Source organism: Pinus tabuliformis, chromosome 2_1, assembly GCF_031772625.1.
Source record: "Pinus tabuliformis cultivar Carrire ecotype Pingquan chromosome 2_1, CPIR1, whole genome shotgun sequence".
Lineage (NCBI taxonomy): Eukaryota > Viridiplantae > Streptophyta > Pinopsida > Pinales > Pinaceae > Pinus > Pinus tabuliformis.
Window position 1 is genome coordinate 524,350,482 of NC_142299.1, and position 72,089 is coordinate 524,422,570.

Below are 72,089 nucleotides of genomic sequence, written 5' to 3' on the forward strand. Positions count from 1 at the left end.
AAGAGGCAGAACTATTTTACTAAAATTTTCAATAAATCTCCTATAGTAGCCTGCATAGCCCAAGAAACTTCTTACTTCATTTTGAGTTGTAGGTGGCATTAAATTTACAATGACTTGTATTTTTGTTGGGTCCACCTTAATTCTTGATGAAGAAACATGGTGCCCCAACACTATCCCTTTTGTTAACATCATGTAGCATTTTTCATTACTTAGGGATAGATTTGTCTCTATGCATCTTTTCAAAACTTTCTCAAGATTTTTCAAACAGTCGTTAAATGTGTTTCCATATACAGTGAAATCATCCATATAGACTTCTACACATTTATGGGTTAGGTCAGCAAATATTGCAAGGACTGCTCTTTGGAAAGTAGCAGGTGCATTACATAACCCACAAGGCAAAACATTGTATGCATATGTTCCCCATGGGCAAGTAAATGTTGTTTTGTCTTGGTCTTCCAATGCTATCCTAATCTGGTTATACCCACTAAATCCATATAGAAAAGAAAATTATTTCTTCCCAGCTAATGAATCTAGTACTTGATCAATAAATGGTAGTGGGAAATGATCAGTGGGAAATGATCTTTTAATGTGGCTTTGTTCAATTCCCTGTAATCTACACATATCCTTCACTTCCCATTTTTCTTTGGCACTATTACTAATGGAGAAACCCATTGATTGTCAGAAATAAGATAGATGAATCCAACTTGTAACAATTTATGTAATTCTTCTTTCACTATTTCCTTCATCATGGGGTTCATCCTCTTTTGAGGATGATTTACTAGTTTGGTATGATCATCGATATAGATGTAGTGGATACATGTGTTGGGATGAATCCCCTGCATATATGTGTGATCCCAGGAAAAAGCTTTTGAATATTTCTTTAACAATGTTATTACCTCTTGTTCTTGTGACACTTGTAAGTTATTACCAATATTCATTTGTTTTCCAGGGTAAATCTCAATAGTTTTAATTTTTGAATTGGTAATTGTGTTAACAGGAAAAATATTTTTGAAGGAATCTTGAAATGATTGAATTATGCAGGTTTCCTGAAAACAATGGTTCAAAAGACAACTTGCATCTTCATACTAGGTTACTCTAAGCTGCTCTGAAACATCCAATTCTAACATGAAAATATCTAATATATCTTCATTCTCCTCTTCTTCTCTAAGGTCAAAGGCTTGGTTAACATTGAGAACTGATTTAGTTTGTTTTTGTTCTTGTCCTTCAAGCCATGATAATAAAGAAGGTGCTTGTGCTAGAGAATAAAGTGTGATGTGCTTTCTTTCATTCCATGTGCAATAATCATACTTCCCAATCTGCATCCTATAAAGGCATCCACAGTGGCTGACCACGGTCTGCCTAAGATTAAAGGATGTCCTCCTAAGTTTTTTTTTGGCCACAAAATGAGGAACTCTACAAGATACTCCTATGAATCCAGAGAGACTATGATATCTTCTAATATTCCTTCTGGTACAACCTTAGATCTATCTACTAACTCTAAAATGGTAGTAGTAGATCTAATATTGTTTAAGTTTAAATGTTTCATGGTCTCTATAGTCATAATGTTTATAATTGCTCCCAAATCTATTAAAGTGTCTGGAACTAAAAAATTATTAATTGAAATAACAACCAAAGGGATACCAAGGTCAACATATTTTTCAACTGTTGTCTTTGTATCCATAAGACTAGCTAGTTTTCCAATGACTTGGATTGTAGCAGGATCCTTTTTCTTTTTACCAGTTTTCTTGATTCATAACTCCTTTATTGTTTTAGCATAAATTGGAATTTCTTTTATTGCATGTAATAAAGGAATTTTGACATAACCATTTTTTAATTCATCAAAAATATCAAATTCAGGAAGAGACATTTGTATTTTATACTCTACTAACCTCTCTGGATAGGGTGGTGTTTGAGTTATTACAGTTTTTCCTTTCTTTGATTTTCTGAATGTGATGTTTCAGGTTGTTCTCATTGTTTAGCTGGTTCTTTTATGATTGGAAGAGAATTCTTATGCAGTACTTTCCCAAACCTTAAATGGACATCATTTATGGGAAGAATGAAGTATGTTGGAAAATATGTTGCTTCTTCCACATTGTATGCATATTTATCCATTTTATTACTCGGAATTGCTACGGGCTAAGCTGGTAGTTGATTTTGTCTAGGCTGGTTCGAAGGAAGCTGAAGCTGTTGTGGTTGAGTTAGTAGTGGTGCAGGATTTTGTTGTGGAAATGGCATGGATTGTGGACACTATTGAAACTGTTGGTATGGAAGTGGTTGTTGATATTGTTGTTGGTATTGTTGAGGATACATTTGTTGGGGTGGCTGGTTTCCATAACTATATCCTCTCCAACCTTATGCAGGTTGGTTTTGATATTGTTGTGGAGGCCAAGCTTCCCACGACATTGGGGTATTCCAAGAATTTTGAGGAGGATATTGATAGTTTTGTTGAGGGAATTGCTGAGGAATCCTTGGGTGCCAAGGCCTTCTTGGTGCCACATAGTAAAAGCCTTTTGCTCCTTGTACTTCTTCCATTGGATTCATTTTCAATTCTTTCAACTTTAGACAGTTTTCTGTTGAATGGTTTTTTGTGCAAAGGCCACATACCTGAATACTATCCAAAGGACATTCTCTTAATGGGTGCTTCTTCCTACATTTGGGACAAAAGATTTCTAAGATTTGATCTTGTTCTTCTTTCTTTTTCTTAACATTTAAAACATTTACTTGTGTCCCTAATGTGCTTAGAATATTTGTTTTGAATTTTTCCAGCAAGCTCCCTATCTCTGCTCTTGTTACCCCTCCTGTTGCTAATTTTGAAGCTTTTGAACTAATATCTCTCCTTCCAGTTTTTGATCTTCCTCTTGAATATTTTTGACATAGATTTGCAATTTCATGAAATGACAAGTTTGAAATATCACCCTTTCCCATTACATTCAAAATGTCAAGATATTCATCTCTTATACCTTTTAGAAATATTGTGCAGATGGTATCTGAGTTCAGAGAGTGTTGTTTAGATTTTTGAAGATTGTAAGAAAATATTTACAAATATTCTTCTAAACTTTCATCTTCTTGTTGTGTCATTCTAAAAACATCCTATTTTGAGTCCCTAGGCCTATAATAGGCTTGATACTTTTTAAGAAATATTTTCTTCATGTTATCCCAAGAAGTGATTGTACGTCCTCCTAAACCCATGAACCATTTCAATGCTGCTTCTTTTAAAGTAGCAGCAAAGAGGCGAAGCTTTTGTGTGTCATCTATGTATCCATAAGTTCTACACAAGATATCAAATTCAAACATAAATGAGTCAAGATGTTCTGTTGACATTCCATAAAAGTTAGGCAATATAGAAGGTAGAATGTTTTTCATTTTCACTTGTTCTCCTAATATTGCACTTGTATCTAATATTGGAAAGCCAAAAGTCGCTTCCTGATCGTCAGTATTTTCTTGTTCATTATCATTTAGTATTTCTTTTCCTCTCTTTCTATCATCTTCTCTTTTTGTCTCTTCCTCTCTTTATCTTCTCCATTCTCTCTGTTGTTTTTCATATTGAAGTCTTTGTTCTGGAGTGAGGATAGTGGATCCTTTCCCTTCTTCCGTCATAGTTTCAACTATTATAGCAACTTGAGATTCAAGTTGTTGTTTGTTTTTGAAAATAGGTTGATCTATGGGTTCAAAAATGGGCTGATCTATTTGTTTAACAATTTTCCTTGTTTCCTTTTGTTTTTCTAAAGTTGGTGTTGCTTTTGGAGTTTGTTTTCTTTTTACTTCCAAGGCTAACAAGGTTTGTCTTTCAATTAAAGTTAATATTTGTCCTGTTCTTTGTTTCTCCTCTAATTCTTCTAGAGTTGGTTTACCAACAACCGGTGTAGTTAGTTCTGATGGTTGAATTTGGGGGGGGGGGGGGGGTTTCTTAATGAATCGACCTTTCTGATCTCTATCTCTAGGCATAAAGAAACATAACTAAAAAAAACATAACATAACTAAATTTTTATTGTTTTTGTTTGTTGTTTTTTTTTAGATTTTCATTTTATATTCTAATTGACTATGTTGATGAATGCCTCCCCGGAAATGGCGCCAAAATGTTAGGCCAATTTATTAACATAAATTAGCACAAGTATTTAATTATCAATCCAGGTTTGTAGAACTTGGAGGCATGTCCAAAATGTATGGATATCAGATGTAGTAAATGTTAGAAGATAAAATATGGAGAATTGAGGAAATACATATTCTAAATATAAATATAATTAAGTAATTTCTAATTCACTTATGCAATATATGTGAGATGAAGTGGCTTCTAACTTAAGAGAACCAATTGTGTCCTTCTTCCAAAATATTACTTTGTGAAAAAAAAAAAATTGACAATAACTTTAAGTTGCATAAATAAATAATGAAAGAGGCTCCTAACTTAGGAGGTCCTTGCTGTTTCTCATCACAAATTCATTAATCATAATACCATTGTTAGAAAACTAGAAATTCATAAAATTACTTGAAAGAAAGAAAGATGAATTTTAGTTCTTATTCATTAATCCAATATAAGGAGGGTTCAACTTGAACACTAGGTTGTCCCTTCATATAAAGATGATAAATAAACCAAGATTCATCAGCAAACATAAATCATCATACATTAAATCAAGTATACAAATCTGAAGCAAAACTAGTTTATGAAAATTAAGCTAGATTAACCATGAAGTGTACTTAGCTTGGAGTGGGGGTCCTCCACCCTTGCCTTGCACACTCGAAGAGATTATCAACCACTACAAATCAGTCAATCATCCACACCGTAGAACAACAAAATGAAGGTAGAATAGGTTCTTCAAATTAACTCAAAGTATTAAGATGTCTCAATATAAGATTATACAAATTCTACATACCATAAGCCTTCAATGTTTTGGCTTAAATGGAAGAATATGAAACAAAATGATCTAAATTATCTCTAAAAAATATATCTATCCATATCCCACCTATCCAAGTTGAACTCATCCATCCTATCACTAAAAATATGGAAAATCCCATGAAATTGTAAAATTGCCCTATTTCCTAGGAATTTCCTGAATGACTAGTCCTGCTTGACCAACTTTGATCGGGCTTGATTAAATTTGGTTTGATTAAAACAATAGGATTTATTTCAATCCTAGTTCCCAAGCTTTCTAGAAACATATTCAGCTCATGCCCAAGTTCCTGCAAATATGACATCCATATAGCCATTACGGGAATCTCTGATTTTGTCCAAAAATACACTTGAAATTCAATTTTCATAAAAACATCTAAAAATTGGAAAAATAAATTTATATACTTGAATATACATAAATACATCAAAATGAGGTGTATGTGATGGAAAATGGATGGAAAATATAGAAATCAAGTATGTTTTCTTAAGCAAAACTGGACCAAAAACGAGGGCCAACACCCTTATATAAAGAAAATCTCACCATTTGTCTGCCATACCTTCATGCCTAGAAAATAGTGCATGAGCCCTAAATCCTTTTTTTCGAACTCAACTACAAGATCCCCCTTGCATTTCTCTATGAGCCCCAGTTAACCTGTAAGAAACAAGTCATCCACGTACAAGTCAAGAATGAGCACTTCAACCTCAACCACCAAGTAGTAGAGGTTTGAATTTGCCTCTTTCTTCATAAACATGATGCCTTGCAAGTATCTGTTGATGCACTCATACCATGCCCTGGGAGCCTACTTGAGCTCGTATATATAAATCTCTCTTCAACTTACACATTTGGGTTTCTCTATTGTTTACCACAAATCCCTGCAGGTTCTTCAATGTACACCTCCTTCTCTATTTCACCATTCAGGAATCTCATCTTGACATCCATCTGATGGATCTGCCATCCCATATATGCTGCTAATGAGATCATGAATCGTATAGAAGTGTACTTGGCCACAAGATCAAGAGTCTCCTCATTATCTATTATTTCCTTCTCAGAGAACCCCTTGGCCACAAACCTAGCCTTGTATTTCTTAATGTCGCCATCTACACATGTTTGATCTAGTAGATCCAACGAGATCCAACCACCACCTTGTTTATTGGTCTAGGTACAACCTCCCACACATCATTATATATGATTGAGGATTACTCCTCAACTATAACATCTCGCCACCCTCCTATTGTAAGACCTCCTGATAGCTCGAAGGCTTGGTATCTACCAATTTATTGACCAATACCATGTAGCCAATGTACCTCTATGGTTGTCTCTGTTCTCTCCTTCCCATCTTAGGAGTCCCCACAAAATCTTGAGCATCTATGCGTGTCTGCTAAACCTCGTGGTTCCTCCTAACAATAATGGAGTTAGGAATATCGACCTCTAGATCCTCCTGGTGCGTCTCCTGATCTGTTCATTTGTTGCTCCATAACCTGTGAACTCTTAGGAACCCCTACACCTGAGCTAGTTCTCATACTCATGACTATGCTCATGCTTTGCTATCTCGGATCCTGCTGCTCAACTCTAGGAGCTTTTGTTGGATTCTCACTCTGATTTTCTATTGTTGGAAAATATCTGGACCTCATGTATGCCTTGTTCTCTATGAACTTGAAATCTATCCTAACAATGATCCACTTGGTCCTTGGAATAAATATATGATAAGCTTTGTAGGTTTCACTACAACCAATGAAATAACCACGCTTTGCAGTTTGATCTAACTTTGAATGTGTGCCTCTTGGGATGTGACAGTATTCTAAGTTGCCAAATATCTTGAAATGAATGAAATTTGGATTTTCCTCTTGAATTTCTCCTCAGTTATCATCTTACTTAGTGCTCTATGTGGGACCCTGTTTTTTTATATATGTTGTCATACTACATGCCTCTTCCCATAAATAAGATGGGATATCCTGGTCATACAACATCGCTCTTGCTGTGTCTAAAATATAATAGTTCTTCCTCTCAACAAACCCATTCTACTGCGGGTTGTAACTAACCATCCACTCTCTCCTAATTCTTGCCATGATATAAAACTCATGGAATTATTTGCTAGTGTACTCACCTCCACTATTAAACCAAAAAGTCTGGATCTTTATGCTTATCACATTCTCCACTAGAGCCTTAAATTCATGAAAGAAATTGAAGACGTCATCCTTGGTCTTTAAGAAATAGATCTATGTATTCTTCAAGAAATCATCGATAAAATTCACAAAGTACTCATACCCCTAGAGATATTTCGTCAACATTGGATTGCATATATATGAATGCACTAAGTCAAATATATATTGCGATCTATTACCACTCCTTGGAAAAGTTTCTTTCGTAAACTTCCCTAGGATGCATCCTCTTCAAACATCATCATGCTTTGTGCTCACCTCCAGAACACATGTCACTATATCATCAATTAATATAAGTGTTCCATAATGAATATGACCCATCCTCCTATGCGATATCTCCCCTTGACCCCTCAAATTATTTCTACTAACCAATGCCTTTGGAGTGTCCATCTACAACCTATACAATCAAACGCTCCTAAATCCAAATGTTATAGGTGATCTCTAATATTTGTTCTTCAATAACATCTGTTCAACTCTAAATATATCATATCCTTTGTCCTAAAGGACTGCTACAAATATCAAGTTCATCTCTAAGCCTGACACATCCAACACATCATGAATAGGAATCAGTTTGTCATTCTCCCTCTAAAATATAACAGTTCCTCTTGCAACATGGTTGCACTTAAACGTGTTCCCTATTCGAATATGGAATATGATGTCTTCCTTCTTATAACTAGAGAAGTTCTCTCTAACTCTTGTCATGTGAAATGATGCTCCATTGTCTATATACCAGACACCCTATGAAGTTGAGCTAGATAGGCAAGCAATCAATGCAAATTCCTATTCCATCTAGCTGGAGAGATCATTTTCACTCGCTAAACCTTCTCCTTACTTCTTTCCCTTCTTCTTCCTCTCTGGACTATCATTAACATAGTTACTAAACTCATGAAAACCATAACACTGGGAAAATAAGTAACACCATATGGGATGGGGACAAACTCAATCAACACTACATATGCCAGTGGTTCCTTTTTCTGTATAGCTCTTGATGGATAGCTCTTAGGGGCTATGGGACCATCTTGAGGAGGCCAAGTGCCTAATATTGAAGGCTAGGTTCCTAGTATTGTATTGGGATGTCGAAGTCTGGTAAGGGTGTAAGGACTTTGATGCCTCGGGTTGTGCGCCTTAGTGAGTTGTGGAGGGAGTGGGCCAACCTTGTGAGATGCTCGGAGACATTGAGCATTGTACCGGATGCCTGCCTTGGGGCCTTTGGGGCAGATGAGGTCTGAGTCGGGCGCGAGCCTTGGGGCCAGCCTTAGACTAGGATACAGACCGAGGAGGCTTATGCCTGATTCTGAAAGTGGGAAAAAGGGCAGAGATTCCTTGGGATTTCTCAGGTGGTGTGAAACTTTCGATGCCTGTTGGTTATACTAGTTCAACAGAGGGTGTTGGGACTGCTACATGAAGTAATAAATAAAAAAATAAATGTAATGTCCCTTAATAATAAATAATATAATATAATATTAAATAAATAATAAACAATAAATTAAAAAAAATAGTAATAGTAAATAAATAATAAATTAATAAATTAATTACATGCTCTAAATAAATATAAATAAGAATAAAACAAGAAAGCAATAAAAATCAGTAAAGCTATCAAAAAGTAAAAACAAAAGAATAAAACAAGAAAGCAGTAAAGTTGCATGTTGACACATGTAGTGTGTGCATGTGGTTCCCCTTCTAATGTTTGATCTACTTAATAGATGGTGAGGAAGATAAGAGGATGCCATCATTCCATGATTCCATGCTTCCATCATCCATTCTCTTGGGAGAATAGTGTTGTGAGACAAAGGATCCCTGGCAGTAGTACGTTGATTGAGGGCTCGAGGGTGGCTAATTGTAGCAAGATTTTGTGCAATTGAGCCTACAGTTGGTTGGAGAGTTGTCCCCAAGACTTTGTTGCAGTTAGTAGAATTCAACTAGTGTTCCACAGGTAAGTTGTCTCTCTTGTCACATTTCTTTTGAAATTTAATGTTAATTAGTTGATAAATTGTGTGTTGATTATAAATCACATGATTAATCTAATTAATTACATGTTTTTATTTCGGGGCTATTACAAACACTCGGCCTTTGAATGTTCCTTCTTCTTCTTCTCTCCTTTTGGGCCTGATCCCTTGTTGGATCCTTTCTTTTCCTTCCCTTTTCTTGCGAGGGCTACGTTCTCCTGTACCTTCTCAACCTTCAAAATTTTTCCACTACTACTACTACTTCCATTAATCAAGATGAGTCTAAGCTCCTCCTGAGTGAATCACTCCATAGGAAAACTCATCCTTGAAGTGTATCTTTCCCATTGAATACTTGGATGAACATGCTCCATTCCTTAGAAAGCCCATTTAGTGTTATTTGCACCAACTCATCATCACTTAGCTTATCTCATACTGAAACCACTTTATCTCCAACAAGTTAAAGTCTGGTAAGATAGGAAACCACGTCTTCACACTTTTGCATATTGATGGTCCTCAACTTATCTCTAAGAATCGAGTTTCTATTCTTTGTAGGATTCTAGTACATATTTGCAATCATGTCCCACATCTACTTCAATGTGTCTTTCTCTATGATATGCAGAACAATATGGCTCCATCAAGGATAATCCTCTTAGCTTTGGAATTCTCCTTTTTTATAGGTTTCCAATTGTTGTGGATATGTCGGTATGACAATAACATTCTCTGCATACTCCTTCAATTCATACTTATCCAATTGGAATGTCAAACTAGCTTTCCAAATGCTAAAGTTGGAGGCTTCATCGAATCCGTCCTTGTGAAAATTCCTTGAAATGCAACAACTGGAATTTATTCTTCTAACTGATTAATTATGCAATTTATTTTGTTATGAGAAAATAACAAACAAATCACACTGCAATTTCTTCACAATAAAAATGTTGCGAAAATATATATAATAATAATAATAATAATAAATAAATAATAAATAACAAATTAATTAATTAATTAAAAAATTAAAAAAATATATAAAAATAAATAAATAGATGCACACACAATAAAATTCACACCAATATTTTTGGACAAACATCCCCAGAAAAACCCAACTGGGAAAGACGATGCAACATATGAGGGTTTATTTTAGTATATGTAGCAACAAAATCTAAGTACAATATTTGAATGTTAATCTGGAAATCATGCAACAAAATAATCTGAGTAAATAATTTGTGAGACAATTTGTCTCACTCCACACACGATCTGCTCCAAAAATTGGGTCTCTTGGGCCACTTGAAATACCCTTGCATGAGCCTCTGTGCAGTGTTTGTAGTCCCTACTCGCACTCCTCCTTGAACTTCTCATAATTAGACGTCCTAGTTGACTCTACCTTTAGAAGTGACTCTCTTGGCCTTCTAGAAATTTTCTCGACCTCTAGCACCTGAATCACCCTACTTTTCAACTAAATTGAACTTCCTCCTTGAGGCTTATGCACAACCCCTGCGCAACCTTTGAGTGGAATAACTTAGCATCTTTGTTGTTGCCTCTCTGGAATTGGAAAGCTCCTCCGGAGCCTCTCGACTGCTACTTCTCAATCTCTTCTTTCATCCTCTTGCTTAAACGCTTCTTCCTGCATTGAATCATGACAACTGGATAGCTCGATCTACCCAAGGGACTCGCTCTCACTATGTATCTATCTCCATCCCATCAAGTTTCTCTTACAACCTCTCATTGGTGAATGAATGGCCATGATTAGATCCCCATCAATGTCTAAGATCATCTCAAACTCAGTTTGTGTGAGTTTCTAGAGCATTCTCACTTTTATTTAATTAATTACTATTAATTAACTAATTTTCTAAGTTATACTTAGAAAAAATTTAAATGATGGCTAATTAATTTAATTAAGGCATTTCTCAAGCTTATCTCATGAAACCTTTTATGGGTTTTGAAGATCTTGTGTTCTTTGTTTCTTTAACACAAATCAAGAGTAGGACACCTATATGATGCTACAAAAACTAGCACTCCCTCTTACTGAGGAAGGTGTTCTCTTTGTCTTCACCTGTAACAAATCCCCTCACTTTGTTGATGTCTGGCAACTATGATGACTTGCATTTCCCACCAAGCTACTGCACATACTCTGATTCATATGCTAACTTTCTAGTTGAACCACTTTGCACCTGCGCTGCTACTGACACTACACATGCCACCCTATACTGCTGCTAACATTGCTCTATCTGATCTCATGCTACTACTGCTACAACTGAGAACCAAACTATGGGTCCACGTGTCTCTGTAGTGAATCTGCAACTATCTCCTGAGTATTTAACTTCAACTAGTATATCCATTGTCTACTTAGTAATTGTTTGTACCCTGACTGGTGTTGCGCTCCTCAATAATTGACTGCTACTAATATTTTCAACTATCTCTCAATAACTGACTGTGCCATTTGACATTAATCCTCCTATTATTGAATACTGTGAGCCCCTGTAGTAAAGGTAGTGATCCATGAGGAAATACATGTCTGATTTTTTAATCCTTGGATCCTGCCCAAACCTATAACTTTGAATCCTCATGCTCCTCATCCATATGGAGGTATAACTTCTATCATCCTGTGCTATTACCACACAACTCTGATCATACAATTTTGAAGCCTTTGCATTGTTGCTTTTATGCTACCACTACACTATATTGCATATGTGCTGGTATTATCACTACAATTATGCATTGATAACCTCAGATCATGAAGTACTAAGCTTCCATAAGGCTACTCCCTCTGGAGCTCGACTCCCTCTGAGTCTTGATCTCCCTCTAAAACAAAACTGGGAAATCCCTCCATCTGCCAGCAAAGCCTCTCTATTACAGCTTGCACTCCTGTCTGCATGCCTAATTGGACTGCAAGATTCTAAATTCAATATCGTCTTCAGAAACCCTTTTTGATATACATTATGCCTCGTGTTGCATATTGAAACTACTCGTTCTTCCTCTTGGTCTTCTCCCAGTACTGGTATACTATATGTATCCTCTACAACACAGACTAGCTGATTTTCTCTGGCTAGAACTGTGTCTCAACTGACTAATTCACACTACCTTCGTTGAATTCATCTACTGGAATCTACTTGGCCTCCTTTCCTCCTCTATTAAAATGGAACCATCTTTGGATTGAACTACACTCGTTACCTGTAGCTAGGAAATTCTCACTGCCTGTGTCACTACAACTAGTTATGTAACTATCTCTCGAGTACTAATTGAAACTAGCTATGAAACTTTCATCTAGATAACTGATTGTGCCTATTGAAACTGAACCTTCTACTATGATATTTTGGGTCCTTGTAGCGAGGGTGATGGTACTATTGTAACAAAAAGTGTTGATCTAATTGATCTCCTTATTTCTTTTGCGCTAGACCCTACCCATCTTGGCATACTAGAGTATCATACTCATCCTGGATCAAGTGTTTCACTATCTCCTTTTAAGCTTGGTCCCTGTCTAGGACCCTTCTTCACTTTTCAACTTTGGCACCTATCTCCGACAACTAGAAGACCACATTTTTCCTAGATCTGCATTCTAGCTAACTTGTATGACCTCCTCTAGCAATCTCGTACATCCATCTCTAGAAAGCTGCAAAATTTGCGAAACTGAAATAAACTAGAATCTCCTCTCTTTCATGCGACCCTTCTTCTGTAATTTTCACTCCCGTCTAGAATGCACATATATTCTACTACTTGCCTACATAAGTACTCTGACACCAATTCCTGCTACTCCATAATTGGGAAACTTGCCTAACCTTCTAGAAGTCCTTCTCCAAAATATGGCACACGATATTTTGTTCCTGAAGCTTGCACTAGCCGACTAGAAAACTGCTATGGCCTATTGCTACTGGAAATGTCATATTTCCTCCTAAAAATTGGATCTGGAAACCCCTTGAGAAAAATACAAGTTTTCTTCTATGTGTGATTTTCTCTTCCACCCAATGTTGATTTGATGCAATCAAATCTTGCTACAAATCAACTACGCCCAGATCTTCTCAACAAATTGATTGATCTACTCACCAAAACCCTCTATCCAACAAATCCACTACCTGTTGGAATTGCTACTAGGAAAATTGAACTTTTCCACTTGTCTAATCTAGAAATCAAATTTCCTACCCAACAATTTGAATTACCTGGCTAGGTTGTGCAGATCCTCAAAACTGTGGTCAATACTACCTCTAAACCTACACAAATTTTCCTTCCTACTATTGAGCCTCCGATCTAATCTTCAATGCTATGTTACCATGTGAAATTTATTTGAAATTCAACTACCAGAATCTATTATTCTAACAAAATAATTATGCAGTTTAATTTGTTACGGGAAAATAATGAATAGATCACATTGCAATTTCTTGACAATACAAATGTTACAAAAAATGAACTGGAGATTGAGAAAATAGATGCACACACACAATAAAATTGACACCAATATTTTTGGACAAACGTCCTCGGAAAAACCCAACTTGTAAAACTGGTGCAGCAAATGAGGGTTTATTTTATTATATGCAACAACAAAATATGAGTACAATAATTGGATGCCAATATGGAAATACTACAACAAAATAATATGGTAAAAATATCTATGAGACAATTTGTCTCACTCCACACCTCATTTGACTCCAAAAATTGGCTCTACTGAACCACTCGAAATACCCCTACATGAGCCTCCATCTAGTGCTTCTGTAGGCCCTACTTGCACTCCTTCTAGAACTACTCAGAATTAGACATCCTAGCTGACTTTCCCTATGGAAGTGAATCTCTTGGCCTTCTAGAAATTTTCCCAACCTATAGCACCTGAATCACCCTACTCTTCAGCTGAATCAAATGATCTCCTTGAGGCTTCTGCACAACCCCTGTGCAACCCCTAATTGGAATAACTCAGCCTCTTTGTTGCTGCCCCTCAAGAACTAGAAATCCCCTCTAAAATATCTCTACTAATTCTCCTCAATCTTTGATTCCCTCCTCTGGCTCAAACTCTTCTTCCTGCACTGAATCACAACAATTGGATAGCTCGATCTGCCTTAGGGACTAGCTCTCCTCATGTATCTATCTCCATCCCATAAAGTTTCTCTTACAATCTCTCGTTGGTGAACCAATGACCATAATTAGATCCCCATCAATATATGCATCTTTTTCTTATGTATGAATGTACTCCAACGACATAATCTGCCTTTGCACACAATCTCGTAGTTGGTGACACCATATATCAATATGCTTGGACTGATCATGAAATACATGATTCTCAGAGAGTTTGATACAACTCTGATTATCATAGTAAATCACAGTAGGATCCATCATCTGACCAAATAACCCAACACAAATTTTTCTCATCCAGATTGCCTCACATGTTGCTTGACTTGCAACCATGTACTCTACTTCTGCTGAGTCGAGTGCCACAGATCTCTACATCTTGATGTGCTCTTTTGTTTGATGGACTCCCCACCCAATCTACATTTGTGAACCCTTGCATCTTCACTCTCGCTTCCTGTCTGCACCAAAGACCATATTGAGTAGTGCCTATGAGGTATCTCAACACATGCTTTGTTGCCTTCCAATACAGTTTGGTTGGCTTAACCATTGCTTAACTAAGTTGGTTAACTGCATAACACATGTCTGGTTATGTGTTCACCAAATACATAATTAAACCTATAAGCTGCCTATAAATGGTAGCCTCCACTTCCTCATCTGAAGTGGCATACTCCTTCATCCAATTGTCTGCTAAAGGAGTGTCCATGCGTCTGTTAATCTCCATGCGGAAATTCTTCACTATCTCATTGCCATACTTGCCTTGAGAGACAAACGATTCCCCATCTCCTTGCCATACTTCCAAATCGAGGAAATCGTGCATGAGTCACATGTCCTTCATCTCAAATTCTCTTACAAGATCCTCTTTGTAAGAGCTCATCAACTTCTCATCACTAGTTAAAACTAAATCATCGACATATAATATTATAATCAATAATTTACCTTCAACAAAAATATGATAAAGGTTTGCATCTTCTTCACTTTTGGTGAAGCACAACCTGGTAAGATAGTTGCCGATCCTGGTGTACCAAGCACAAGGTGCTTGCTTCAATCCATACAACACTTTCTTAAGCTTGCACACATGTGATTCTCTGTCAAAGGTCTCAAAAACTTCTAGTTTTTCAATGTACACCTCTTCCTCAATAAATCCATTGAGGAATGTTTTCTCCACATCCATTTGCGCTGCAAGTGCTAGAATTGATCTAATGGAAGAGTACATTGCTACTAGAGCAAAGGTATCCTCATAGTCAATTCCCTCCACTCGAGAGAACCCCTTGGCCACAAATCTGGCCTTGTGTTTCTCGATGCTTCTGTATGATGCTTGCTTCACCTTGTAGATCCATCTCGAACCCACCATTGATTTTTCCTCTGGTCTTGGGACCACTTCCCAAACACTGTTTCTGATAATAAAATCATATTCGTCTACCATAACATCAACTCATATTGGTTTCTCTATAACTTCCTTGAATTAAGATGACTCAGTCTCTACAAGCTCACTCATCAGAGCAATGTAGCCAATGTATCGATTTGTTGACCTCCTCTGCCTACGCTGAGAAGTGGGTGCTCCCATAGTCTCTCTTATTGGAAAATCAAGTAGTTATATTAGGGTTTGATTCTCCCTTCTTGATAATTACTTGTGAGTGTGTTGCCTTCTTTTACTTCTTTATTATCTTATCTTTCATCAAGCAATTACCATATTATATGTGTATGAAGATCACAAAATAAGAGACATAAGATATAGGCACATGCTGGGGGAAAACCCCCCTCGAAGGGAAAAACCATTTAAGATAATTCTTCCTTTCAATAACATTCTTTGAGACTCTTCATCCTAGACTAAGACCAAACTTTCCCTCCACACTAAGTTAGCCTCCCAAATCTTCGACTAGCCAATAGCTTCCAAAAACAATGAAACTTAGGAGACTTCGATCTCCCAATCCAAACCATGAAACAAAGAGACAGAGGTACCAAAATTTTGATTTTTCCTTTCTCCTTAGACTTCCCCAAATTTGAATTCACTTTGACTTCCCGTAACAAACTTTGCACTCTTTCCCAACTACAAGAGAAATTCACACTTTTTCTAGCTACAAGAGATTTCAAACTTGTGTGAGATAGTGATGCTCCAAATGAATTTGATTAGATTCCTTTTATAGGCTTCTTGTGGGGTCGAATAGGGTCCTTAGTCCGATTTGATATTCTTCTAGGCCGACATGGTGTGGAGGTTTTATAATTCATATTTGACGCAATACTCAACCTATTTACATGATTAAAAATCCAAGAAGGGTCCCTTTAAATGTACAATAACTCTATCCTAGAATTCTTCAATGGGGACTGTTAGTGTCAGTATCTTCATCCCTCCATCAGAGATCAAATTCTCTTGTTGCATTGCATATTAGGTGTCTCACTCAGTCAGCTGCATTCCATTAGGAGCATGGATCATCTAACGGTAGTGGCTTGTTGTACATTTTCCCTCATGTCCTTTACCTGCTGGCCCATTTCCATTCATCAAGATCATCTGCAGTCACTTTTTGTCTTTAAATTTGCAAGAGTCATTTCTAGGGTTTCAGTTTCATTAGGTCTAGGGTTTCATTAAAAAGGTCTTCAAAATGTCCAATAACGGTCAGCAAGCGCATGAGGAGGTTGAATAAAGTTCCAGTACCAATAAATTCATAATCACTTGCTTAGAAATGTATTTTTAAAACAGAGTATTTTAGAGTTTTAATTGTATAAATTCATGCAATTTCAGTTCTTTCATATGTAAATCACTTCAGTGGCAACCCTGGTCACCTTTTCAAGCTTCAACTGCTCCACTCCTTGCAAGGAAAACAAAAAATCAAGTCATTCAATTCATCAAAAGCACAAATAAAGTAAACTGCTCAAAAAACAGAGTTGAAAAGTATAGTCACATTGCAAACATTATAAAAGTGGGTTTTATGAATAAAAAATCAAAATCTCTTGTGTATATATCATTTTTCTCAATTCAAAAAGCTCATTTTCATTCAAAGAATAAAGATTGAGCAAAGTGAAGTTCGTGTTGAGCAAAGGAAGCGAGCTTGGAGAAAAACTATGCAAATTTGTGGGCGCGGTGAATTGGGTGAGAGGCGCAGCGCATACAAGTGGCGCGGTGCACTGGGTCTCCTTTTTCAGTGTTAAATTTGTACTAGCACGGCGCACACAGGAGGCGCGATGTGTTGGGTTTGAGGCACGGCGCATAGAGCTGCCAAGCCCGATTTCCTCAAAAACTCCCTCAAATTGCCAAAATCACTCAAATCTTCTAGTGTGCAAGTAAGTCAAGCCCTTTTCCTTGCTAGTGAAGGAGTTTTTCTTAAAAATTTATGGTGGTTGTGTGAAGAAACTCAAACCCTATTTCCTTGCAATTTCTCAAAAAACCATTGCCTAGGGTTTGCATTTGTCATTTTGCTGCCAAGTTCATTCTACCACTCCCTCACTTTTTCACTCCTCCATTTATTTTCCCAGCCTATCCACCCATTCCCTAACTCCCATATTCCTAAAAAATAATTCACCCCTATCCCCAAATCCCATTTTCCCAAATCCTAACTACAAATCCCCAAACCCTAATTGTCGTCCCTAAGCTTACATATTACTCCCTAATCCCCTTTTTCCAAAACACAACCCTGTTATAATAATCCCAAAACCCCTCATATTCTCTCCCTCCATAGTCCCTCATATATTCTTACCCTCAGTGGCAGAAAACTAAAAACACCATAAATCTCTTCATACTCATCAAGAAAGCTCACCCACTAGCAAACATGGAGTTTGATCCTTCATATGACCATGATGAAGAGACACACAATGATTCTCCTACAGAAATACATGCACCAAGGAGACCTCACAAGGGTGGCAAACATATATGAGAGGAGCCTACTACACTTGCTGAGCTGCAAGCCTGCCCTCTTGCTATCACATGTTTCCAACACCAATCCTGTTATGAGTTCTGTGAGATGGTTGCTAGAGTCCAGTATTATCATGAGTTGGCCCGGTTGTTTGTGCTTCATCTACATAATGGCCAAGCCACTCTAGCTGGTGTAACATTCACTTTAACACCGGAGTTTATTTCTATAGCAACCAACATTCCTAATATTGGAGAGCAATGGAATAAAAGGCAGCAAATTGACAAGGAACATTATGAACCATACATCAAGCCGGTTATTTGAGACAACTCAGCAGAGTTTTTCCCTTTCGGTACCTAAAAGATTCATATGCTCCTTTGATGAAACTTATAATGAAATATTTCAGCTGTGAGGGTTGGTTTTCTTGCCTATATGCCTATCATATCAGGTTGTTGATGCACTTTACCAGGGTGAGAATGATGAATCTCCCCTACTTCATGTGCCGAAATATTGAGAAGATGACCACCCTAGTACAACAAAAGACTCCTCAACAGCAATTTAACAGTATATATCATTTTTCTCTCATTAAAATTGTGGTCATGCATCAACTTGGTTTGCAGGGCATCTCATGGGAGGATTTCATTTCTCATGAGTTCTTCACAGCTCCTCAGGGACCTCCAGAGGCTTTTCATGAGATAAGTGGACCTTCACATCAGCAGGAGGGTCATGAGACACAGACTGCTAGTATGTCGGTGTTTGTCACCTATCAAAAGGGCACTAGACGGTTGTTTGCAGCAACAAAGCGAGTATTATCTCCACCCAGGGTGGAAGGGGTCTCACTTCCTTCATCAGCACAGCAGGTTCAGGACAAGGGCAAGAGGCCATTATAGGATGAGGGGCCTTCAGGTGAGTAGGTGACCGATTTCATTCTCATTGAGGGTGATGACACTGATTTGGGCCCACAAAGCTCAAAGCTCAAAGAGGTCATTCAGGAGCAACAGGCGGACATCAATGTTTTGTTCCTCAACTTAGAAAGAGCTAAGTGGATAATAAAGTACCTGGAGCAAAGAAACAAGCAGCTTGAGGATCATCAAATGATTATGGAGTTGCAAAACATACGAGAAAACCGCCAAGCTACCAAAAGGAGGAAGGTGAAGCTCACGTCACTTGAGCAAGAAATAAATGTTGATCAGGAATCTTGGCTTGACAGGGCTAATATCCACTTAGAAAGGTTTTTAGAGAAGGCCAATAGAGAGAAGACATTGTTGAGGCATATGGCCTATCATTACATGGCGAGAAACAAAGTGTTCAAGGCAAGAATCAAGATTTTGAAGGCCAAGTTGAAGAAAGCATCAAGGAGGCGAAAGGAGCAAGATAGACTTCAGATATTGGTTGAGGCTTCCTTGTCCAAAACAACACTTGATGGATAAGACTCAGCCCAAATTAAAAAAAAATTGGGACACTTTTTACATTTTTGAAATTTTTGGGCTAAAACACAGGTTTTTCTGCCTAATGCACCACGCCACCTGGCGCTCGCTTTTGATGGGGGTCTCCTTTTGATGAAAAATCAACATTTTTGGATTTGTCATGAAAAAATATGCATTCTCACCAATGGCCAAGAAATTTTGACAGGTTTTGAGCCCCCAAAAAGTTCAAAAACACCCCAAAAAGGACCTTTCTACCCCTTTTTGGACACACAGGAAGTAGTGTTCAGAGAACTCAGTTTTGGAGGGTCAAATGGAGGCAAAATTCAAAAATTCCACTTGTTTTGGAAATTAGATAGGCAGACCTTTCCAACAAGAAAACTTGGAGAAAATTCAGACAACGGGAAGGCCTACAAAAGTGGCTGCAAACAGGTGCTACGCATAGGGAAATCAACACGGCGCATTGGGTAAATTTTGCTCAGTTTGATGAAGAATACTCTATTTTTCACCTAGCTTCTTGATACTTTGACTTTTCTCCTTCTTAATGTCAAAATTATGATGTAATTTAATGTGTAAATTGATGGATCTTGATGTAATTATGTCAAATTTTCACTCATAGAGGTAGATTCATCTATCAAAAATTTGTTTGCAACTGAATGAATAAGTTCCCTAGTTTCTAGAGGCAAGTTGTTCCACTACCTAATTTCGTGTTCTCAGTATAGAATTAGTTGGAATAGCTCCTAAAATTATGAGCTCGACCCCTAGAGGCTAGGATGAGTTATGGTTTGCCTATATCTTGTGATTTTTTAGTCATTGGCATGGTTGGACTCTTGTGAATGATTTGAGCATTATTGTACATTCATTTTCAGCAGTTTGGCAAAGGAATTGACCAGGGTTTGCAGCACTTTATGGATTCTTGTGGCATCTTGATTTGGTATTGTGTTTCCTTCTGTAATTAAAAGTTTTACATGTGATTTATGTATGCCATTATCTCTCTTTGCTTCATCTTAACTAAATCAAACAAGGATTAAGATAGAATCCATTGAAATTGCAATGCTCTACCTAGGGTTTGTCTTGTTATTTATGTTTTCAGCTATTTGAAGAGGATCCCTAAGACTTTCATGCCCTCTCCAACTCCTCACCAGTCTAAAATCTCTCCATGTCACTCGATTTGAAGTACCAATCCAGTTGCCTACCTCGCCCCATAAAGATCTCTGCAAAATTGACCCTCATTCCCTGAACCCAAATTTGCCTTTCACATTTGAGCCAACAAAACATCATCAAATTTAATCAAACGCTTCTGTACACATACCTAACCTAAAATCAGTCATTACATCAGTCATCTCAAGCCTCATTGATCATATTTTGCTGATATTGACAAGGAGAGAGCCCTCTCCTGACTTGGTAGGGATAGCTATGAGGTTAAGCGTGGTTTTATGTTACCCTAGATCCTACCTTTCTCAACCTGAGGTAGATTTAGGCACTAACAGGGACTTTGACCTAAAACATGGTGACCCAATCATGAAACCCATTCTTTAATAAGTCATAATAAAAAAATAAATTATTTTCTTTATTCTTTTGCCAAGTTCATTACATGATGACTCAAGTACATTAATGAAGACCGAACATAGTTACATTTTCCAACACTCCCTCTTAACTAGGGAGGTATTCATTATGTACAAATACAATGGAATATCTCAAACTATATGAACCATGAATAACTTTTAGGCACCACAATTCCATGGACTAGATTCCTGACCAAAGAAATATATCCAACCAATCACTCAATCAATTTAGGCATCGCAATGCCATGGACTAGATTCCTGACCAAGGAAATCTATTTAAGTGGGACTAAGATGGACTGAAGTTTTCAACCCCTCTAGGTACCCTAAGGCTTACTTGCTAACTATCAACCCAAAAATCCAAGAGTGTATCAAAAACATAGTTCAATAACCAACACCACCTTTCTAACTTCGAGACCCAAACATCAACACAAAGTGTCAGCCAAATGTCTCCCCAGGAAATGCTTCACTCACAAAGCCTCAACACCCCTTGATCCAACAGATCAATGATAACCAATATCTCCCAATCAACATAGGTAACCAACATGCTATCGACATATTTGAGAGATTCACCTATACAAACACAAACCCAATCAATAATATTTTCACATGTACATAATCAAATACAAACCTCTGGGGTCTTCCAGACAATAGATGTTGCTTCTCAACTTTCCATAGTAGAACTGTCAACTGGATATTTGACAGAATATTCCTCAATCATAAATTTTTCTTCCTACTTCATATGAAGCAACATATTCTTCAACCGGATCCTACTTTCCTTCTTTCAGCGACACCTCAAAGTGCATTCTCCAATTTCCTTCTTCTACTCATGGCCTTCACTAAAACTTACAGTGGTTGATCCTAGTCTAGTGCATGACACATGAAGTGGATAATCATATTTGTCACTCCCTCTTAAAAAAAGAGGATCTAATCATTACTGTACAAGGAATATTCTCAACCATCCTCTTATCCTAGGGAGATTCCTTCCACTCAAGCTCCCTATTAACCTAAGGAGATTTCATCTAGACTCCCTCTTAACTTATGGAGCTCTACTTCTTCTTTTCATCATCGGAGAATATTTCGTGACTTCCAACTATTTCATCAGAGTTACGATCATCCTCATCATGCTTATCAATGAGCACCTTCACCAAATTGAAGATTGTGTACCTACACAACTTAGATAGCAAGTACAACCAAATCTATAGAAGCATGAAGTTAGCCATATCAGAATCATGGAATCATTTCAATTTTATACATATCATATACCCATACTTAATTTTACAAACAAGAGACATATAATCTTCGTCATCTTTCTCTTTGTCATAAATTCTAGACCATATCATAAAAACTTTCATTCCATCTAGGGTTTCATTGTTCCTTCTAATTTTTCAATGTACACCTCTTCCTTGATAAATCCATTGAGGAATGTTGTCTTCACATCCATCTGTGCTGCAAGTGCTAGAATTGATCCGATGGAAGAGTACCTTGCTACTGGAGCAAAGTTATCCTCATAGTCAATTCCCTCCACTCGAGAGAACCCCTTGGCTACAAATCTGGCCTTGTGTTTCTCGATGCTTTTGTATGATGCTTGATTCACCTTGTAGATCCATCTCGAACCCACCACTGATTTTTCCTCTGGTCTTGGGACCACTTCCCAAACATTGTTTCTGATAATAAAATCATATTCCTCTACCATAACATCAACTCATACTGGTTTCTCTATAACTTCCTTGAATTAAGACGACTCAGTTTCTACAAGCTCACTCATCAAAGCAATGTAGCCAATGTATTGATCTGATGACCTCCTCTTCCTGCGCTGAGAAGTGGGTGCTCCCATAGTCTCTCTTATTGGAAAATCAAGTAGTTATATTAGGATTTGATTCTCCCTTCTTGATAATTACTTGTGAGTGTGTTGCCTTCTTTTACTTCTTTATTATCTTATATTTCATCAAGCAATTACCATATTATGTGTGTATGAATATCACAAAATAAGAGACATAAGATATAGGCACATGCCGGGGGAAAACCCCCCTCGAGGGGTAAAACCAGTTAAGATAATTCTTCCTTTCAATAGCATTCTTTGAGACTCTTCATCCTAGACCAAGACCAAACTTTCCCTCCACACCAAGTTAGCCTCCCAGATCTTTGACTAGCCAACGGCTTTTGGAAACAATGAAACTTAGGAGACTTCGATCTCCCAATCCAAACGATGAAACAAAGAGAGAGAGGTACCAAAATTTTGATTTTTCCTTTCTCCTTAGACTTCCCCAAATTTGAATTCACTTTGACTTCCCATAATAGACTTTGCACTCTTTCCCAGGTACAAGAGAAATTCACACTTTTTCTAGCTACAAGAGATTTCAAACTTGTGTGATATAGTGATGCTCCAAATGAATTCGATTAGATTCCTTTTATAGGCTTATTGTGGGGTCAAATAGGGTCCTTGGTCCGATTTGATATTCTTTTAGGCTGACATGGTGTGGAGGTTTTATAATTCATATTTGACTCAATTAACCTATTTACATGACTCAAAAATCCAAGAAGGGTCCCTTTAAATGTACAATAACTCTATAGAATCAAAATAAATCCTAGAATTCTTCAATGGGGACTTTTACCTAAAACATGATGATCCAATCATGAAACCCATTCTTTAATATGTCATAATAAAAAAATAAATTATTTTCTTTATTCTTTTGCCAAGTTCATTACATGATGACTCAAGTACATTAATGAAGACCAAACATAGTTACATTTTCCAACACTCCCTCTTAACTAGGGAGGTATTCACGATGTACAAATACAACAGAATACCTCAAACTATATGAACCATGAATAACTTTTAGGCACCGCAATTCCATGGACTAGATTCCTGACCAGAGAAATATATCCAACCAATCACTCAATCAATTTAGGCACCGCAATGCCATGGACTAGATTCCTGACCAAGGAAATCTATCTAAGAGGGACTAAGATGGACTGAAGCTTTCAACCCTCTAGGTACCCTCAGGCTTACTTGCTAACCATCAACCCAAAAATCCATGTGTGTATCAAAAACATAGTTCAATAACCAACACCACCGTTCTAACTTCGAGACCCAAACATCAACACAAAGTGTTGGCCAAATGTCTCCCCAGGAAATGCTTCACTCACAAAGCCTCAACACCCCTTGATCCAACAGATCAATGATAACCAATCTCTCCCAATCAACATCGGTAACCAACATGCTATCGACATATTTGAGAGATTCACCTATACAAACACAACCCCAATCAATAATATTTTCACATGTACATAATCAAATACAAACCTCAGGGGTCTTCTAGATAGCAGATGTTGCTTCTCAACTTTCCATAGTAGAACTGTCAATTGGATATTTGACAGAAGATTCCTCAATCATACATTTTTCTTCCTACTTCATATGAAGCAACATATTCTTCAACCGGATCCTACTTTCCTTCTTTCAACAACACCTTAAAGTGCATTCTCCAATTTCCTTCTTCTACTCATGGCCTTCACTAAAACTTACAGCTGTTAATCCTAGTCTAGTGCGTGACACATGAAGTGGAGAATCATATTTGTCACTCCCTCTTAGAAAAAACAAGATCTAATCATTACTATACAAGGAATATTCTCAACCATCCTCTTATCCTAGGGAGATTCCTTCCATTCAAGCTCCCTATTAACCTAGGGAGATTTCATCCATACTCCCTCTTAACTTATGGAGTTCTACTTCTTCTTTTCGTCATCAGAGAATATTTCGTGGCTTCCAACTATTTCATCAAAGTTACGATCATCCTCATCATGCTTATCAATGAGCATCTTCACAAAATTGAAGATTGTGTACCTACACAACTTAGATAGCAAGTACAACCAAATCTATAGAAGCATGAAGTTAGCCATATCAGAATCGTGGAATCATTTCAACTTTATACATATCATATACCCATACTTAATTTTACAAACAAGAGACATATACTCTTCATCATCTTGCTAGGGACTTTGTCATAAATTCTAGACCATATCATAACAACTTTCATTCCATCTAGGGTTTCATTGTTCCTTCCAAAGGTTTGACATACCTTACTTCAACATATATAAAACCCTAGAAATAGTTCGCACAAGTATAGGTCTACAAGGCATCTAACAATCTTTCAAAATACATATGTTAGACTTCTCGCTAGGGATTCATACAAATCCTATATTTCAAAAGAATCCATCAAAGTCAATCACAATTTAGCCATTAACCTTACCAACTCCCACTAGGATTAGTTGCAAACCCTATATTTCCAATCAATCATCAAATCCATCCAAAACTCAAAATTTCAACAATAGTTCACAAATCTCAAATTATCATATTGTCAACATTCACAAGAGATTTCTAGTTCGACTAAGGTTCAACTCCAAAACCCTAGAATTCCATTTTCACAATTTCAATGATCTTACACAAATCTCAAATCATCATATTTAAGATATTTTACTTTGACTAAGGTTTAACTCCAAAAACCTAGAATTCCATTTTCAACAATCATTTAAATAGATCTAAAATTTATATCATACATACTAGACAATTTAACTACTACTAGGGTTTAGCTTCAAAACCCTAGATATCCAAATATCATCATCCTAGAATCTCACATAAGGATTTCCATTAAATCCTAAGACTCATGAACATCAATGACTAGGTCAACACACATATCTAGGAATTCATAACCATACATAAGCATATCATATGTTTGACAACATTAATACATATGACCTAGACCAAGTTAGGGTTCCAATCAAAATGACATATCTATATATGCCTAGATTTCATCATCATGCAAATACATTCCATATCATGTGTTAGTCAAACCCAACTTCTTAGAAAATATCAAATAAGAGTTACACATTCAAACTTGATTTGACTAGGGTTTGATTAGGCAAACACACTCATACTAAGGAAATCATCTCTAAGACAATATAAGGGTCTTACTCACACATTCCACCAAACCCTAATGAGCTAGGGTTTCAATGTAGAAACATAGCAAACCCAACATTACCAAAACTTCAAAGGTTTTGGATTTTAGACCTTATCATTCAACCCTATCAAGTTAGGTTTTCCCAATGATACCAAAATCCTAAACATGACATCATCAATAAAAAACTCAAATGTCATTTCAGAATATCCCTAATTAGCTTAGGGTTTCAAACATTCACATAAGCATACCCTTCAGTTAGGGTTTTACAGAACCTGTCTAGGGTTCTACAAAATCAATTTAGAATATGAGAGGGGGTGGGTAGATTTATCAAGAGATGAATCACCCAAAAACAAGAATCATTATGATCCAGGTGGATATTGGTGGCCACCTGCCAAGTCCACCTGGACCCCCACCATTGTTTCTCTCAGCAGTTTCAGTTTCCTTAATTGTAGCACAACTTACTATTTTTAGCAGTTTTTTGGGTCCTGAACTTCTGGAGCCATTTTGAGGCCCTAAACGACGGCTTTTTGGGAAACCTGGGAGCAACATGGGTCCATGGACCGATGTTGCCCTTCCCAAAGTGGTAGTGCTCGGATAGATCTTTCTAACGAGCTATTGTACACGTCAAACGGAGATCGTATTCCAAAGTTACGACCCCGGGAAGTTGATGTACCAATTTACCCAAACGGGGCCCACAGTTTGGCGTTTCATCTCCTAGGGTTAGGTTTTGGAATGTTAAGGGTTTTCCATTATTTCTCAACAATAAATAGGCCTTCGAGCCTCATTGTAAGACAGTTCAGAGGCATGTAGCCACCACATCTCTTCTCAGAGATAAGCTACCATCGCCCTAGCTGGTTTATTTCCATTTCTAGTTGTAAGCATATTTCAGTATTTTCCATTAATGAAATGAAGTATTATTTCCGCTGCATCTTTGTGTATATGGTTATCTCTGTAATTTGTTGTGTTCCTGTTTAAATCCAGATCACATTATGATTAAATATAACTAGACATAACAATGTTAGTAATACATTGTCAAATGAATAATCCTTCCAATATAAATAAATCAATGTATTTAAAGCATACCTTTGTTCCTTGACCTACCTTGTCTTGAGTGGTTCTCCTTCATACTTCTTGAGTATATAACATATGTCTTATGAAACATGAATATAAGTTCGACTTCCAAAGATTCGGATGTGATCCAAACTCCGCTTCTTTCCTGTGAATACTTCTTCGGGTGTTGTATTGTCAAGACTCTTATTAGGACTCCTATTTTGAATGTATACGACTTCCATCATTGCTTCTTCCCATAATAACTTTGGTAGATCTTGATCAAGGAGTATAGTTCGAATACATTCTTCAATTGACCTATTCTTCCTTTTGGCCAATCCATTTTGTTTGGGATAATAGGGAACATTGAGCTCCCTCTTAATATTAGCTTCCTTACAATATGCAACCATTGTAAGACCTCAATTTTTTTTATCTTTATTTCGGTTGGGGTTTCCACTTCAACCCTAAACTCCTTGAACTTATCAAAAACATCATCTTTTGTCTTGAGGAGGTAGAGCCATGTCTTTCTAGAATGTCATCAATGAATGTTACATAGTAGATATGAACTCCAAGTGATTTTTTAGACATGGTCCCACACACATAAGAAAGGATGAGGTCTAATATCTTTTTAGACCTAGTTTCACGAACTCAAATAACCCAAGGATTATCAATCTTGAGTCTTTTTCCAAAAACAATACTTTTCCATCAATAAAAAAAATTATTTCCCTTTTATCTTATGAACAATAAAAATCAAATTCTTTTTCAAACCTGGAACATATAGAATGCAGCTTCGACTCATTATCCAACTTCAACGATGTTGATCCCAAGCCTCTATTAACATATTCATTAGTAAGAGAACCTGTAAGAGCAACAACGAATCCTTGACTCTTGACCTTGTTGAACAAGTAGTAGATGGCCTTCTTGGTCCAGCTTCTAGTAGTGTTGAAACCCATTCTTATGTATATCCATGCCAACAAAGTGATCTTTGACTCTTCCTGACCTTAGCTCTGATACCATGTTGGAAAATCAAAGTAGTTATATTAGGGTTTGATTCTCCTTTCTTGATAATTACTTGTGAGTGTGTTGGATTCTTTTACTTTATTATCTTATCTTTCATCAAGCAATTACCATATTATGTGCGTATGAATATCACAAAACAAGAGACACAAGATATAGGCACATGCTAGGGAAAACCCCCCCTCAAGGGGAAAACCCAGTCAAGATAATTCTTCCTTTCAGTAGTATTCTTTGAGACTCTTCATCCTAGACTAAAACTAGACTTTCCCTCCACACCAAGTTAGCCTCCTAGATATTTGACTAGGCAACAACTTCCAACAACAATGAAACTTAAGAGACTTCGATCTCCCAATCCAGACCACAAAATAGAGAGAGAAAGAAGTACCAAAATTTTGATTTTTCCTTTCTCCTCAGACTTCCCCAAACTCAAATTCACTTTGACGTCCCGACAATAAACTCCACACTCTTTCCCAGCTACAAGAGAACTTCACACTTTTTCCGGCTTATTGTGGGGTCGAATAGGGTATTTAGATTGACTTGATCTTCTTCTAGGCCAACATGGTGTGGAGGTTATATAATTCATATTTGACTCAATACTTAACCTTTTTACATGATTCAAAATCCCAAGAAGGGTCCCTTTAAATGTACAATAACTCTATAGACTAGGAATAAATCCTAGAAGTCCTCAGTGGGGACTTTGACCTAAAACATGGCGACTCAATCATGAAACCCATGCTTTAATAAGTCACAATAATAATTAAAATTATTTTCTTTATTCTTTTTACAAGCACATTACATGATGACTCAAGTACATTAATGAAGACTAAACATAGTTACATTTTCCAACATCTCTAGCATCATGCAATAATATGTCACCTTCCCTGGTTTGCTTCCTTCCATCTTTGGATGTCTTTGCTTGAGTGGATGTCTCCACTCTTTGCTCCTCTACTTGTGGCTACTCCACAACTTCCCGAGGTTCTTCCTTTGGAGATGAAAGCTCCTGATCTGAATGAAACTAAAGCTCCCTCTCAAGAGAACACCGCATTGCCTTCTCCTCATCAAACTTCACATTTCTACAAACAACTGTCATCTTCAGAAATGGTAAGTACAAACGATAGTTATGAGGTGTTTCTATGTACCAATATGCCCAAATCTGTTGTTGACTCTAAATTTTTCCTTGATTCCTTAGAAACATGATAGTAAACTTATGATCCAAAGATCTTGAAGTGTGACACATCTGGTTTCTTCCCTGAAAAAGCTTCCGTCGAATGCCTTCCTTTTCACATAAATTTTTAAACTCATTCAACACATACTCACCTCCATTATCGCTCATGAGAACCTTCACTTTCTTGCTAGTTTCTTTCTCAACAAGTACTTTAAATTAAAAAAACTTGGAGAATGTATGGTCTTCTACATGAAGAACATCGAACACTTTTGTGAGAAATCTTCTACAAATATAACATAATACATGTGCTTGGAAGTGGAGGATGTCGAGAAAGGTCCACACACATCAGAGTGAATTTTTTCAAGGGCTGCTTGCGCTTTATTGTCCCAATCATTGAAGGTTTGATTTTTTGTACTTCCCCAACATACACCCTTTGCAGGTATCATGTTGCTCTAGTGTTCCTTTGGGGAGGCCTGTAGAAATTTGTTGCATGATCTTCAAAACGCCATGATGAAAATGGCTAAGTCTTCTATGCCATAATTCATCGAGATCTTGGCTTTGCACCTTCTTTTCTTTTGTGCTCAATGCTGCACAATATTCCACATCTAATTTGTAAAGGTTCTTCACTAGAACCCTAATCCGATTCACTTGTCCCAAGGCTATTTGTCTCAAGAAATCCTTCCCTTTGGTGAATATCACATTGTAGCCACAGGCTTCCAACATAGCAAATGAAACAATATTCTTCTTCAGACCCAAAACATACATGAAATCTTTGAGTTTGAGAGGGGAGCCATAATCCCTTTGAAAATTAACTTTACCAATACCGATTGCACTATCTGTTCCATCATCTCCCATCTTGATGTTCATCTGGAGGTCTTTCTCCTCCAAGTCACTGAAAAATTGTCGGTTTCTCGTCATATGGAATGAGGCACCACTATCCAGATACCACACACTACCCATCACCATGCTCACCATGCATGCGATGAGGGTGAAATCAAGATCGAATTGTGAATCCAAAGCTTAACCTGCCTCTCCTCTTGAGGGCTTCTTACCCGCCTTCTTGTGTGGACACTTTGTATCATAGCGTCCCAGTTCATGACAATGAAAGCACTTGATTTTATACAATTATTTCTTCTTTCCCCCTTGACTGGATTCTCCTTTGGATTGGGATTTCTTCCCTTTCCCTTTCTTTGTCTTTCCAGCCAAGGAACAATTCATCTCATCCTCAACCTTGGATGACGTCTCATCTCTAGTATTCCGCCTTACCTCCTCCTATACGAAATTAGACCAAAGAAATCCCCAATTTGGTAGCTTCTCCATCCCATTTATTGAATCTTGGTAGCTGTGACAACTCTTGGGAAGGCCTATAAGGGCTAGGCTCATGAGATCATCCTCCACAATAGTAACCCTAACTCCTGCAAGTTCATCATGACATTGTGTGAACCTGTTAAGGTACTTCTGAATAGATTTAGTTTTATGCATCTTGATATTTCGAATCTTGTCTTTGAGCGCCAGTTTCCTGTGGTCGCTGTTGTTCTGAAACAAATCTGTCATTGCTTACCACATTGCATATGAGGTTTCTTTTCTGTGGAGATTGGAAACAATGTGATCCTGCAAACCTTCCAATATGATTCTCCTCACTTTGGCTACACACTTTCTCCATTCTAATAAATCCTTGAGGTCAGATAATCCTGGTTTTGGAATGTCATGCTTGACAAATTCATTCAACCCATTGTCTTCTAGTACCGCCTCCATGCGGTCCTTCCAAGCGATAAAGTTTGAGCTACCCTCAAGGGCATACTCAAGCCTTAAACCATAAAATGTCATCTCGCTAGCTCTAAAGAATTGATCCTACAAATTCGATATTTTTGCAATAACAACTTTGAATTCTCTTCTCTAATGTGAATCCTGATGTGATACCATGTAGAAATTCTATGTAGATTCAAAATTGTTCATGTAATTTAATAAAACATAAGACTCAAATATACTTTACTCATCTACGGAAAGCAATTCATGATTGAGCAAGGAAATCATAAACATGCATCATGATTCAACACACATACAAAAATATTTATCTAGTGGAAAGAAACTGCTCAAAACTCCTTCCTATCCATGTTGCATTAATAAAAGAACAGAGAAGAAATACAAAGCTTGCTTAAGCTTGAGCAACCTATGCACTAGTATAGTTTATCTCACTACCTCATAGAATGACTCTAGCCAACACTTAACCAAATTATAATCTTGCCAAGCTCCTGTTTCCTTGCATTATTCCTTGAGGAATTAGGCCCCTATTAATTATGAAAATTCCTCATTGAGAATTGTGCAATTCCTTTAGGCCCTTCTTTGACTACATGCACCACTTGTACACTTCGAAATAATCTACAATTGATAGTACACTGCCCTTGAACTCCAATCTCAACTGGGTAACTTGAGTTCTTTGCATGTATAAATTATTTTTGGTTGATTGATGAGTTAACTAGTTGATCACAAAAGTACACATCCCACTACTGGACCCTCCACTAGTTCTCTAATAACTAGAACTAGTTTAACTCACAATAACTCAAATTAACTTAAATAAATTGCTAGAAATTAGCAATCAATCATAATAAACTGAACTCAAGCGTCTCCAAATCGAATTAACTAAGTGACAAGTGCCATGTCACCTCAGTTAATTACCTCCAAGCATTCTTCTAAAATTGAAATTGAAATTTTAATCTAGTTTGACCAAGGCAAAGTCAAAACTAGAATTTCTTGCTTCATTTTCAATGAGAAAGATTATTGATATGAAGATTGTTTGATAATAACATATTTAAAGGTTAAAAAAAAACCATAGATAATGGAGAATTCAAATCTAAAGAACAACAACTTCCCTTTGAACCTTTGATGTGCTTTCCTCCCAAGGGTAACCTACATTTCTCTTTTTCTTTAATATCCTTTGGTTATGGGGTTCAAAAATAATGGAGAGTATGGAAGAATAATTCTTGTGCACCTTAAGGATTGAAATGATGTGATCAAACTCCCACTTTTACCAATTATGTGGAGAAATGATACTATATGGGATCAACTTACTTGGTAATATAGATCAACCCATAATTTTTGAAGTGTCTTTCACCACTCATGATAAAGATATTTATTTGCATTTGATAGATTGAAGAAAGACCAAAATATGCAGATTCACCATATTTTAGAATGATTTCAAATTGCCCTTTCCTCGCATTTTTGCGAAGACTTATGCTTGCTTCCTTTAGGGTGAATAACATTGTTTTTAATTGATTCAGATTGAATCATTATATGAATCCTTATATTATTTATCATCCATATTGATGCTTTTGTAGTGGAAAAAGTGGAGGAAGCAACTCACAATACCATTTTAATTGGCAGGTCTAAAACCTTATGAAAGCAATTTGAGGCATCAAATATTATTTTTTGGTGGGTAAAATTTTGCCACTCAAGCCTAGAACCTTTTTGTGTTGTTTTCCACACATAAACCTTTCCAATGGCGTAATAATTGCCTTGATCAAAGTTCATATTCAAAAGTTATGCCACCTGGAAGTTGACCTTCTTGTTTTGACCATCAAAATTCGAGAAGATGCCATGTCAACCCCCATTATTAATTAAAAAGAGGCTAACCATGTGAGCACGATGAAGAAGATTTAGAAAAATCCATATTGTAACTCTAGCTAAGAGCTGAAGGAGGCAAACTTAACCACTAGTAGGCTATCAGGTTTATTATAACTAGGCCACTAGGAGAAAAAGGGGTTCCATCCTATTTGAGTGTATTTTGTTCCACATATGAGAAAATTAGCTAAGAGTGGATAGGGAGACAACAAATAGAGAGGATTTCTGCATTATAGCAACCCACAAACCACAAACTTCACTTCTTTGTACTTGCATCCATTTTCCATTCAGAGAAAGAGAGCAGAACAACCTCACGTTCTCGTTATGTTTTCTCCCAAAAGGGTTTCTAGGTTATATCTTGTGTTAATTTATAGTTTGTGAGTTTTATTTCATTGTTATCTATTTTTTGCATAATTATAATTTGCATGCATACAAAATAAATAATAATTAACAGATCCACAAATCTAAGGAGAAATAAACCGTCATAGTGTAGATTTCATATTTTAAGTTTAATTTTATGACAAATTGTCTTGTGAAATATCAACAACAATTTATGAATAATTAATATAGTTAATTTTTTTTTTCTTAAATGGTGGAATTGCCCTTTTTTTGTTGTCCTAGACAAATACATCCCCTAGGGCTTGGCCACTAGTAAGGTTTATATAGTTAGTCCCATTTGTATTAGAAACCTCTTTCCATTACTTCTTCTTGATATGTGCATCTCTAAGCACCTATAATGAAAAACTTGCGTATTAGGTTGAAATCTCTCTCTCTCTCTCTCTCTCTCTCTCTCTCTCTCTATAGATATATATATATATATATATATATATATATATATATATATATATATATATTCCCTGTTAAATTTTGTGGGGAAAACCAAGAGGTACTTATTCATGTTCATAAATCTATCAACATAAATCAATGCTCCTCACCTAGGATGATTTGATCGAAACAACCTAACAACAACAACTCTCTCTTTCTATAGAAAAAGAGAAAGAAAAAGAGAGTTGATAAATTTCATATATATATATATCTATATATATATATATATATATATATATATATTATTTTTTTCAAAAGAAACTTTCTATAAGCTCCCCTTCTCTAAAATATTCAAATAAAAAAGTGAGAAAAAGAGTGAAGAGAACATACTACCACAAATAGTTGATAGATTTCATATTGACATATATTTACTTTTAAGGAAAACCTCATAACATCCTCCGTTTCTCTAAAATATTCCAATAAAGAGTGGCTCAATCACTAGTGCTTAATTTCACCTTCTACTCTATGGCCTCCCTAGTTGAAATCATAACTTATTAATTCAATGGTTTAATTCATTAGAATATATTGATATAAACCAAACCACCAAACATTAACGTTTAGCTTAAGGCCTTCCTAATTGAAATTATAACTTATTAATTCAATAGTTAATTGAAATTATAATTTATTAATTCAATAGTTTATTTCATTAGAATATTTTGATATAAACCAAATCACCAAACACTAATATTAACTTAATTAATAAAACTATGGTGTCAAAGTTTATGGAAAATCATAACCCATTAAAACACTTCAAATTAATATAAATCAAAACTCCACTTTAAAATTGAGATGTCTCACTAAAAACACTACTTAAAAATATATTAGTAAAAATTTAAATCTAAGTGAAGAACATAAACAACTTACTTCTTAGTCATTCAAACCATTTATCCCTTGACATTACAAATAAAAAATCTAACCACAATCCCAAACTATACAAACACTACACACCAAAAGGATAACACAAGGTATCACTGCTCACTTCTTACCAAAAAACATAACACAAGATATGACAACGTTCTAAAACGTGTGTGACTATTGCAAATCGATAACTTATTTCAGAACACGGAACATATTTCCGAAACCATGAAAGTTCGCCCCTTATGGACTGGTATGGACTGGTAGTCCACGTTTCGACGTTGCATGTAGAGTTGCAGGGTAGAGTTTGATAGCACAATTTTACCGATGTCCGTAGAGGTTAATGTGCTTATTTGAGCTCAATGAAATTAAAGATCCATTGTACATGTCGTATCAAGCTCGATATCAGCAACCATGGTGGCGGACGGCTCTAGGGAGGAGCGGCTGCAGAAGGCATTCCTGGAGTTGCAATCCCATTCTTCAGCTTTGCTGAACTTCACCTTCCAATGGAAGGAGCTCAAAGAGCACTTCGACGAGCCGGAGAGGCTGTTACAGAAGCGCTCCGAAGATCTCGGGCAAAAGGGCAAGGAAAATGGAAAGGAGAAACAATCTGCAGCAGAAACGAGCACTGGAAATCCCAATGAGATCTCGGAGGAAAAATTCACGGCAGTAAGGAACGGTGGAAGCCCCAATAAGACCCCGGAGAAAAAATTCTACCGCAGAAAATAGCACTGGAAACCCTAATGAGAGCTCGGAGATGGAATCCGCCGCGGGGAAGAGCGCTGGAAACCCTAATGAAACCTTGGAGAAAAATTCTCGCGCAAAAGAGAGCACTCAAAACACTAAAAAGGCCTCGCCAGTCTTAAAACATGAGGTGAATCCGCGCCCAAAGCTGAAAACTCTATGCGAGAATATGGACGGCGAGGGCCTCAAGAAGTTCTTGGTCAGTGCCCGTGAGGTCAGGGCGATTCGTAACGAAGTACCCGCCGCGCTAAGATGTGCTGCCGACCCGACCAAGCTGGTTTTACAGACCCTGGATGGTTTTTCTCCGGCCGATAATGAGTTGAAACCGCCTAGGAGCCTTGATGCGCAGAGATATGCGTGTGATTTGCTCTTGGAGGCCCTTCCCTCTGTTTTGTCGCCGGACGAGGTGTCGTCCGAGGCGAAAAAAGATGCTTTGAAAATTGCTGCTATATGGAAATCTAAAATGAACCCTGACGCTTCCCGGATCCCTGATGTGAAAGCACGCGCATTCTTGCAGTTCTTGGCTTCTTACGGAATTTCAAAGGAATTTAAGGATGATGACTTATGTACGTTAGTCCTTCGCATTTCCAGTTACCCGGAGGCGCCGGAGCTCTGCCGTGCGCTTCAAATTAGTCACAAGATACCAGGTTGCTGGACTTTTCCTATTCTATTTCAGTCGGCCTCTAGGTTCAGTTTAGCTTTTGTATTTAGGCGAAGTTTGTTGAGGGTTACATTGTCAGTTTAGACTGTATACTTTATACGTAAAATAAAAAGTATACCATTCATCAGCAGGCAGGGGGTTGGAGTTCGCTATTTTGTGCACTTTAATGTGTTTTTCCCGTAAGTAATCTTTTGTTCCGTTCGACACCGAGACTTCTCGGTTTCTAGCATATTTTTTTGGCTCTTGCACCTTGTTTTATATGTTATGTATCTTTCTTTTTCTTGCACATTATTTATAAATTCTTTTAGCTAGATATTTGCTTTTAGCGATACGCTCAGTATATTATCTTTTCCTGCCCCCAGTATTGATCTAGTAGTCGCTTGTCAACTCCCAGTTTTTGTTATCTACACTCTTGAACTCTTTTAGTCTCATCGCTATACTTTTGTTGTCATTTGTAGACATTAATAAACTGTTCTGATCGATTTTAATTGTATAATTGGTACAGTCATCAACAACACCATTTTATTTATCTATCTTCATTATAATTAGACCAGTCATCAGCAGCAGCTCGCAGTTGAGGTTCTGCCTTACATGTTAAAAACCTTAATTTGACAGTCTGTTCAAAACTCGTTTACAGCAAAATTCGTACCTTGTTGTGTATACCCACATCATGGCAATTCCTTTAGTTTGTACATTGAGCAGAGATAGAAATCCCTAGACTCAAGCCGATGATTCCTTAAAATTCTGGCCTATGCGGCCCCCTTTTTACAATGAACTGTGCACATGCATCTCATATGGCCTCCCTTCTAGCCTGCTTTTCCTTTATGTGCTTTGTTGGTAAATGGCTATTTCTTAAGGAAATGGACTCGATCTTTGGCTTAGTGGTCCAACTAGAGAGGCTATTCTGTTAAATTTGCTAGGTATTTCTCACCTGGTCTCATTTGTTGAAATACTCGATATCTGTTGCTTGTTAGGGATGCCGAGACCCTCACTCAATCTCAGATTAGATAGATAGTTCTACTACTCAAATTAACACAGCTATTTCTTCAGGGTTTTTGAACCTAGGTGTGAGCTATTAAAACTGGACACCTTGTACCTGGTATAGGTAAAGTGTTGCGACAACATTGACTTTTCATCAATTTTTCTTTGCTTTAAAATGGTTTTACAGATCTTCAAGTTATAAGAAGTAAATTTGGACTTCAATCCTGATAGCTTTACCTTGTGATAGTTCTTTCTTGATAGATTTGTGATTTTGCTTGTCTTTCTGAGTATTCTGAGTTTGCTAAACAAGTCTTATCGAGATGTAAAATTGCAAGTCCAAAATTACCTTGACTATTTTGGTATCCCTTAAAATGTCTTTTTGATATTTTATTTCGTAGGGTGTCATGTTGAATTTCAAATTACCAATGTTTTAGAAGTTCGAATTGGACTTGAATCGGTCCAGGGTCAAACTAGACTCAGATTGGAATCGGCTGATGGCTAGGTTTATAAATTGTTTCTGTGAACAGGTTCATAGAAACGGATCCCTGGATAAGGAAACAGATGCTGTGTCTATGAAATGGATCCTAAATGTTCCAGGTTTTTTTTTTTACCAATTGGTACTGTTGAAATTTGGTACCGGAGGATAGGTGGTTCCCTTAGGCTTTGATCTTTGGCCTAGGGAAAAGTGTCCAAAAGAATTTAATTTTTCTCCTAAAGTGACTTTATAATTTTATAAAGTTAAATCTAATTTAAAAGTGACTTTAAGTGATAAAGTTATTAAGTCTAATTTTAAAGTGACTTTTATAAAGTCAATGAAAAATTAGAAAGGAAAAGTGACTTTGGAAATAAATGACTAAGTGGGTATTTATTAAAGTGGGGTGAATTAAAAAATAGAAAGTGAGATTTAAATGAGCATTTAATCTCAACCATTGATCTAAATCTATTTCAGCCATTGGATTTAGAGATCACCCAAAAGTCACTTGGATCACCCAAAAGTCACTTGGAGTTATATTAAAGGAGGAAAATGAGGAAAAGGTCATTCATTCTTTCATGAGCAGATTGGGAGAATGAGAGCAAGAGAGCAAGAGAGATTTCTGAGCAGGGAGGAGAAGGAGACAGCAGCTTGGCACACATTCCAAGGCAGCAGTTGAGCAGATTTGTACAGCTGATTCAGCACATAGTGAAAGGCAGATTTTTGCACAAAAATCGAGGAGCAGTTTGCTGATTTTTCTTCACACAAAACGGAGGTCGTACAACATTTATTGCTGTCCTGTTTGCTGTAATTTCCAGATTGCTGTGAGGCACGGGAAAGGAGATAAGTTCTAAATTTGCTTGCTGATTTTTTGCTGAATAATTCTCACTGTAAAAAGACAATTTTCAGAAATAAAGAAGAGCTCTCAAACTGGTTTTCCCCAAGAGTTGTAGGGGGTTTTTCCAGGGTCAAGTTGACCAAAAATATCAGTGTTTTAATGTGTTTTAATGGCTGTTTTTGATTGCTGATTTTTAATTCTGCAATTTCCAGCATTCTGAAAAATTTCCAGAATTTGTGTTTTCAGCAATATTTATTTTTTTCAGTCTGTTAAATGTATGGTTATGGGAATGGGCATTTAACTACATGGGAGAAATAAGGAGAAACTGAAAACCGGGGTGGGAAAACAGAAATTTTTACATGGTATCAAAGCTTGAGTGCTGAAGGGCAGTTTGGGACAGCAAAAGGAAAAATTACAGTTGCTGATTTTTCACTCAGAAAATTCCAGCAAGCTGATTTTTTCATAAAGAGCAGTTTTATCTTTACTACAGTAGTGCTATTTTTCAGTTTTAGGACAGCAGGATGTCATTGGGATTGAGAGTGGAGGATAGGCTGGATGGACATATAAATTACAGCGTTTGGAAGGAGAGAATGCAGAGTATCTTTGAGGAGACAGAAGTCTGGGATATCATGGTGCATACCGCACAGAACCCTGTTGTTGTGCCCACTGATGTTACTCAGTTGGCTGAGTATAAAAAGAAGAACAATAAGGGTAAGAGGTTGATTCTAGACAGAATCAAAGACCATTGCATTCCTCATGTGAGAGGAAAGAGCAATGCCCCTGAGATGTGGACAGCATTTTCCAATCTCTACCAGAGTACCAATGAGAACCGGAAGATGGTCCTGAAGGAGAAGCTGAAGAACATTAAGATGGGGAATGATAGTGCAACTGGATATCTCACAAAGATTACCAATGTGAGAGATGAGTTGGCAGCGATTGGAGAGGCCATTCCATCCACTGAGTTGGTGCGTATTGCAGTGAATGGCCTCCCTCGTTCATGGTTGAACTTTGTTGATGGGGTTTGTGCACGTGAGACCCTTCCCACATGGGAGAGGTTTTGGGATGATTGTATTTAGACAAAGATCAGGAAATGACAGCTTGGGGCAGCCAAGCCAGTTGAGCAGGATGAGGACGTAGCACTGGTGGCAGGAGGAAAGAAAGGCAAAGGGAAGAAGCAGGCTTCCACAAGCAGTGGTGGGGGCAAAGGCAAAGGTAAAGGTAAACAGGGGAACACACAGAAGGACTATTCCAAGGTGAAGTGTTGGAATTGTCAAAAGATGGGACACTATGCAGTTGTGTGTCTGGAGAAGAAGAAGAAGAAGGGGAAGAACCAGGACGTGGCAGCTTCAGCAGAGATTGAGGACTTTGCAGGTCGTTTTGACCGGGAGTTTGCGTTCACTATGTGTGAGTCCTCTAGTGCAGGATCACCTGCCACACAGGTTCAGAGGGAGCATGTTTTTCCCTCGATTAGCGGAGCATCTTCAGGTATCTGGTATGTGGACAGTGAGGCTTCACGTCATATGACAGGAGTCCGTGAGTACTTCTCAGAGCTTTCAGAGAGTGGCACTGATATTGAGGTAGTACTTGGTGATGACAGAGTTGTTAGAGCAGTCGGGGTGGGGACAGTGACATTTCAGAGGGAGTCCAAACCTCCCTTGAAGGTGTCAGAGGTTCTTTATGTGCCAGGGATGAGGAAGAACCTCATATCCGTCTCAGCTTTGGAGGACAGAGGATATGAGGTATTGTTCAGGGGAGGATAGGTGTTGATGTATCCCAGGGGCACTCCAGCTGATTCAGCTAGAGTGATAGGTGTACGCCATGCAAATGTGTACAAGTTTGCATTCCAACCCCTTTTGGCATTGAGCAGTAGTACCGACAGCAGAGCTAGCAGTTCTGAGCTGTGTGAGATTTGGCACCGCAGGATGGGACATATGTATCATGGAGCCTTGAGGACATTGCAGGAGATCACTACAGGTGTGCCAGATTTCAGTACTGATCACTTTGATACTTGCAGAGGTTGTGCGATGGGCAAGTTTTCCAAATCCCCTTTTCCCAGCAGTGACAGCAGAGCGACGGGGATACTTGATTTGATTCATTCCGATGTGAGTGGTCGGATGTCTCATGTTTCCTTGAGTGGATATGAGTACTATGTGTTATTCATTGATGATCACTCCAGGAGGACCTGGATTTATTTTTTGAAGACCAAGAGTGAGGTCTTTAAGCGGTTTCAGGAGTTCAGAGCTCTTGTGGAGACTCAGACAGGTCGAAAGATCAAGTCCTTGAGGTCGGACAATGGAGGAGAGTACACCCTTGGAGAGTTTTTTGACTATTGTGCGGAGGCAGGCATTAGGAGGGAGTTTACTGTTCCTTACAATCCCCAGCAGAATGGAGTTGCAGAGAGGAAGAACAGATCCATCATAGGGGCTGCCAAAGCCATGATACATGATCAGGGGTTGCCATTGTTCTTGTGGGCAGAGGCCTGCAACACAGCTGTTTACTTGCAGAACAGGAGTCCGCATCGTGCCTTGGGGCACATGACCCCTGAGGAGGCTTTCTCTGGGAAGAAACCTGATCTTGGTCATCTTAATATCTTTGGATGCATTACATACTCCTATATACCCAAGGAGGAGAGGACCAAACTAGAGCCCACCGCAGAGAAGGGTATCTTTGTGGGCTACAGTGAGACCTCAAAGGCCTTTCGGATTTACATTCCTACACAGAGGAGAGTTGTTGTCAGACGGGATGTGAAGTTCGAGGAGGACAGGGCCTTTAGGAGGTCACGGGAGTTAGAGTATCTGGATCAGCCATACCCTCAGCAGCAGTTGAGTCAGTCGTAAGGATCCAGTAGGCAGGGATCAGGAGGATCCGAAGGTAAATCTATGAGGATGTCAGGTCCATCAGTGAGCAGTGGCTCGCCGAGCCAAAGGGGTGGTGCTCCGGGCAGCATGCAGAGCAGTTCACTAGGGAGTCCATTGATGGACAGTTCACACGGTACCTCAGCTTCTACAGGTTCAGGTGCAGGCAGGAGGACAGCAGACAGACAGTCAGGAGTTCAGGCTACTGATGGTGATGAGGAGGAGGAGTTTCATTCTCCTATGGGAGAAGCATGCTTAGGGAAGAGGAAGCCCAAGTGGCTTCAGGAAACCTTGAGAGATGCCACATCTGTTGCTGAGCCGAAGAGGCCGGTCAGAGAGAGTAGACCACCTGAGAGGTTTTGTAGTTATATGGCGATGGTTACCAGCATCCTTGACTCTGAGCCTTCTAGCTATGAGGAGGCAGCTAGCCAGCAGGTCTGGAGAGAGGCCATGCAGGAGGAGTATTCTTCTATCATGAAGAATGATGTTTGGGAGGTGGTGCCGAGGCCTGAGGGAAAATCTGTGGTTACTTCCAGATGGCTTTACAAGGTAAAGCATGCTGCAGATGGCAGCATTGAGAAATTCAAAGCGAGGTTTGTGGCTAGAGGGTTCTCCCCGGTAGAGGGAGTTGATTATGAGGAGACCTTCGCTCCCGTGGCTCGATATACTTCGATCTGCTCCATTATATCGATAGCAGCAGAGATGGGTTGGAAGATCCACCAGATGGATGTGAAGACCGCATTTCTCAATGGCTTCATACAGGAGGAGGTGTACATTGAGCAGCCACAGGGCTTTGAGGTGCATGGGAAGGAGTCCCATGTGTGCAGATTGAAGAAGGCCCTTTATGGCCTGAAGCAAGCTCCCAGAGCTTGGTACTCCAGGATAGATGCATACTTGCAGGGGATGGGTTTCACAAAGAGTGAGGCAGATCCGAACCTTTACTTTATTGTGATTGGTGAGGAGCCTCTCATTCTGGTGTTGTATGTGGATGACTTGATCATTACAGGTGCAGAGAGACTCATAGAGCACTGCAAGAGAGATCTTGCGGCGGAGTTTGAGATGAAGGACATCGGCTTGATGCATTACTTTTTGGGTTTGGAGGTGTGGCAGGAGGAGGGGCATTTCTTCCTGGGGCAGGGGAAGTATATTGTGGACATCCTTAGCAGATTCCACATGGAGGATTGTAGACCCATGTCGACACCGATGATCACCAACTGGAAGAAGCTTCATGCTTCGGATTCCGAGTTGGTGGATCCCACATTGTACAGGCAGCTGATTGGTTCCTTGATGTATTTGGTCAACACTAGACCAGATATCTGTTTTGCAGTCAACACGATGAGTCAGTTTATGTGTGAGCCTAGGAAGGTTCACTGGGTGGCTGCAAAACACATTTTGCGGTACTTGCAGGGGACAGTGGATTATGGTCTGGACTACAGGCAGGGAGATGGAGTGAGATTGGCAGGATACACTGATTCTGATTGCGCAGGTTGTGCTTCTGATAGGAAGAGCACTTCAGGGTGTTGTTTTGGCTTGGGTTCAGCAGTAGTGTCATGGTTCAGCCGGAAGCAGCAGTCAGTATCACTGAGTTCAGCGGAAGCAGAGTATATGGCAGCCAGTCTAGCTAGTTGTGAGGCCATATGGCTTCGCAAGATGTTGTTTGGCTTATTTGGTCAACAGTTGAGACCTTCAGTGATTTACTGTGATAATCAGAGTTGCATTAAACTCACAGAGAATCCAGTATTTCATGACAGGTCAAAGCATATCGGGATCAGATATCATTTCATCAGAGACTATGTTCAGAAGGGAGTTGTGAAGCTTGAGTATATTTCCACTGATGAGCAGGTTGCAGATATCCTTACCAAAGCCTTACCACGGGGCAAGCATGTCTACTTCAGAGACAAGATGGGTGTGGTGAGGAACACCTTCCTCGGTAAGAGGGAGTGTTGAAATTTGGTACAGGAGGACAGGTGGTTCCCTTAGGCTTTGATCTTTGGCCTAGGGAAAAGTGTCCAAAAGAATTTAATTTTTCTCCTAAAGTGACTTTATAATTTTATAAAGTTAAATCTAATTTAAAAGTGACTTTAAGTGATAAAGTTATTAAGTCTAATTTTAAAGTGACTTTTATAAAGTCAATGAAAAATTAGAAAGGAAAAGTGACTTTGGAAATAAATGACTAAGTGGGTATTTATTAAAGTGGGGTGAATTAAAAAATAGAAAGTGAGATTTAAATGAGCATTTAATCTCAACCATTGATCTAAATCTATTTCAGCCATTGGATTTAGAGATCACCCAAAAGTCACTTGGATCACCCAAAAGTCACTTGGAGTTATATTAAAGGAGGAAAATGAGGAAAAGGTCATTCATTCTTTCATGAGCAGATTGGGAGAAGGAGAGCAAGAGAGATTTTTGAGCAGGGAGGAGAAGGAGACAGCAGCTTGGCACACATTCCAAGGCAGTAGTTGAGCAGATTTGTACAGTTGATTCAGCACATAGTGAAAGGCAGATTTTTGCACAAAAATCGAGGAGCAGTTTGCTGATTTTTCTGCACACAAAACGGAGGTCGTACAGCATTTATTGTTGTCCTATTTGCTGTAATTTCTAGATTGCTGTGAGGCACGGGAAAGGAGATAAGTTGTAAATTTGCTTGCTGATTTTTTGCTGAATAATTCTCACTGTAAAAAGACAATTTTCAGAAATAAAGAAGAGCTCTCAAACTGGTTTTCCCCAAGAGTTGTAGGGGGTTTTTCCAGGGTCAAGTTGACCAAAAATATCAGTGTTTTAATGTGTTTTAATGGCTGTTTTTGATTGCTGATTTTTAATTCTGCAATTTCCAGCATTCTGAAAAATTTCCAGAATTTGTGTTTTCAGCAATATTTATTTTTTTCAGTCTGTTAAATGTATGGTTATTGGAATGGGCATTTAACTACATGGGAGAAATAAGGAGAAACTGAAAACCGGGGTGGGAAAACAGAAATCTTTACAGGTACACTGAGAAATTGATTTTTTTAAAGAAAAACTTCCTAAGACCCGATATTGTTTGTTAGAAAATTATATATTACAGAGCAATGGAACACAAAATATTGCAGAAATCTAAACAAAGAAAACACATAAAACAAGAGAGACACAGATATACGTGGTTCACCTAGTTTGGGCTATATTCACAGAGAAATAGCCAGTCCTTCCTTTTATATTATCCAGCAAACTGAAGAGATACAACCTACAACAGATCTGCTATAATTTCCTCTTCGCTCTCAATCTCCTCTCTTTTCCTCACTCAGAATACATATTTACATAGACGCAATACAATTCCCTCATATATAGCGGGGGTTGCTTTCTAGGGCAAAAAATCTAAATTAAACATAACTTCTACCGTCAGATCTCCGCTTAATGAACGGCCCAGATTGATTACGAAATTACAACATTTTATAAGGAAATTTTACATCTATTTTTAGCAGTGCCCCCGATCCCCCGTAAGGGCGGCTCCCAAAGGTTGCAGCGGCTTCCACCTGAACCCCCCTGCAGCAAATATTTCACGGGCGGCATTGCCGCTCCATTACGAACTAAGGTCCAATGCGGCGATACCTTTGAATACAAAAGATAATCAGGCTCTACACCCAACACTGTTAAAGGTTAAAACCCTACATGTCATTCTTAATGAAGATTTGATTTATCCTTATGTCAAGCCCTGATCTCAATGTCCAATCGATCCTTATGTGCTGCGATGTTGGTCGCTTTGCTTACAATTTTATTTAGTCATGTCATATCCTTCGAGAAAACCACATTCACCACTATGAACATGTGAATTTGGCTTACAAACCATTATGAGTCATGACCTGCTTACATGCTTATGTCGAAATGGTCTTCAACGTCATCAGTAATCAACGATGGTAATAACTTATCAAATTATCAGTTACAGTACATGGATATTCTCTTTTTCGGTTATGGTTATAACATGTAGATCTACTCTTGTGATTCCTGAATGGTTCTGATGCTTGTTCTTGGTGGCGGTCCCAGTGATATCACTAGGGAAGAAGATTTGTCTCGATTGAGTTTTCTTGTCTATTGGTAAAAATGTGGTGATGCTATCAAGTCACGTTTAAAAGCCTAGATTGATGGTGTGAAGTTAATTATGTGTAAGAAAAAGCTAACTTCTTGGACATCTCCACCCAACCCAAACCCATTGCCCTCCACCAAACTGATACTATTTTTAATTAAATATAAATATGATATGATAAGTTGTCCAAGACTCCAATCTTCCTTATAAAGTTCTTTTTACCTATAAATATCCCGTCAAAACTTGAGAGCTGGCTAAAATATTGAGCTAGTTTCATCACCCAATTGATTTTGGTAGGAAATTGTTTGAAGTAGCTTACTTTAACTACTTACAACTTTAGGCTTATTAAGAACATGTACCATTGGTGAACTGTTGAATGACGCATCTCCACTTATCTCTGCAGGCAACGGCCAAAGGATTCATGAGTCGTTTTTTAATTGTGTCCATAATAGGTGCCTTTATAGGTAACTGCATGTGATTTTATTATATTAATCTGTCCAAATGCATATAAACCCTTCTTTCAAACTATACATCTACTTTTCTAAGATCAAATGAATGTTAATCTAATTTGTGAACTATTATACAGTTTTCCTCACTTAAAAAATGCCAATTAATGGACTGGATTGTTAATCATCTGATATTTTAGTTCTTCAAAGAGATGTTTGTTCTTTCGATGAATAACTGTGACTTCCTTAGTTCTCTTAAGAGTTTTCAGAGCCTTGTGGGGGTTTATTCAAGTTCTTTGCAGCACTTTGATCTTCCGATGTATGGATTGTGGTTCTGCATGACATGATTGGTCTTGTTTCTCGCAGATTTTGTGGAAAAATTGAGTAGTGGTGGAAAGCGAATTGATGCTATACGGTTTGTCTATGCATTTGGACTCATAGAAAAATTTCCACCTGTGCCTTTGTTGAAGGCATATGTAGAGTACGCAAGGAAAGTATCAAAAAGATTAGCAAATAAGGGAAAAAACACTCTTCGCGCGAAGGTATGTTTACTCTTACGTACGTGCTGTGCATGTAGCCTTGTTAGTATAAAATTACTATCAAAATATTAACTTGTCACTCGGATATATGCTCTGACCACTTCCATGGCTTATTGCAGAATTATGCAGCCTCAAGAGAAATAGATTTATTGAAAAATGCAATGAACTGCATTGAAGAGCACAAACTTGAATCACAGATATCTTCTAAAGATCTTGAAGAGCGTGTGGATCAGTTACAGAAAGACAAGGCAAAGAGGAAAAAATGTGAAGAAGTCACCAAGTCTGAGATTAAAATGGATCGTCTTAGTAGTGGTGCTGGTGCGCTTCTCCTTAAACCTTCCCCTCCCAGTGCCTTTTCCCTTTCCAATTCTGCTGCACTGCTCCATAAACCTAAATCTCCAAGTGCCTTTACCCTTACCAGTTCTTCTCACTTATATCGTCCTGCTCCAGTGGTCAGTATCCCATTTTACAGTTTACCTGGTCAGGGTATATATGACAGAGGAAGCCAAGGCATTTATCAATCAGCCTATAATGTTGGAAGCAACCCATCATCTCTGTCAAATTCTCATTTATATCCATCAGACAACCTACAATCGTCTTTATATGGGGTTGGCTCTTTTCATGGATCAACCAATTATGGAAGCCTCCAGGAACTTCTTACCAGTCTTTATATTTACATTAGGTCTGCTTTATTTGGTATTGTGGAAGCCATGCCCTGTGAGCTGCTGATGCTCACTGAGCCACCTGCTAATTAAAGTTTGAAGTAATCACTTCCTAGTTATTGCTCTAGAAAGCGTAACCTTTTCAACCAGTTAAATGTAATATTTTGTCTAAGCAATGGGATCGGCTTTTCTAAACCCTGTCTGAAATTTTTTCTTAGTTTTATGCATTGTTTTAAGAAATGGCCGTTTCGAAACCGAAACGGCCTGGTTGATCCTAGTCAATAGCAAAAAATATGACCCGACCCTTGAAACGATTTAGTTGGCCGAGTCACCCATGACTCGGCCAACTCGGCCGTTTCCGTTATGACTCGGCCGAGTCACAAACAAACGGCCCAGGCACACGTAAACAACGTTTTATTATTTTTTTAATGGATTTTTTTGTTGTTTTTTGATTGGTTTGGACTCCAAGGAGTTGTATGAATTTGTTAAATGTCATTTGGGGTCCATTTCCCCCTCCCAAACCCTATTTAACACACTCAAGTGCTCTCATTCTTTCACAACAATCTTATGCATTTGAGTGAGAGTCTTCTTTGAGAGTTAGTGAGCAGTTCTTGAGCTTGTTTTTAGAGCAACAGTGAGGAGTCTTGGAGGAGCATTGTAGTTGGAGTGAGGAGCTTCTTGGGTAGCCATTTGGAGCAGCATTGATGAGCTTATTCTTGGAGCAAGCTTGAGGAGGCAGTTTGTGCCTGGAGGTATTTTTTTCCCTCTATAACTGTCTTTGCTTAGTAAATTTTAGGTGCATATCTAGAAAGCTTAGAGAGTGTTTTTTGTCAAATAAATGAACATTGAATCAATGTTTTTTTTTTTTTTCATTTTCAGATTGTTTGCTTTCATTTCCTAGTCAAAAAATGGCACCTAGAGCAAGAGATCCTGCTTGGGCATATGTTGAAATGGTTGATAGTCAAATGCAATGCAAATTTTCCCATAGGAAAATTAAGGAAGGTCATGGGGGCATTAATAGGCTGAAGCAACACTTGGCAGGGATTAGAGGCCAAATTACCCCATGTACTTCACCAGAAATTGGGGAGATTAGAAAGAATTTGTTGGCCAGCTTTGAGAAATTTAAAGAAGATAAGGCTAGGCAAAGAGACATACAGGCTGAAATTGGGAGGAAGAGGGAGATACAAAAAATGATGGCTACCAACCCCCACTATGATTTTGAGGGTTCTTCCTCTATCCCTCAAACTGATACATCCAACCCTTTCCGATATGTTCCTCCCTCTTTTGGTTTTGTTCAAGATAAGGGAAAGGGTAGAATGAATTTGAAAAAGGGTGATGTGACTATCAAAAGTTATTTCACTCCCTCCTCTCCATCAGATGCACATGGTCCTGAAGTTAGTAAAGCTCAAATGCAGCCCACTTTAGATGACCATTGGAAGAAAGAATTGAGGGAGACTGCTTGTGAGTACATAGCTAGATGGTGCTATGATGCTGATATCCCCTTTAATGTTGCTCGTTCACCATATTATGAGCCTATGTTTGATGCCATTCATGCTGCTGGAAAAGGCTTCAAAGGCCCTACTATGCATGAGCTAAGGGGGTTTCGTTTGCAGAAAGAAATTCAATCCATTAATGAGTATTTGCAAGAGTTCAAGGACTCGTGGGCAAGAACAGGGTGTACCATCATGTCAGATGGATGGATTGATCAAAGAAACCGTACCATCATAAACTTTCTTGTCCTCTGCCCACAGGGAACCATGTTTTTAAAATCAGTTGATGCATCTGATAAGGTAAAAGATGGCCACTTGTTGTTTCAACTATTGGATCAGGTTGTTGAGGAGGTGGGGGTGGCTAATGTTGTTCAAATCATCACAGATAATGCCTCTAACTATGTTCTTGCTGGTAAATTGTTAGACGAAAAACACAAGACCATCTTTTGGACCCCATGTGTTGCACATTGCATAGACCTCATGCTTGAGGATATTGGAAAATTAGATTGGGTCAAAAACACTATAGATCATGCCAAAAGCATAACAAAATTTATCTACAATCATACATTGATTTTGAGCCTCATGAGGAAACACACTGGTGGTAAGGATATTATTAGGCCTGCCATCACTAGATTTGCTACACATTTTTTGACATTGCAATCTATGCTTTCCCAACATAGAAACTTGCAAAAGATGTTTTCCAGTGATGAATGGAATCAAAGAAATTGGTCTAACAAACCGGAAGGCAAAGAATTGAAAAGGAAAGTCCATGAAGAAACTTTTTGGAGAAAGGCAGCAGAGATTGTGAAGCTTGCTGAGCCACTAGTTAAGGTGTTGCGGTTGGTGGATGGGGAAAGGTTGGCTATGGGCTTTATTTATGAGGCTATGGATCAAGCAAAGGAGCAAATAAAGACGGTATACAAGGATAGAGTGGCAAAGTATGGGCCCATTTGGGCAATCATTGATGAAAGATGGAACAATCAACTCCATCGCCCTATACATGCAGCTGGGTATTTTTTGAACCCACGGTATCATTATAAAGCTAAGGAGTCAGGAGGTTTGAGGGGGGAGGTCAGAGATGGACTGATTGATTGCATTGATCGCATGATCCCATTGGAGTCTGATCAGCTGGAGATACACCGACAGGCCAATATCTTCAGCAATGCATCAGGTACCTTTGGGAAGAACCTAGCAAAGATTGCAAGAGAAGCAGATGAGCCAGGTAAACAAAAATTTCAATTTTCAAATTCTTAATAGTTTTACTTTTTTTTTTTAAGTTTGTTAAATCGTTTATAATTTGAAAGTTAGATATAATTTGTAATTTTGTTGAGCTAACTCATTACACTCCTATGTTTTTTGCAGCACAATGGTGGGAGGCCTTTGGTGGCCATTGTCCTGAATTGCAAAGGTTTGCAATTCGTATTTTGAGTCAAACTTGCAGTGCATCTAGGTGTGAGCGCAATTGGTCTGTCTTTGAGAGGATTCACACAAAGAAGAGAAACCGTTTGGATCAAAAACGGTTAAATGATCTAGTTTATGTCCAATACAACCTTCGGCTCAGACAAAACCGTTTGTTGAACAAAAGACCTGATTCAGATCCCATTGTGTTGGAAGACATTGATCCAACATCAGATTGGGTAGTGGAGAGTCGTCCAGCAGAGTTTGATCATGATGAGGATCTTGATTTAGATTTAGATATAGAGACATCAGTTGAACTTGAACATGTTGTTCAACTTCAGCCTGTTCAGTTGAATGCAGATCCCAATCCACCAGCCTCAGTCTCACAGCCAGCAAGGACTCCAGTTGTAGGTGCTTCCTCTGCTCAGCCACGACAGAAGCGCAGCCGCATATCTACTCTATCTCAGCTTGCATCTGCTACACAACCTGCTAGTGGTACCACTTCTACAGTTGTAATTGAAGATGATGATGATGATGAGGAGCCATGGGGTCCCCTGTCTGACTCTGATGATGATGATCCAGAGATTGGTCGAGATGATCTTGGCTTCTCTGGCAGTAGCTACTAGCCAGTGGTACTATTATTGGAGTCTAGTCACCATCACAGTTTACTTTTGTTTTAGAGGCCATTTCTAGCCTCCTTGGTTATTTGTATTTTGTTTTGAGTCTTTGATCATGTATGACAGTTAACTATGTATTGCCATTGGGTACCATTTTGATATAATGGATTGGTTCATGAGCCTACTTTGATCATATGTTGTCTTCCATCTATATTATAATGCTGTGTGTTTGGAAACATGAATGAAAATCTTTAAAATTATGTTTAAAATCTTTAAAATTATGTTTTTTTTTATAGAAATAAATAAATATTTAATGTATTTTTTACAACGACCGAGTCAATGAAATCGACCCGGCCGAGTCATTACCGTTTTGGAGTCGGAGTCGGAGTCGATCCTCGGCCGAGTCGGAGTCGGAGTTGGAGTTTTAAAACTATGGTTTTATGCGAGGATCTACTTTTGAAAAAAGTATCTGATTTGTCCTGGTGCGCTCTGTAAATGCTAAATATGTTTTTTTTTTAACCTATTGAAAGTTGTCTGGTTGCTAGCATATCATGTCATCGATTCTGTGACAAGCTCTGCTTGGCATGCAGGTCAAAATTGTTTCAATTAAGAAGAGGACCAATAAGAAACCAATAAAGGAGAACGGTCCAATAAGACATTGCCAAAGTCATCTGAAAGAAGACTTAGAGTGATTAGAAAGGGGATAAATTATTTAGGGCAATATTTTCATATATTGATTCTTATTTTTCCATTCCTCTGGTTGTCATTATGTTAGATTCCTAAGTTGTTAAACCTGGTAATATAATCCTTAACAATGTTAACGGTACTTATCATGAAATTTGGAATTTCGGTTAAGTGGTATTGACAATTCCAAAGAGACTCTTTTTTCCCGTAGAAAAAAGTCGTAATTTTATTCATATTGATAAAATTACATTTTGTAGATGCTTGAAGCATATGCAAGATGGCTGTACCTATAATAACAAGCAGCGAACAGAAAGAAAAACACAAAATAGCAGATGGCTGTTCCTGTAATGACATGAAAGCAACAGAAATAACAATAAAAAAATAAGTTCCAGCAAGCCTAAACTTTTCTGCCCTTCTTCTTCTCCACCCGTCGCCAACCGCCAGTGTCAGGAGTGGGTGTAATAATAGCTAGCTGATTTTCCATTGGAACCAATGGAAGTTATTTATCAGATTCTGAGCCCTCTGATCCATGAATTCGTTTGATGCCGCTTCCTTCCATTTGTGGCTCTTGTTGCAGATCTGAAATGTGTGGCCCCAAGTGAGTAATTGGGGCGTTCTCCTCCTATGTGTATTCCTGTCTCATTTGAGTATCAGGTTCTGCCTGATTCTCTGTAGGATTCACGTTTATGTCTTCTTCCAATGGGTCTGTGTGCTGCCACCCTCTTGGCTTTTTTTGTTGTTTCTTGGTTCTCCTGGGGTCCTTTCTAGCAAAAGGGCAGTGATATTGAAGGTGTCATGTTTGCATGCAGCGCCTGCACCGGAACGCTGTGTTCTCGTAGTCGAGCGGTTGTATCCATTGAGAATCATTGAAGTTCAGAGTGATATGATCTGGTAACCCCTAATTCAGGTCCAATTCTACACATATTCTAGCAAATGTAAATATTCCCCTGATAGCTCTGTCTTCATCCATTTTTAGGAATTTCCCCAAAGAGTTCCCAATGGCAATTAGTACTTTGTGATGCCAAAAATGTAGAGGGAGACCATGTAGCCTTACCCATACAGGCATTGTTGAGACTTTCATTGTATTGGCGTCGAAATCAGAATACCAGGGGATGATGAAGAGGCCAGCACTGCCCCAGAACCAAGATCCCTGATTGATAATGTTGTCTCGTTCTTGTTCTGTGTTAAATCTAACTATGAAGAACCCTTTAGGGCATAGGTAAATTTCACAGTTCGTTGTCCATGTTGAAAATATCCATTGGTGTAGGGCATCTGATTTTGGCCAGAAACCATTAAATCTACAAATAACTGCATTTTTTGATAGATCTGTGTGTAGACTAGTTACCTCTGGTGCAGATACTAGTAGTGTTGGTGATTCTGGCTTTTGTTCAACAATGTAGGGTCCTGGTAGTTCTGGTGGTGGTGCTACTTTATTTTTCATTTTTACCTTTCCTTTCACTACATCCCGAAAGGAATCTGTTTTTTCTGAGCTAGTACCAGTGCTTCCGCCACGCAGTCGGAGATTAAGAATAATGGTTGAATCGTTGGCAATGCCGTAGTGCTGGAGAGTTTGGTTGTCCTGCATACTGTATCCAGAATATATAAGGTTTTGATATTGTGCTGGGGTTCCAAGGTGACCCTGGATCTCCTTTTTTATCGCATGAATGCTCAACCCCTTACTGAGCTGCATGCAAAAGTGTTTACCCCCAATCGATTTGATGAAAATCTAAATCAGATCTGCGCCCATGCAGAGTAGATTAGTATTGTGTAGCCCTCGCTTTGTTGGATCTGGTAGTTCCTCTTGGTTTATATGTCCTCCTGCTGAGTAAAAGTGTTGTTCGCTTCCTGTCAGCAGTTTTTCCGGTTCATTTGCATTGGATCCAGAGTGTATTTCAGCAGATCCGGGCCATTCAATAATAATATCATGAGATCTGCTCGATTCATACCCAGCAGCGCACACTTGTCCCTTCTGGTATCCATTCGCCGTAAGGATCTCGGTTATCAGATCTGGGTCATCACCCTTAGTTCCAATGGGTAATAGCGTCGCTGTTTTTTGTTCGGCTCTTGTTCGCACAGCCGTTTCCAACCAAATCGTTGCTTCCCTATCTTTAAACGCAGTTAAAAGTTCGAAATCAGGGTAGAGATGGGTTTTTGCTTGTAGATCTGGTCGATGGTGGGCTGCATCGTCCATGCCATGTCCTGTTACATTGGATTCAAGCGGCACCCAGTGAAAGAAACCCTGAGACAGGTAAGGAGAGTATGCCCGTGACCTGAGCGAAGATCGATCTGCCACAGGGGACCAATCAGCCGCGAGGGTTTTGTTGGTTGGCTCGCTGTGGAACCAAATCCTTGGCAGTGCGTTCGGTTCAGTTAATCCTTCGACCGATTTCCAGCAGGGGCTTCCTGCTATCGCTCCCCCATTGTTGATCTGCAGTGTGATATTCAGGCCCCAATTTACTGGATTGTAAGCCAGATCTAGCGAATCGATGGCAGATCTAGGGTTATCTGGCGGCATCAGAGTCTCACTTTCATCTATGGAATCCACGCCCACAGCTTCCAAGATCTGGGCCTTCACGAAATGTCCGATTCAGGCACAGGATATGACAGGAATACTGTCGGATTTCTTGATCTGCCGAACCAGACCCGGATCGATCATTCTGTTAACGACGTCCCCAAGTGGCACCGCCTCTGTCACTGCTACGTTTCCAGCCTCTTCTACATATGACAAAGATTTCTTCAAATCGCAGCTCCCACATTCCAGCAAGGCCACCATACCGGCATTTCCACTCCCAGACATTGTAGTCACAGGTTGAGCATTTGAAACTTGGGGAGAATTTTCCTCCAGTGTATTTATGCTTTTTACTAATATGATTCATGCCCCAAAGAGACTCTTGAAAGCGTGCCAAATTTATTTCACACTAATCCCAACATATAGCTGATCAACAATGGAATTTTGTCCTTTAAACATATGACATCATATCTATCATCAAGGGCAACGAGCAATAGAGGAGCTTGGCCAATTACATGCAGAAACCTTCGTTTCAAAAAAGGGTGGTGATTTGATCTATTGAAGTGTGACAATCAGCCATGTTCAATGAGGAAATCATCCACTTAAAATTATGGAAGCCCTTTTCCATAGTAGACACTCCTATCTACCTAATAAACAATTTTATATACCTATTTAGTCATCAACTATTTGATTTTATTGAATTGGTGGAAAACTTTATGATGAGGAGCTTATAGTGAGCCTTGTTAAGCATTGATTATTTTTCAAGCTATTCAACTTTTGAATGAGTGGAAAACTTTATCATGAGGAGCTTATAATGCACCAGGTTAACTACTTTATTATTCTTTTAAGTTATCTGATATTCATCTACTACAATGACAAAGATAAGTAAAATTAGAATGTATCTAATGAAAATGAACTAAAATACAAAATCTAACTAAAGCATTTATATTACTCAAAATCTGATATACAAGGGGTCGTTATAAAGCATTTATATTACTCAAAATCTGATATACAAGGGGTTACAGAGATACCTAGACTAATAATGGAGGATGCACAAATCCTCAAGAAACCTAATCATTCAACTCAGCCAAAGGAGTCTCAAATCCACTAAGACTACATACGCCAAATCCCAAAATTTCATAAAACCGTAGCCATAATATGGCTTGCAAAAATACCCACAAGCCCACATAAAGACAACTTGCATATTTACATAAAAAATCAACAATATCCATGGCCTTAACGTCGGGAAGGGGCAACCCAACAACTATGACATCAAACATAGAAATCGCACCCTAGATACCAAAATACCATACTAGGAACTTCATCCAAAACTTAAGCGTTGTGACCGATTGATGAACATACCGCATGCTAATTAGGAACACTGCCACATGCCCACCATACTGGGCTAGCACCAATCTTGAAGATCACCATGCAACCAAGAGGCAAAAGGAAGTGCCACATGCCCAACCAAACAAACTAGAGGCTTACACAAAGAGCCATCACACAACCCCTCACCCCATTGTATTTTCTAATCATTGTTAGAAGAAGAAATTTTTGTTGGAGCCCTCGCACTAGTCTAAGGAGGATCCATCAGGGCTCCTCCATTAGATTCATACGTGATTTGGATTTTTATATGAGCTAACCGAGAGTCAATTTTGTCTAAAAAAACCTCTAATTCCTAAGGATTCTCTCAACATTTTCACTGGATGCGAAAATATTGTACTTCTCCACTTGTTTATCCCTAAGGACAATAGAAAGGTCTTCGATTTCCAATGAAGAACCACAAAACTGAGGTATTGCTTCTTCTTTCCCTTGGTGTGCCTAGGTTCAGGGACCCAAGTTGACATATATTCCATAAGTTCTGAATCTGAAAGTGATTATCTCTCGACCTTTGCTTGTGTCTCAAGCTTCCATATTTCTCTATGTGTTTTTGATGAGACAACATTGAAAAAGGTGGTGGTCGAATTGTGGGAAAAAAGACAAGCACTAGTTTTCCCATGGTGGGCATGACCACCATCCCTCGACTGCTTTTTCTCATCTATCTTAGCGACATGGTTGAATCAAGGATGAAATCTCAACAATTGCGATGAAAGTCTCTACTTGCAAAGGAACAAAATACCAAACTAGACCCAAAACCAACACAACTATGAAGACAACAGGCTAAATCGTCATAGTAACTTCAAGCGATTGATCGCGACTCAACAAACGACCCAATAATTGGCATAGAAGGAGCATTTACCTCCTCTAACTTATCGCCATTAACCATTGAACCCACAAACAACCAAGCAAGGACTAACACAATACATAACCTCAAACAACACAACCACCCACCAACTTCAATGCCCCAAGGTTTATCCCCCAAGGACCAAACTAAACCTACAAAGAACCAATGAAATTCTTCGAACAAGACTCGCAACCCCAGGGTTGTGCCTTAAACACAAACCATTGACTAAAATTTGAAAGCAAATGGACACTAGACCTTGAACTAAGACTACCACCCAAGAACAAATGAGACCTAAAGCTTAAGAACCTAAAATTCTTAGACCAACCACAAGAGATAGGTCAGGGGAGACTTATGCAACACCTGAGAATTCGCTCTACAAAAAGGGCTAAACAAAACCTTGACCCCCCTGCAAAGCATGTCTCTAGTGACCATGCACATGAGTGATCCTTGAATTTTGGAACCTTCTAACTAAGCTTGTGTAGACCATCACTCCCGCCTCCTGAATTTCCAGAACCATACCCCCCACCATGGATCAAAGAGGATTACACTCAATTGAAATCAAAAAACAGAACTAGGAGGTCATGGACCAATCCTTGACGCCTCTCCTTTCTTCAGCGATTGATGTCCCAATCATCCACACCATTAAATAGACACATTTTGTCATCTTTAGTTTGCATGTGCAAGCATACAAGGGAGGTTTTGACCTACCTCCATATATGTATGGTGGAACTATGGGGTGGTGGGCACAACCTCCGAAAACCCCATTAAATCTGCATTGTCATGCCTATCGGGGGACAAAATCTTCAAAGATTACTAAAATTGAGGTTCATTAAATAAAAATAACCTAAAATACAAATCTTTGAACATTACTAAAACTAAGATTTATTAAATAAAAATGACTTAAATACAAAATCTTCATAGATAACTAAAACAAGGATTTATCTAATGAAAATGACCCAAAATACAAAACTTCAATTATTATGGTTTTTTTGGTCATGTCAGATATCCACAATTGAAGTTATATATTGTGGGTTTTTTTGTCATCTTAGCTATATACTACCATTGGAGTTGTAAAACAATGTTTAGTTTTAATATCATTTAATCTATTTAATAGTTAGGTTATGGTTAATTTAACTTGCATATGCTTCATATAACAATGTCCCATAATTTTGCAAATTAAATCATAATTAATTTAGTTATGGACATTATTTTTTTTCCAGTGGAAAAATCTGTAACGTTTTATTAAAGAATGAAAAGTTACAATTGCAGATGCATGATGCATTTTCATAAGCTGCCCAATGGGCTCCAGTGCCATGGCACCCGACGCAATGTTATATGACTAACGTGCAAAGAATGATGAGAAGAAATTAGAGAGAGGGAGAAGAAAGAAATGAGAGCAAGAAAAACTGAATATACGCTTCAGGTTTTTCTTCCTTTTTTCTTTTCGACCTTCCGCCACTCTCCTTGAGTGGGCTCAATCGAGGCTATGACTAACTGTGTTTCAGCTTTCTGCAAGCCTGATTCCTTGTCTGAATCTGATGTGTCTGAATGGTGGTGTCGTTTTATCCCTCCCATATTCTGGTCATCGTTTATCTTCTCTGCCTGATTTGGATGAAACTGTGGAGCCTTATTGTCTGATATGTTTCCCTTCTGATTCCCTGTTTCAGCTTCCTCTATGATGGTATCATCCTCTTCTGCTTCTGATTCTTCGTCTTCTGATATCGAAGAGGCTTTCGTTCCCGAGTCTCTCTTCTTTACGACATCATCTATATTCTGCCATCCTTTGGGCTTCCTTTGTTGTGGCTTGCTCTTGTTGAGGCTTTTGCATGCATTGTACAGATGACCTGTTTGTTGACATCCCCTGCATCTGAAAGCTGTATTCTCATAGTCCAAAGATTGTTTCCACTGTGAATTGTTGAAGTTCAGAATGATGCTTTTAGGTAAACCTTGGCTAAGATCCACCTCGAAACATATTCTAGCAAAAGTAAAGATTCCCTTTATGTGTCTCTCTGTATCAATCTTTAACGTTCTTCCAAGGGTATTCCCTATAACTAATAAGGCCTTGGAGTGCCAAAAATGTATCGGGAGATTATGCAGCCTTACCCATACTGGTATCCTTGATACCACCATAGTATTGGCATCAAACTCCGGGAACCATGGGGTGACAAAAAGTCCTGCACTGCCCCAGAACCATGGCCCTTCATTGAGAATTTTTTCCTTTTATTCTTCTACGAGGAAAGTTACTATGAAGAAGCCCTTTGAGCATAGGTGGATTTGGCAGTTTTTTGTCCAGACCGTGTGGATCCATTGGTATAATGCATCGGTTCTAGGCCAAAAGTCGTTAAATCTACAGATAACAGCATTTTTTTGTAGATCTGAGAATATGTACTTTACCTCTGGTAAATCCAAAGAGATGGAGGGACTCTCTGGCGCTTGATCCACGATATACTGCCCTGGATGTACATTAGCAACTGTGGGTTCTTTCCCCTTTGGAGGTTCTTTCCCTTTGGCTACATCGTGATAGGTACCTGTAGGTTTTGAGGAAGCTCCCTTAGATCCACCTCGCAATCAGTGATTGAGGATAATAGTTGAGTCCTTTGCAACCCTGTAATGCTGGAGTGTGTGTTGATCCTGCAAGCATAGCCCTGAAAATAATAGGTTTTGTAATGCAGCTGGAATTCCCAGTTTGTCCTGGATCTCTTTTTTTAACTCCAATACCCTCATCCGTTCCCAGATCTGCACACAAACGTGTCTGCCTTCTGTTGATCTGATAAAGATTTGCTTCAGATCCGCTGTGTCTGCCTTGATCAATTCCCGTTTTACGAATTTGAGTTCTGGATCTGGCGGGCTTCCATCTATCTTTTGCCTGGATCTGGCCAGATCTGATAGATCCCCCCCGGATCTACAGTGTTTGGCCAGATCTGATGAGTCGTTTCCCATATCAAGGCTCCTGGTGAGGCGATCTCTCATTTGCACGGCGTTACCTTGGACGAAAGCTCCATCGGGCCCTGTTACATCTAGGGCCTTGGTACGTCCTCCATTCTCATGCTCGTCCATGGACTCGGCGGCCTCTCCCTCGGTCAGCGATCGAAACCCATTGGAATGAATCGAAGTCTGATGCGCAGACGGGTCCTCGCTGCCATCGTCAGGGGTCTTTCCAGATCTCTTCCCCCCGGACATGGTTCGAATCCCTCCGCCTTCTCTCCCCGGATTCGTCGACCGTAACTCGGCTCTCCTCCATGGTTCTTTTGTTGAAACCTCTGTAGAGGAATAAATCTCGGTTGTTGTCGCGGGCCGACTCCCTGATCTGAACAATGCTTCTCCTGCAGCGAAGGGCAGACAGGGTAACTTCTTTAGATCAGGATAGGTTGCAAATCTAGGTGAATCCCAACCCTGCACAGTATTGTGATGCGCTTGAACTTTGTTTTCTCCACCCGGTGCGAGAAGAATCAGAGCCTCACCGACTCCGCATATCGAAACCCTGGTCGTCGCTTCCATCACTGTCCTCCGTCCTCAGTTATGGACATTATTATTTTGCAAAACAATATATATATATATTTTTTTTAAATTTTTTTTTTAAATCAACTATAAATTTTTTATTTTTATAAATAAATACAAAAAAAAAAAAAAAATTGAAATATGAGATAATCGATTTTTGTAATGTATGAAATTTTTAATAAAAGTAATTACAAAATTTAAGAAAAACTTTTGTTTTTTTGAATTTATTTTCAAATTTAAATAATCATTTAATTCCTAAAATATGATTTTAATAATAGTATTTTTTTTTAACAAAGTTGGGTATTTTGAATTTCATTCAAAAAGAAAGGGGGAGGTTGCGTTTCCAATTACAAAATTGCTGAAGAGATCAAGGAAGGATATGAGAACAAAATCCTTGCATCTTCTTTTCTAGCTGCTAAGTTTATTTCATAAATTCTTAATTTGCCTACAATACCAAGCGTGGAGATCTTGACATACTGTTGAAGCAATAATTTACATTTACATTTCATAGCAAAATATAAAGATCAGAATATAACTAGATCTAAGAATCCTTCTAGATGAATACAAAAATTATGCAGATGCACTAGATTTGTGATTCCTTTTAATACTGATTGATTGCTTTTCCCTCTTGTTGTTGGTTTCTGGTGCTTCGATCTAGGGTGTTGGAACTTTCCCCTAGATTCTTTGCTATTACTTCTCTTAGGAAATTGACAGTATTCTCAGGAAATTGACAATGTGCATCTGTTGTTGAGTTTTTTGAACTCCTCCTTGTGTTTACTGAGTTGCTGAAAGATGAGAGCATGCTCTGATCTTATTTGACTGCGAAGCTGCTCAAGCGTTGATTTTATATGTTCCAACATAACCTTGTGTGATTTGCAGTGGGTGCAAGGTTGACTCTTAGGAGGATTGTCCAATAGATCCATTTGGACAAATGAAGGAAGGTCGCTGGAGGAGAAGGGTGTTGCACTAGAAGAGGGAAGTATTGCCAACATAGAAGAAGAACGCTGAGAAGGGGAAGGCACCGAGCTGAGGGATAGGAAGGAGGTGTTGGAAGATCAACCAACAAAAGAGGGAGGGACGTGATATAGGGGAGAAGAGAAGGGGTAGGGAAATAAAGAGGGAGGAGTCAAATGCGTTATCTGAGAGTCAGAGAAGAGAGGATCACGAGGAGGAAAGGAGTCATAAGAGGAGCGACTTGAGAAGGATATTGGGATAGAGACATATTGCTTTGGGATAATAGAGCTGACAGGGGTTGGATAGAGCAATATCTTAAGGATGATTATCCAGAGAACGAGGTGGTATATCAAAAAATGATAAGGAAGAGAGGAATTAGGGGATGGTTTGATTGGAGACTTCATTTTCGATTTTTAAAACTCCATGGGGAAGAGCAACCACATCGTTGGCATGTCTATCAATGTCCTTATTATTTTCTCTCAGAATGTGGTAGAAGGTGACATTACCCAGATTTTTCAGATGATGGTGAATTTTGGTTGTTATTTTCCCAAGGCCAACATTTTTCGGCCTTTCTTTCTTAACCATTAGTTGGATTAGAATTGAAGAATCTCCAAAGATGATGTGGTTCAGAAAAAAATTTCTTTTAAGGATTTGAGATCCAAAAAGAAATGCACATGCTTTAGCTTGGTTGTTGGAATCTGATCCAAGACCCCATTCGAAAACAATCACATTTTTATTTTCTTGATCCATTACATAGCCACCAGCACCTGCTCGCCTTGGATTTGATTTTGAGGCCCCATCGAAGAATAAACATGGCCTCTTTAGAGTACTCAGTCACATCAGAAATTCCTTTTCTTTAAGGTGAACTTTCCAATTTTTGTATTTACTTGATGCTATTATTTTAACACCTCTGAAGTTTTGAGCCCTGTATGAAACTAAACTCATCCATTTTTTTTCTTCGTGTTGGAGGAGACTGAAATTTATATTTTTCACTCCTTTTGCAAAAAGGAATTCTGTTGCTAGCCCCCAAGTTTTAGCAAAAAACTTCCTTATTTCTGGCTTGATATTTTGAAAATTTTGGTTGTTCCTTGTAAGCCAAATTTTCCAACATAAAAAAGAGGGAAGACTGTTCCAAAACCCTTTTATCAAGTTTTTGTGTTTTAAGGAGTATGGGTACTTGTCTTTCCAATTTGAATAGAATTCAGTGATGGTGATATAGGTGTTGATAGTTGCTTCAATCGGTCCAGTCAACAAGGTCCAACATTCTTTATCAAATATGCACCCTTAAAATATGTTGGATTGTTTGTTCTTCTTCTTTGCACAGGGGACGACGAGAGGGGTTGAGAATGCCTTTTTGATTTAGGTCTTTCGCTGTAATAATTTTCCCATTTAACATGGTACATATGAATATTTTTATCTTTGGAAGACTTCCAATCTTCCAAACTAGTTTCCAAAGGGACCAATCATGATGATTTTGATTATCTTGAAGCTTTGAATACCTTGATTTGATTGTGAACTCTCCTCCTGTTGGATTCCATTTGAAGGAGTCTTGTTGGCCATAACTGATTGGAGATGTGCCGTTTATATGAGACAGGAGGGTATGCCATTGAGGTTTGAGGTATGGGGAGAAAGCTGGAGGAAACCGACTATCCCAAGAATTATCATTCTGGTTCCAATATGATATTCTTTCCAAAGAGAATATTCCTTTGTTGATCATCCAATTTTTGAGTTCCTGAATACCATGAAGGTTTGAGAGAAGAGGATTTCTCATTAAACTATCACTCCAAATATTTATGTTCCGAACACCCTTAAGGATTCTTGAATTGTTTTCTTTGACAAGAGGGAGGGGTTTTTTGATTAATTTCCAAACTTGAGAGCAAGGTCTAATAGGCATTTTTTCAGTGAAAAAGGATTGGCAAGGGTAGTTAAGATATTTTTCCTCTAAAAATTTCTTCCACCAAGTGGATTCTCCATTTATAAATATCCAAATCACCTTAGCTCCTAAGGAAATATTCATTAACCCAGAAAGGCGAATGGAGATACCTCCTTTTTCAAAATATACGATTAGTTGGTTCCATTTTACCAAGCTAGTTTTTTTTGTATCACTCTTACCCCCCAGCGATAAAAAGTTCCCGATTATTAGTTCAATTTTCTTGTGTACTCCAGCTGTGATCTAGGTAGATATTGGTGGCCATTTGCCTATTCCACTTGGACCTCTAGTTAGTTTCATCCATTTCCTTATTTATTTCAGCATTTACTATTTTTAGCAATTTTTCGGGTCCTGAACTTCCGGAGCAATTTTGACCCCCTAAATGACATTTTTTTGAGGTCCACTATAGGCCTATAGCCATTGGTAGGGGCCTACTAAAAATCCTGTAGTACTCGGGGAGGCCTTTCCAACAAGGATTCATACGTGCCATATGGAGATAATATGACCAAGTTACGACCCCAAGAAGTTGGCTGCCCAACTAACCCTAATGAGGCCCACAAATTCTTTGCATTACATCTCTTGGGGTTAGGGTTTTGGTTGTTTAGGGTTTTCTCTTATTGTTCAATAATAAATAGGCCCTTGAGCCTCATTGTAACATAGTTCAGAGGCATGTAGCCACGACATCTCTTCTTAGAGATAAGCTATCATCGACCAAGCTAGTTTATTTCGATTCTGTTTGTAAGCATATTTCAATATTTTGATATTAATGAAATGAAGTGTTATTTCTGCTACATTTATGTATTTATGGATATATCTGTAATTTTTTGTGTCCTTGTTTAAGTTCGAACCAATAGTATCAGAGCAGTCTACTCTTTCTCTATTTTCTTTACATGTCCCCAATGAGGTCAGGGTAGAAGGATTTGGGGATCATTCTAGTTGAACCTTTACAAGACCAACCTCGCAAAGCCTGATGACCTCCCATGGAGGAAGAAAAGAAAGATGAGGAAGCAGGGGATCTTTTCAAAATATTGCTTGAGGAAGCCCTCGAGCGACAAAGGAACGTGATGATGGATAAATTTGCCCAGATTCTTCAACAGTTACCCACAGGCATCGCATCTTCGTCCAGCAACCACTCTGGAGGTGCTTCTCCTTTTAAGGTACAAGTTAACTTTGATATTCCCATATTTGAGGGCCAGATAGATGTAGATGTCATAGATAAATGGTTGAATATATTGGAAGGATATTTTTCAGTTCATGAATTTTCCAATTAGGAAAATATTACATTTTCACTTCTCAAAGCCGCCCCACACGTCAAGGATTGGTGGGAAACCTAATGTGAACAAAAGGACGAGAGTGAATCATCATTGTTTTTAGCTGCACCCATTTGGGATTCTTTCAGAAACACCATCAAGGAACAATTACCATGTCGGGAGATATGAAGATAAATACATAAAGCGAAACTCGCTTTGGTAGGGAAGGGACAAAGATATGCCAGAGTTCACAAATGTTTTCCATACCTTGCACACGAAGTTGGGTATTAAGGATTCTAGTGGCATTTGGTACTCAAGTATCGTGATTGTCTACACAAATACATCCAGGACAAGATGGGGTTTCTGGAAATATCCTCACTCAACATGGCATACCAATATGTTTTCAAGATCGAGCAAAAGTTTAAACAAAAGAAGCGAGACTTTGGATTTGTGAATCCGAAGCAAGGAAAAGGCACCCCCAAACCACAGAGCAAAGGCCAAAGCCAAGGAGAGGCGACCTAGGACAAACCATCAAAGCTGCAAGCAAAGAACAACACCACGAAGCCAGAGAAGGACACGGGAAAATGGTTTGAGTTCCATAAGAGCTCCACTCACAACACAAGTGAGTGATAGGCCAAGCAGTCATTGGTGGCGGAGTTGAAGGCTTCTGACTCAGAAGCAGGTTCTGAGTCCGAGTCAGAACCTTACAAGGGGAATGACAAAGGGAAGTAGATCGTTAACGTGGAGCCCAGTGCCACCATGGCCACCACCAAGATCTAGAAGAATGAGCCTGAAGATCCAGAGGAGGGGGAACACCTCTTCCACTCACATATGTGGGTGAAGGGTTCTTTGCTGCAGTTCTTGCCGACAGTGGGAGCCAAAAGAACCTCATTTTAGCAGAGGTCGTGAAGTGGTTGGGCCTACCGACAAAAGTACATCCGCAATCATACACCATTGAGTGACTTCACCAATGACCAGATCTCCATGTCAACCAGTAGTGTCGCCTTCCCTACAACATCAAGCCCTTCACGGATGAGGTATTGTGTGATGTTGATCCTCTTGAATTTTGTGATGTATTACTAGGACAACCATACTTGTGTAAGCGACATGTTGTATATGAGTCTAGATCCCACTATGTGATTATTACTTTCGGCAATAAGTTATACATGATACTGGAGGTAGCCTCGCCTACCGACATCTCTTTGATCACTGCAAAGCAATGCAATAAGATTATTTCCCAAATCAGGAAATTTGTTTTCCTTATGATAGCCCTCAGGGAAAGAAGAAGGTTGTGGCCATGACTTCTAGACAGGGCTCCACCACACAACAACAACATATGTACAAGGTCATGGAGGAGTACAGGCATGGAAAATTTTAGGGGCTAATGTTCGCCCAGTGGGCTAATTTTCCATGATTTTTCCACAAAAAAGATTCGCCAATTTCCAATTTTATAAAAGATGATTCGCCCAAATTTTAGAATATAAAATTATTTTACCTTAAAAATCGCCAACATTATATAGAGACTATATATAAAATAATTATAAATTTGAATAATTTTACAAATATATCAATAAACATTTATAATTTTCATATTAGGGATTAGTGAGATTCGCCAATGTTTGAAACTTCAAAAAACTTTTCCATCCTTAAAATTTTCCTTGAGTACAGGGACATTTTCGCCTCACCTACAAGGGTACCTCTACACTGTTAGGTCAAGCACTCCATCGATCTGACCCCGGGCACACCGCTACCTAATGGACTAATTTATCAATGCTATGTTCTGGAGAACGATGAGATCAAGAGGCATATTCAGGAGCTATTGCAGAAATGGCACATCAGGCCAAGCTCATCAGCATGTGGGAGATCGATTGTACTAGTATAGAAGAAGGATAGGACCTGGAGACTCTATATTGAATATTGGGTGCTGAACAAGATCACTGTCCGGAATAGGTTCCCAATCCCACAAATTAATGACCTTTCATACCTGCTTAAGGGGCAAAATATTTCAGCAAGATTGACTTGAAGTATGGCTATCACTAGGTGCTTATCGAACCCTCCGATTGGAGGTCCTTTTCGAGTGGTTGGTAATGCCTTTCGGGTTGACGAATGCCTCCACAACCTTCATGAGATTGATGGATGACACCTTGCGACCCTTCACCAATGCATTCATGGTGGTGTATTTAGATGAAATCTTGATCTTCAGCTAGAGTTGAGAAGAACACCTCCACCATATTTGATAGGTCCTTTGAACCCTACGGCACCATAAGTTGTGTGCAAACTTGGAGAAATGCACTTTTGGCATGACCTAGGTTCAATATCTAGGGTACATCATTGATGAGAAGGGTGTGAATGTGGACCCAACCAAGATACAAGTCATTCGGGATTGGCTGGCCCCAACTAATCTAAAAAAGCTACGCATCTTTATGGGTATTACCAATTTCTACCGCAGGTTCTTGTTGAGGTTCTCCCATATCACTTGGCCTTTAAGTCAAGTCACCAAGGGTAGAGAGAAAGAATTTTTTTTTTGGTCTGAAACCCAAAAGAAGGCTTTTTTCAAGTTGAAGTATCACCTTTACTGTGCACCAGTGCTCACATTACCAGACCTGCAACAACCATTTGAGATTGAGATAGACGCCTCCGACTATGCTATTGGTGCAATTCTTACTCAACAAGGACATCTAATGGCTTACCACAGTGAGACACTTTCAGACATAGTTTGAAAGTATCCCACTTACGACAAAGAAATGTATTCCATTGTGCAGGCCTACCATTAATGGAAACATTACATAATGGTGAACGAAACTATCATCCACACAAATCACTCACCCCTGCAGTTCATACTGACACAAGGGAAGTTGTAGAATGATCACTATCATAAATGGTCCACCTACCTGCAACAGTTTCATTTGAACATTAAGTACAAGAAGGGAAACACCAATAATGTTGCAGACTGCCTCAGCTAACCACTAGGCATGGCGCTGATCACTGTTCTCTCGACTCCCATGGGCACAAAACTTCGGGGTGGTCACATCTTTACTAGAGCTATCTAGAATTCAGCAGCACATACTAGACACTCTTGGAAGGGAAGAAACTTCCAAATTTTCACCTTCAGGATGCACTGTTATGCCACTATGGAAACATATGTGTTCCTTCAAGAGAGTGTGCCAAGATGATTTGGGAGGCACACTACAATCATGTTGCTGGACATTTAGGAGTAGAGAAAACAATGGCGGTATTGCAGAAGTATTTTTATTGGCCGAAACTTCATCAGGATGTTGGGAAGTACATTAGATCTTGCACCGCCTATGCGATTGCCAAACCAACCATCAAGAAATAAGGCCTATATACTCCTCTACATATTCCGAGTTGACATTGTGAATATATTTCCATGGATTACATGTCGAGCCTTCCTTCTACTAAGCATAGAAACGATTGCGTTTTCGTGGTAGTTGACAGATTCTCTAAGATAGTTATCATGGCGGCTTGCAAGAAGAGTATCACAACAAAGGTCACTACTAAGCTCTTCTTTGAGCGAGTGTGGGTACACTTTTGGATCCCACAATCCATTATCTCAGATTGGGATAACAGATTCCTAAGTGCATTTTGGTCAAGTCTCTGGTTGATGTTGGATACAAAACTTGCGAAGTCTACGACTTTCCATCCCCAAAATAATGACCAAACAAACGTTGTCAATAGGATGATCGTACACATTCTGCGCATGTACAACTTGAAGCATCCATGCACATGGGATGAAAGTCTCCCCTATGTCCATCATAGCTATAACAACGCTCTCCACAACTAAACTGGCCAAATCCCCTTTTAGGTAGAGATGGGATTTCAACCATTATGTTCCATTGATGTGACCATACCATTTGCAACCATTTAGGTAGATTCAACTCACGTCTAGTCCAAAGCTGATAGGGCTAAGAACTTCATTGAGTGCATTCAACACATCTTCCAATAGGTCCTTGATATATTGGACAGAGCTAATGCTAAGTACAAGCAATGCCATGATCAACATCGAGTGTCACACAAGTTCCATGTGGGTGATAAAGGTTGGCTAAATATGCAGAAGGAGTGTCTCACTGGACCCCACCGTTAGCTTCGCCCACTCTGATACGGGCCATACACCGTCTCCAAGCTTATTTGTGACAATGCCTTCGAGATTAACATCCCATCGTTCCTTGTTCTGCAACTAGTGTTCAATGTAGACCGCCTTTGGCCATACTTTCCACCATTGTTGGACACATCCAATATTGCATAACAACTCACACCAACAAAGCTCAACCCAGACTGCATGGAACATGCCACAGCTAATCAACTCATGGACACATAGATCAAGAACACTCGCCAACATAGGATCCAACTATATTGAGTTGTCAAAGCAGGCCAACTCCTTCACCAGGGACCAGGTTCAACAAAAATTCCCTCACTTCATAGAGGCTCTGTGTTATATATCTAACCCAAAATATATATGAGAATAGAAATAACCCAAGAATAATAAGATCAAAATAGATAGAAATGCTTCTTTATTGATCAAACCCTTAAGGTAGGGCAACACCATACATTCACTCCTTAAGGAAGGAGAACACTCCACAAGCTGTATGCCTGTTCATACAACAATCTTTCTCTATCTCTCCATGTGGAGTCTCTAGCCTCTATATAGGCCTCATACATACAATACCATGGATCATTACCATGGTTCTCTCATACCATCAACTAATACCATGGGCCCATTACATTATTATTAACTACTTGTGGTCCCTTACATGACATGGGTTAACCAGCGTATTTATTACTATGGCCCATACCATTATTACATTATTACCTTGGGTACCTCCCATGGTACCCCATATTATCCCCCCTAGGGATATAACATCGGATTTGGCTCTTTCAGTTGCCTTGTATTTATGTGTTGGAATCACTTTTTATCTTCTACCTCCTGATACTCTTTACCTGTTCTACTTTGACTCTGTATTACTTGTTTTACCTGGCAACCATGTTTTATTATGTAGATTTACTGCAGTAATTTTATAGTAAATCAATAAGTTTTGTCCACCATTCACTATCAAGTAACTTCATCCTTATCATCTTTCTGTATATCTCGTCAGCTTCTATATACTTAGCAAAATTTGGCTTCCTTGTAAATAAGTGCTTGACCTCATGCTCTATGTAAAATAGATTTTCAAGGCCATCATATAATACCTTTCCAGTGGGCAAAGATTTCACCCCTGAAGTACTAGCTTCGTTTCTGGCCAACTTGTATAATCTTTCAATATCATCCTCTTGAGTCATCAGCTTGTCATGTATTACCATAGGACTCGGAAGTCATTTTTCTCTTAAGATGCCATACTTTATCATAAAACTATCAATGTCTGCTTGAATGCTTTGACAACTCTTCTCCAGATTTAGCATCAGGTTCCTTTTGGTGAGAACCTTCTTTATTTCAATGATGGTTGCTGTTCTATCATCAATTTCTAGTTCATCAATTTGGTACCTATTTCTGTTGATCAAAAATGTGATCAATTGATTGGTTGCTTCAGGCATATCTCCCAATTCTTCTCTTGTCTTGTGGACTGCTTCTGTAGCCACTTTTACTAGTTTAGTCTGTTCAAAAATAACTTGAATAGAAGGCCAAACATCATTGATGGAATCATTGATGTTGGCCCAAAGAATTTCTTTCATGTCTCCTAGTGGATCTTGCAATGCCAAGTCCTTTTCAAGGACTTTTATTCTTTCTACCATTCTTTGTTTCTTTTGAACTTCTTCCTTTTGTTGTATCTGGGCAAGTTTACATTCAATCTCCAAATTTGACACTTTTTCTCTGAGTTTCTTAAGTTCAGTGGTCTGGATACTCATTTCCTCCATGGCCTTTACCAATTCATTTGTTTGTTATGTGGAAGTACTAGCGCTTGTAGATGCCCATGTGCCTGCTAATGTACCTGTTATTGGAAAAGTTGTAACTGGTGGAAGTGTGGGTGCTAAGGTAGCAGCCAATGTGGAGGGTACTGCTGTGGAGACTATAGGAATTATAGTCTGAGGAGTGGTGGCCAACTCACTCTGTTTGGACTGTATCAAATTATCTAATTCTTTCTCTGTCTCCTTTAACTATTCATTCAGCTTAAGGACTAGGTCCATAAGCTCTTCCTCCTTCTGTGTTTCCAACACTTCAGCTGTCTGAGGATGATGTAGAGGAGGAATTTTGAGCTGCTTCTTTAGTGCAACTATGTCATTGTTTTTCTTCTTGATAATATTTTTTGCAGCTTTCACATCCTTGGGATCATGTCCCAGTTCTATGACCAAGTCCTCTAAGGACTTTATTCTGGTGTCCTTGGCCTGTGAAGAGGCCTTCTCCAACTGGAATTGTGCTGATATATTATTCAGAGAATTTTGGAGTTGGTGGGTTGCAATTGCCTTGTTAGTAAAGGTGGAGTAAACCATTTCCCCAGTCTTCTTGTGTAACTCAATTTGGTTAATAGGATGTATATCCTTCGCCGATACTTCAAAGTCTATTTTCAGATAATCTGCCATTGATCTAGGTTGTTTTGTGGTTGGCTTCAAAAAGCTCATTTGCATCCTACCTTCATTTATGTCAAAGGCTGACATTAACCTTGTTTGATTTGTTGGAGCCATTTTTAGGTAGTGTGCATAACTTTGGGCCTTTAACCTTTCATTTCTTGCCTTGATTTATTTATATTTCTCTTTGATATCTTGGCTCTAGCCAGTAGGAGCCCTAAAGGAGGATACTTCCAAGCTCTATTGTCTTTCTAGCATTTTATCCTGTGAGGTGGAAGGTTCTTGTGTACCTCCTGAAGGAGTGGTATGCATGCTTTATGTTCTTTCTACACCTATAGTTCCTGTTGTCTCCTCAGTATACTCATGTTCTAAAAATGGATTCAACCTTTGCCTCTTAGCGTAGGTTTAGGCAACATGTCTACTGGAAGGAGTGGCCTCCTCTCTATCTCTCTTGACGTTCCTCTCCTCATTTAGAGGAGTCTGCAAAACAGGAGGATTGCTCATGATTTGTTCTAGTTGAGTAAGTTCCTCTGAAATCTCAGGTTATTCTGATTCCTCTGGCTGCTCTGATGGCTCTGCTTTCTCTGATGGCCCTTCTTCTGTTGTTTGTCCACTGTGTTCCTGTGATTGCCTTTGAGATTGAATTTCTCCTGGCACCTGTACAAATGAATCCTCATCAAGTCTTCTATCGAAATCAATCAATGCATTATTGACAACAGTTTCTATGCTATCTCGATCTACCAAAGTGTTTTCCACCCATTCAAGCTAATTTGCATATTGTTCAATTTCAGGGATTTTATGGTGGATGTAAGGAGATAATTTGTTCTTCTGTCTCGTATTGCAAATGAAGTCTAAAGGGTCATAATTCTAGATAGAACTTTGTTTTAATCTCAACATTTGGAGGATTTCCTCTGCTTCCTTCCCTGCTTCCCTACTGTTACATATGAAAGGGCCAAGCTGATATTTTATCCTAAGCTGAGCCTTCTTCTTGGCTTTCACAAAATGCACCTCATCTGAATTGATCATTTGTCTGTAGTACTCCAGGGCAAACAATCTCATGGGGAGGTATCTGGGCAGTTTGTAGGGAGCCAACTCACATCCATAGATTCTGATTTCAGTGTGGTTTTGGTACAAGTACCAATCCCCCACTTTATATTGCTTGGACAACTGTAGGACCCTCCTAATGTCTGCACTGATTCTGGGGGGAGGGCTTCCTAGTAGCATAGTTGTCACTGGGTACACAAAGAGATCTATGAAATCGGTATAAGAATATTGAGAGTCAAATTGATGGATTAATGAAGTCCAGAAGATCATTGATCTGGGGTTGCCTCTGGTATCAAGCTTTTGGAGGGTGATTGGAAATCTATCAGCTTGATAATACAAGAATAAATGATATAGAACTGAAGAATACTTAAACACTCTTTCATTATCCAACCTCATGAATTGATCATGCATTTTATCAGCAATGAACTTAGCATAGTCAAACATGATGGCTGGTGGTTTCCCAGGAGAGTAGATGGACATAAAGGCTATAATGATTTCATCAACAAATTCACTTGTAGTATAGCCTAGCACACTGGATATCATGTCTATGATGTCTCGGCCAAGGTCAGATAATATAGTCCACAGGTAAGGGGGAGAGTCCTTTGGGGTGTATTGTTCTTCTCTGATGAAGGCCTGGTATAATCGAGCAAGTTTGATTGAGGTGAGTGTAGGGTATCTGTTCAGCATATCTCCAATAGAAAGAGGAGTCAGGCTTTGGCTTGGTTGTAATTGTAGCATTTCGTTAATGGACTCAGCAGTGATGGTAAATAGTACAGACTGGTCAGGGGTTCTCACTGCCCTTTGGCTGGGATCATAGTTCATGTGGCAGTAATGTACAATCTCTGGGAAGATATGAACTCTGGGGAATTGGTACTTGGGTAAACCTGATTCCCAAAGTCCAATGTAGTTTGCATGGTTCAAGTACTGGTCTCTATACCTACAGAATAGTTTCAAAGGGGATTCTGAGACAAAGGTATCTTTAATCTGGAAATCTTTATCAGCCAGTGGGAGATGATCTAAATCCCTATGAGGAGTAGAAATGGGCATGATATTCAATGTAATTGGGGCATCCATCCTTGGTTCTTGTGGATTCAAGGATGGGGACGAAGGGTTTTCAGTGAATTTTGGGAAAAACTGGTCTAATTCAGGTATTTTGGAGTCACCAAGCAATTTTCTTACTAAATTACTTAGGAATTAGAAGCAATTTAGCCCAAGTCGTGGAACAAAATAGGGTTTTTCAGTGGATGGGGAAAAATACCTGGTTTTGGCTTTTGGACTGAGAAATGGCGACTGTGCATTGTTTGCAGGAAGCGCACGGGTCTGCGAGGTGGTCTGGAGTTCAGCAGCTTTGGTAAATTGGCAGTTGGACGTAGGTT

At 38.8% G+C, this 72,089-nt stretch overlaps 1 pseudogene across 1 annotated transcript; it reads left to right on the forward strand.

Annotated features, from left to right (window-relative positions):
• The first annotated feature begins 34,736 nt into the window (after window positions 1-34,736).
• On the forward strand, window positions 34,737-46,692 carry LOC149201257 (uncharacterized; annotated as a pseudogene). Its single transcript, XR_016253677.1, has 3 exons — window positions 34,737-35,738; window positions 45,765-45,940; window positions 46,057-46,692. The product of XR_016253677.1 is annotated as an uncharacterized LOC149201257 (transcript).
• Window positions 46,693-72,089: the final 25,397 nt, after the last annotated feature.